Below are 71,218 nucleotides of genomic sequence, written 5' to 3'. Positions count from 1 at the left end.
CTATTACCCGTCCCAATCTTATCAGTCCCGGAGGCATTTAGGACTACTAATCCTAAAGGGATGGATATTGGGCTTATTTGTAGTTTCAAAGGTAAAAATTCTAAGGCGACATACAAAAAACGTATTGCAAGTTGGGGAAAAGCACATAACAAGTAGAGACTCAGATATACCTCCTTGAACAAAGAAGCACGTAATCAGCATGACTTACACATACTATTTAGGTCTGATTATTATAGATGAAGAAGGACGGTCACTGAGGCAGTTTTAGTTTATTACATAACTCAGATAAGAAGTCCGAATCAGGCCTGCCTGCTGGTTGTAATAATTACCAGAAACAGATTCAACTTATAATTTTACCCTAAGGCTTGCCTAAGCGTTGGACAAGGATCCTATAGGCATAATATCTACTGGATTCAGAAAAGCAATGAAATAGTAGTGTCTAAAACATACTGGTTAAACTCGCTAAATAAGGGTAATTAGATTGTTAAAAGAGAGGCAAGTCTTAATGAATTGGTTACAAGTTCTACAACTGACAGTACCCGTTATTACCAATTTTAGCTCTATACGTGAATGAAGCGGCTCAGATTCGATTAGGAGTTCCTATAGGCATGCTCTCTACGCGTTGTTGATTTTGAACTTTGTAGACATGGTGTAAAAATGCAGAAAAACCTTATTGGCATAGTATCTAGATGCGTAAGACTGGTTTTAATCCTACAAACATGGTATCTAGTTTGCAGAATTTTTCTTAAGGCCTATGCGCATGGTATCTAGGTGTAATCAAATACGCAGAATTGAACAATCCTGTAGGCATGACTTCTATATGAGAATTGGATATGCAAAATTCAGAACGACCTATAGGCATGATGTCTATATGCATTTGAGTATGCAGAATTCAAAATACCTATAGATATGGTATCTATGTGAGAATTAGATGTGCAGAATTCAAAATGACTTATAGGCATGATTTCTATATGCATTTGAATATGCAGAATTCAAAATACCTATAGACATGGTATCTACCATTTGCATACATAGTTACCCACCCTTTTCAGTAACCATCCCCAAGAGTTTATTACAAATTATTACAGCCCGGAATAAAATAAGAATACATCAAAAAAATATAAATAAAAGTACAACTAGAGGAAGCCTGATTCTGACTTCCTCACTGAGTTATGAGGTAAACCAACTCCAAGAGATCATGATCCAAAGCGGTTCTCCCATTTGAGTGTGTCAAAGTTCCCTAAGAGCCTCAATGGGACTCCGGTCAATGCTCACACCCAAATGTATTATTAGAACAGGGATAAGTGCAGTGTGGAAGGGCCAGCCCTCAAGTGTCCAAGTTCAAAGGGAACTCAAAGGGTCCCAAGGCAAGGCTCACAAGAGGGGGGCAGAACTTAAAGACTAAGAAAGTGTGCAAGTGAAGAACAGAATGCTAAAAGGGGGAAAGGAGAGGGAAACAACTACAAATAAGTACCCATAAGGGGTCCAGAGGAATAGGGAAATTGTGAAGAGTCTATTGCTTAGGCAAGGGCAGGCTTTAGGCATGCCCAGCAATGGAGAATGCTAGAATACCTATAAGCCTACTATAACACACATTATTAGAGGCTAGGATCCCAGGGGATCAAGTTTGATTCATGGACAATAATTTGCAGTATTGCCGTGCCTCAAATCATAGCATGAACACATAGGGGTAGGGGTTTGGAATTCATAATAGAACAGGCAGAAAGAAATTTCAGCATACTAGTATAAGTGTTGAACTATACAGAAGCAGTAGGTAGACACGCATACAAAGGTAGTAAATAAACACATTGTTGTGGTGCTGAAAACCTTAAATCAGGACATACCATTTTCAAAGAAGCAAATAGAGAAAAGCAGGCAGCAGGACTTGCAAACAAGCTACAAGAGAAAATACTTTTGAGTATGGGTATAAGTTCAAAAAGACTATGAGTGTTGGTGTGTTTGTGTCAATGAAGAGTAGGTATTTATAGTGTGAAAACAGGCGGAAATAAGGTAAGACAATAATTAAGGAACTGGGTATCAATTAAAATCAATTAGTATGAGACTTCCTTTAATTAAGGAGTGTAAACTTAAAAGGTAATGAAAAAAATTATTTAAGGAAAGGGATCAAGTAAGCATCTTGTGCAAAGTAGGCAATTAGGGGTAGATACATAGGAGTTTACTTAAGGGAAGAATTTTGAAATACACGATTAAATAAATAAGGTAAAAATCAATTAGTAAATAGTAAATCAAGGATTCAGAGATTTGTAATTACTGGTCCATGAATAAACCAAGTCAGAAAGGCTAAGGAAAGTTTTCGACCAAGTAACAGGGAAATCAGCAAACAAGGAAAGAAATCAATCTGGCTTACACAAAGGAAGTCTAAAATTAATCAAAAATTGAAAGCCATTTTAGAGGGAAGTTCAGCACATATAAAGAGCATACAAGTATGCGAGGCTGAATTTAGGACAAAGAAAAACGTCATGCAATTGCAAAATCAGTAAGTAGTAGACTATAGGAAGATGATAGTCACATAGGTCAATCTTAGTAACTCAGCAATGTAGAAGAGAGAGAGAGTATCAAATAGCATACAAAGGGTCCAGTAGAAAGACCTTAGAAGAGTTTAACAGGGAATCAGAACCATATAAAGAAACAAAGGTAGAAACAAAGGTTTGGAAGCCTAATCGAGTAGTAAATGAGATAACTTCAGAAACTCGAAATAGGTACAAAGAAGTAAGGACTTTTTTTTTAAAATCAATCAAGTTCAGAGATGAAGAACAAACAAATCACATAGCCAATGGTCTCAAAACTCGAATGAATCCCCAAATTCTAGGGTTCTTGCCATCAATCGAGTGTAGAGATGAAAGGACAAGTAATCAAGGAAAAGATACTAACAAAACAAGTTCAGAGATTTTAGAAAGGAACTGAGACCTTTAACATGCATCTTTCAGTAGAAGAAACTCATGAGAAACATAGTATAAGAACAATATGCGAAACACAATAGAAGAACTCATAAGAACATAGTAGAAGAAACACATAGGAAGACACAGCAGAAGAACTCGTAAGAACACATTAGGAGAGACACATAAAATCACAGTAGAAGAAACTAATAAGAAACATAGTAGAAGAAACACAAAAGAGAAAAAGAAAATCATAGAAGCATCTAAATAACTTAACAAAAACCCTAAATCGGAAAGATAAAGGTTTTGAAAGCATAGTTTGTTGAAAGAAATCTAGAGAAACCGTTTAAAAGTTTTGGGAAAACACGGATCTAGAACAGATCTAAAGAAATCAGAAGAACCTCAAAAGTTAGTGTTTTAGAAGAAACCAGATGGTGAGAAAGGCTTGGAGAGTCGTTGATCTGAGCAGGAGAAGTCGAGATCAGGCTCGAATAGCTATGGCTTGCCGGAGCAAAGCCGGAAATGGCCATAGAACTCGAATCAAACAAGCTTTTGGCCAAGGTTCTTTGTGGTCAGGCCTTGAAACTTCAGTAATCAAACGTGTAGGAGTTATAGGAGGCCGGTATAGGATTTCTATGGCCTTGGAAGCCATGGATTCCGGTGGTTTTAGAGTGGAAGTGGAGGGAGAAGGCTAGGGTTTCTAAGAGAGAATTTGGGAGAGGGGGAATCCGGGGGCGGCTACCGGTGAGAAATGATTAGGGTTTGGGGGGTATTAGGAAATTAAAAAGAAAAGGGTGAGTATGAGTCGTTGATCTAAATGATCAACGGTTGGGATTGAAAGGGGGATCCGGACGGGTTATTAAGAGGGTCGTGGGTTGGGTAAATTTAGGATTTGGGCCGGGTAATGGGATCTGAAATTGGGTTCAATTAGGGGTGCCCAATCTAGCCAAAATTGAAATATAAATGGGCTAACATTTAAATAGCCATTTTCCCTTATTTATTTTATAAAAAATAGTAAAATAATTTTTGGAAATAATTAAAGGTAATAAAATTATTAATAATATATAATTATAAAAATAAAGATACTGGAGTCAATTTTATAATTATAAACACAATTAAATCTTAAAATAGGCTAATATTGCAATTATATGCAATTTAGCTTTTAAAAATACTAAATAAATTTGTAAAATTATGCAAAAATTAATTTAGCTATATTTTAGTATAAATATGAGAATCTAATAAGTAAATTGCCAAAATGACAATTTTGAGAATAATTATTGGGTTTTTCTTGATAAAATAGGGCAATAAATGGATCCAAAAATCTTTAAAAATTAATGAATAATAAGAAAACTCTTGGACATACTTATATATGCATACATATGCTATTTGAAAGGTAACTTGCATATAAAAAATATACAGGGAAAATTGGGTATCAACAGTTGCCCCTCTTTACCCGGGAAAGATGAAAGAGTTGTCGGGTAAAGATATGATGGCCAATTTTGACCGAATGAAATGGTTTGAAGAGATTTGGCAGTGCTCTAGCTTCAGAGCTGTCTACATATCCCTAGTTTTACAGGAATCTAGCCAGATGTAGTTCAGGATCCATTGGCGGAGCATGCCGATGGGGGCTTTCGAGAACGGACACGGTATATAGGTCGGGGTGAGTGGTTAAAGTCTGGTAGGGCTGCGGGAACTGGAGCGGGATCACTCCTGCTGAGATGGCTGTTGCTCGCCGGTTCACCTGCAAATAAGCAACACAAGCGTATATTGTGCGTAAATTTAAACATGATGCAAATTCCCGTCAGACCATGAATGTTTGTCTTCGGATAGTTAGGATGACGTCCTTAGACCATGATGTCCTGGGCCATGAAGCATATAATAAAGGATTCGCAGGCCATGAAATAATGCTCTCGGGCTATGCGAATGATGCCTCTGAACCATGATGCCTTTGAATAATGATATGCAAAAGATTAAAATGGGTCCTTAGGCCATGACATGGTGTTCTCGGGCTATGAAAAGGGTGCCTCCGGACAATGACGCCTTTGGACAATTTGGCGATCTTTCAGCCCATGAAATGCATTAGTCGACGATCTTTCAGCCATGCAAACGTAAATAAGGTGGTGATCTTTCAGCCATGCAAGTGTAAATAAGGCGGCGATCTTTCAGCCATGCAAGTGTAAATAAGGTGGCGATCTTTTCAGCCAATGCAACTATAAATAAAACGGCGATATTTCAGCCATGCAAATGTAAATAAGGCGGCGATCTTTCAGCCATGAAAATGTAAAGGTGGCGATCTTTCAGCCATGCAAATAAGGTGGCGATCTTTCAGCCGAAGCAAAAATAAAGTGGCGATCTTTCAGCCATGAAAATGTAAATAAGGTGGCGATCTTTCAGCCGATGCAAAAATAAAGTGGCGATCTTTCAGCCATGCAAGTGGAGGTAGAGCTTAACCTCGGAAGGCAGAATAGTAGCCTTATGCAATGCAGAAAAATACAAATGGAGGTAGAGCTTAACCTCGAAAGGCAGAATAGTAGCCTTATGCAATGCAAGAATACAGACGGAGGTAGAGCTTAACCTCGGAAGGCAGAATAGTAGCCGTATGCAAGAAATAAAAGGCAGGTGGTAGTAGAGTTTTCTTAGCTAATAGCTGATTGCGATATTGTGGCTGTTGGGGACATTGTGCCTATTGGGGACACTACGTGCGGATAGCAACTGTGAGTAGGTGAAACGGTTCTGAGAGTTGTATTTCTGAACAATGTGAGTCTCGTGAGTGTATAGCATATTTGATGATTTTGCAACTCAAGTGCCTGCATCCAAAGAAAAATCGTGAGTTTTGTAGAGGGGAAGGTTAGTTCGTAACCCCGCTGGCTTTGCTTGATCTGCTCGATTCTGATCTGGTGATACTGCATGTATCATTGGGGTAGCGTTGCTAAACAAAGCGCCTTCAGAAATAGACATGCATGATTTAGTAAAATATAATATAAATACATGATTAAGAATATTTTCTTTAGATGAACCGATGACTGCGATGTGGTTCAAGACATTGCAACCCTTCTTGCTACGGAATTTTGAGGGTCCTCCTCAAAATTCTGCCCCAGTTTACTGGGTTGATGCTTTTGACTGTTGTTTGCGACGATTGGCTGAAATTACTTCGGAATTTTGAGGGTCCTCCTCAAATTCTACCCCAGTTTCCAATTGCGGGGGGAAATGAAAATTTTATTGCATTGTGACCGAACCCATAGGGCTGCCTACGTATCCCCACTTAAACGGGAATCAGGTTAGGCGTAGTTCAAATCTTCCATCATATAGGAAAGCATAAATATTACACATAGTAACGCTTGACTGCATCTGAATTAATTGGCTTTGGCCAGAGTTCTCCGTCCATTTCTGCAAGTATGAGGGCTCTTCCTGTCAGAACCCGGTGAACCATGTATGGACCCTTCCAGTTGGGAGAGAATTTCCCTTTGACTTCATCTTGATGTGGAAAGATTTTCTTTAACACCAGTTGCCCCGGTGTGAACTATCTTGGCTTGACTCTTTTGTTGAAGGCTCTGGACATTTTGTTCTGATAAAGTTGACCATGGCAAACTGCATTCATCCTCTTTCCGTCTATGAGGGCTAGCTGCTCATAACGATTTTTCACCCACTCTGCGTCGTCGAGCTCAGCTTCCTGTATGATCCTTAGGGAGGGAATTTCTACCTCGGCGGGAATGACTGCTTCTGTACCATAAACCAACATATAGGGGGTTGCCCCAGTTGATGTGCGGACTGTGGTGTAGTACCCTAGAAGAGCAAATGATAACTTCTCGTGCCACTGTTTATGCTTCTCTATCATTTTCCTCAATATCTTCTTGATATTCTTATTGGCGGTTTCTATTGCTCCGTTCATTTGGGGTTTGTATATTGTAGAATTCTTGTGTCTGATTCTGAAAGTGTCACACATGGCTTTCATCAAGTCATTGTTGCGGTTAGAGCCGTTGTCGGTAATGATTGACTCTGGAATCCCGAATCGACAAACAATGCGGCCGCGGACAAAGTCTGCCATGACCTTCTTGGTTACTGCTCTATAAGATGTTGCTTCAACCCTTTTGGTAAAATAGTCAATTGCTACCAAGATAACCTGTGCCCGTTTGATGCGGAAGGTTCGATTGGTCTGATAACATCCATTCCCCAGGCGGCGAACGACCATGGTGAGCTTGTTGCATTAAGCTCGTTTGGAGGTACCTTTATCATGTCTGTGTGTATCTGACAGCGGCGGCATTTTTGGACATACTGGATGTAGTCCGTTTCCATAGTCATCCAAAATTAACCAACACAGAATATCTTCTTTGCTAAGACAAAACCGTTCATATGTGGACTGCAGGTCCCTGCATGAATCTCCTCTAATATCTTGGATGCTTCTTTCACATCGACACACCTTAGTAATCCCAAATCAGGAGTCTTCCTATATAGGATTCCTCTACTGTGAAAGAGATTATTGGATAACTTCTAAAGTGTGCGCTTCTGGGTAGGATTTGCAAGTTCCGGGAATTCTCCTTTCGCCAAGTATTCCTTGATATCATGAAACCAAGGCTTTCTGTCTGCTTCTTCTTCAACCTGAGCACAATAGGCTGGCTGATCATGGACCTTTACCGTAATAGGATCAATGAAGTTTTTATCTGGATGTTGTATCATAGAGGACAGGGTCGCCAATGCATCAGTGAACTCATTCTGGACTCTAGGAACATGTTGGAATTCCGTCCTTGTGAACCTCTTTCTCAATTCTTGTACATAGTGCAGATACAGGAGTATCTTGGAGTTCTTGGTTGCCCATTCATCCCGGACCTGATGTATAAGTAGGTCTGAATCTCCCATTACTAGCAACTCTTGAACGTTCATGTCAATGGCCATTTTGAGCCCTAGGATGCAGGCTTCATACTCGGCCATGTTGTTGGTACAGGGAAACCTGAGCTTGGCGGACATCGGATAATGCTAACCGATTTCTGATACTAGGACTGCTCCTATGCCAACTTCTTTCAAATTTGCTGCTCTATCGAAAAATATTCTCCAACCGTCATAGGATTCCGCAATGTCTTCTCCTATGAACAATACCTCTTCATCAGGAAAATATATTTTTAGGGGTTCGTATTCTCCGTCCACGGGGTTTTCAGCAAGGTGATCTGCTAGTGTTTGTCCCTTGATTACCTTCTGAGTGACGTAAACAATGTCAAATTCGCTCAATGGGATTTTCCTCTTGGCTAGCTTGCCAGTGGGCATGGGCTTCTGGAAGATGTACTTTAATGGATCCATCCTTGATATGAGATATGTAGTATAGGCACAGAAGTAGTGCCTCAGCTTCTGATCTACCCAAGTCAAAGCACATCAAGTGCGCTCTAACAGAGAATACCGGGCCTCATACAGGGTAAACTTCTTACTGAGGTAATAGATGGCCTGATCCTTCCTCCCTGTTTCGTCATGCTGCCTCAGAACGCAATCGAAAGCTCCATCTAATACTGCAAGGTAGAGTAATAAAGGTCTACCTGGCTCTGGCGGGACCAAGACAGGTGGTGTTGATAGGTACTCCTTGATTCTGTTGAAAGCTCTTTGGCAGTCATCAGTCCATTTGGTAGCGGCGTCCTTCTTCAACATCTTAAAGATTGGCTCACAGATAACCGTATATTGTGCTATGAACCGGTTGATGTAGTTAAGTCTCCCCAAGAAACTCATCATGTCCTTCTTGTTCTTTCGCGGTGACAATTATTGAATAGTTTTGACCTTTGATGGATCCAGTTCTATTCCTTGGCAACTCACAATGAACCCAAGTAGTTTCCTTGCAGGAACCCCGAATGCACACTTTGCGGGATTCAGTTTTAGGTTGTACCTTCTTAATCTATTGAAGAACTTCCTCAAATCTTCCATTTGATCAGTGGCTTTTTTGGACTTAATGATAACATCGTCTACGTATACCTCTATCTCTTTGTGTATCATATCATGAAAAATGGTAGTCATGGCCCTCATGTAGGTGGCCCCAACATTCTTTAATCCAAACAACATCATCTTGTAACAGTACATCCCCCATGGTGTAATGAAATTCGTTTTCTCAGCATCTTCTTCATCCATCCAGATCTGATGATACCCAGCAAAACAATCTACAAATGATTGTAGCTCATGCTTGGCGCAATTGTCAATCAGGATATGTATATTCGGCAAAGGGAAGTCGTCTTTCAGACTAGCCCGATTGTGATCCCAGTAGTCGACACAGACTCTGACCTTCCCGTCCTTCTTTGGAACTGGAACGATGTTGGCTAACCATGATGGATATTCTACTACCCTAAGAACTTTAGCTTTGACCTGCTTAGTGACTTCTTATTTGATTTTCAGACTCATATCAGGCTTGAACTTTCTGAGCTTTTGCTTTACTGGTGGACATGTTGGATCGGTTGGTAGTTTATGAGCCAAAATAGATGTACTCAGACCAGTCATGTCGTCATATGACCAGGCGAATATGTCCTCATATTCCCTTAGAAATTCTGTGTACTCTTCCTTTTCTGACGGTGACAAATGGATGCTGATTCATGTTCTTTGACATTCTCTGCATCTCCCAGGTTAACGATCTCAGTCTCGTCCAAGTTGGACTTAGGTCTGTTCTCAAAATTTTCGATTTCTTTAACAATCTCTTCTGGTATATCATCTTCATCTGAATCTATGTTCATTTTTTGTGTTGTCTCGTTGCATGTCACAGTTATTGGTTCATCAAGATAAGTAATAGTAATGCTGTATAAGTAAAGTAATGAGAGAAAACAATAGTAATAAGTGTTGATTCATAAGAAAAATAAAAATGCTTTGATAAATTGCATAATTATTTTAAACATTGGAGATCTTATTGCAGGAATTGAAAACATGGGAAAAATAAAATCTTTCAGTAAATTAAAACAGTGCTTGTTTTAGCCTTGCTACCCCAAGGCTCGTCGGGCTCTGGTTGTCCTAATGGTCCAGTTATTGAGGCGGACCCCTCTGTTTAAGGTCTGTATGGAAGGGCCTTCCTCCCCCTCATCTTCAAGAACAACATAATAGTCCATGTCATTGTCTTCTAGGAACAAATTCCTCACCGCTGCAAGTGCTTTTTCTTCTTCTGACCCATAGATAACACCGGCCGGTTGGAAAGTCTTCTCCAAGTGTGGTACTGGCTGCTCCAGCGGATAGTAAGGACCGTGCCACGGTGGCGACCAGTGGTTGAATTCCTCCTAGGTGTACTCATATCCCAGACCAAAGGTGGTGCCATGTTTCTTGAGTTTTATGGGCTTAGAGATTCCTTGGAGGTTTTTACTGAGCTCTTTGCTAGGTTCGTACCCACACCAATTTAGTATACTCTCGATCTTATTATCCCACCATTTGTCTTTGTCAATAGCATTCACCCTTTCGATGTGATGGTAAGTTTCTCCTCCTAGCTTCCTTCTTCCTTCGATTGACGGAATGGTCTGGCGACTGTATATAGGATTGCTTCCATCGCCGTGAATGATTACCTCTTGATGGTTCCATTCGAATTTCACTGCTTGATGTAGTGTCAATGCCACAGCCCTAGTAGCATGAATCCATAGTCGTCCCAAAAGCAAATTGTAAGATGCCGGTATGTCTATCATTTGTAAGTCAACATCGAACCAAGTTGGCCCCATTTGCAAACACAGACTAATCTCCCCAATGGTGGATCTTTGGGAGCCGTCGAAGGCTTTCACATTGATAGCTCCATCCTTTATCTCGTGCAATCCTTTGCCCAATTTCTTGAGTGTTACCAGTGGACAAATGTTGAGGCTGGAACCCTGTCAATCAGGATCCTAGTGATAAAGTAGTCTTCGCATTACACAGTGATGTGCAGTGCTTTGTTGTGACCTAACCCTTCCGGCGGTAGCTCATCCTCATGAAAAGTAATTTTGTGACTTTCCAATACCTATCTGACCATGTTGGCCATTTCCCTCCAGTAATATTGCTTGGCACGTATGCTTCGCTCAACACCTTCAATAGAGCATTCTTGTGTGCCTCAGAGTTTTGTAGCAAAGCAAGTATGGAGATTTGCGCTGGTGTTTTGTTCAACTGGTCGATGACCGAGTATTCCTTGGCCTGTATCTTTCTCCAGAGATCATCTGAACCTATCTCAATGATGGATGACCGATTGGAGGCCTGCTTTCTTGACTCAGCTAGATGTTCCGGGGTATAGACTCTACCAGTCCTTGTCATACCCTGTGCAGCAATAGTCTTCTCGAACCCAACCTTGCCTTTCCTCCTTGCCTCAGCTGTGTAGTCCCATGGTATAGCCTTGGTATGGAATGGCGTTATGGCCGACATCACCACTGGGATCGATGTGGCTATCTTCACTCTGAACGGAGCATGTTCCTTGGGTGGTAAAACTGCAACTTCGAATGGTACAGGTGCATTTGCTAGAGACAAGAATTCAACCTCGATTGGCGCTGGTGTCTTTGCAAATGATGTTGTTTCAAATTCCAGTGGTACTGACATATTTACCTCAGCGTCCCTAGAGGGCTGAATCTAGACCACGATCGGGTTAAGAGTAACTATTGGTTTCTTTGGGTCATCACCTTCTGTGATCAAACCGATTGATCCCTCGGGATCCCAATCATCCTCTATTTCAATCATGTGAACGCCTCCACCCTTGTGGTCTGGCAGGGGGTTATTGCGGACATTCAGAGTGGGTTTCTTTGCCACAATAATTTGTTGTCAATTAAAGTCTGGATCTTGTCTTTCAAAGAACGACATTCGTCGATGGTGTGTCCCTTTATGCCGGAATGGTATGCACAGGATTTGTTTGGGTTAACCCACTGAGAAGGGTTCTCAGGGGTTGCAGCAGGGATGGGGCTGACGTAACCAGCAGCTTTCAGTCTTTCGTACAACTGGTCAATAGGTTCAGCAATGGCTGTGTATTGTTTAGGAGGTCTATGATTGAAATTTGGTCGAGGTCTAGGAAAGTTTTGGCGTGTAGGAGGTGATTGATAATGGGATGGTTGAGTATTATAGGCTTGGTAAACATGTGCGGGTTGGGAATATCTGGGTGAAGTAGGCTGATATATGGGAGGCGGAGGTGATTGATAAGTGGGTGGTGGAGCTTGGTATGCGGGTGATGGTGCTTGGTAGTTCGGAGTTGGTTGACATATAAGTGGAGGTATTGGGCAAGTTTGGTATTTGATAGGAGATTTGGTTCTCTGTGAAACCATTACGGCCCCTACGTCCCTTTTCTTGGACACACCACCAGACTGTAAGGCCTTATTTGTAGCTTGCAAGGCCTCGAAGTTTGTAACCATACCACTTTTGATGCCCTCTTCGATCCTTTCACCCAGCTTGATAATGTCAGAAAATTTGTGGCTCTCGATCATCATTAGTCGTTCATAATACTGCGGGTCCTGAGCCCGGACGAAGAATTTGTTCATTTGTTCCTCTTCTAAGGCAGGTCAGACCTTAGCAGCTTCGTACCTCCAGCGAGTAGCATACTCGCGGAATGTTTCTGTGGGCTTCTTCTTTAGATTCTGAATATAGAACACGTCTGGCGCATTCTCTATGTTGAACCTGAACCTGTCCACAAAGTCAGACACCATGCCTACCCAATTTGACCATTTCTTTGGATCTTGGCTAATGTACTAAGACAAAGCATCTCCCTTCAAACTCCTCATGAATAGCTTTATGCTGATTCTTTCATCTTTCCCTACTCCAACCAGCTTGTCACAGTAAGTTCTCAAATGGACCCTTGGATACCCTATACCATCAAACATTTCGAACTTCGGAGGTTTGTACCCCTTGGGCAATTCGACATCGGGCTGTATGCAAAGATCTTCATAGTTCAGCCCTTCAATTCCCTTACTTCCTTCAACGCCTTGAATTCAGCTAGTCAATTTCTTAAGTTCTTCAGTCAGGCTCCTGATGAGAAAGTCTTTATCATCAGACTCAGGTGTGCTTAAGATGGGTTGGGTGGAGTGTGGCATAGTCTCCACATAGATGGGGGTGTTATAGTGGGTGTGAAAGTGGTCATTTGTGGAATTTTGGAGTTCTGGGATGAGCAACGAGGTGTGGTTTGAGGTATGGCAAGTGTTGTAGTGGTGGTGAGAAGCGGGATGGTTTTGTTGATTTGGGATATTTTGTGGAGATGTAGGGTTCTGAGCATTTGGGAAATTGATATCTGGAGTGGTAAAGGGAAAATGACAGATTTTCCAGATTCCGAACCTGATCAAGTTCTTCCTGGAATTTCAACAACTTTTTGTCGAGTTGGGATGCATTTTCTTTGGAAACCTAAGTACCGTGACTATGAGTGACCTCGACCTGTTCAGTTGAGTTCTCTTTTCTGGCGTTATTCAAATCTTCCATTTTCCCTTTGTTCTTGTTTTTGACAGGACTAAGAGGAGGAGTGGGTGGAGGGCCCCTGGATCTCGTGGAATAAGATGATGTTGCCAGAGTGCACGAACTAACCTTTGGGGAGGGGGGAATAATAAACAAAAGGTAAAAAACAAAAAGGTAACAAGTTAATGAGGTTTATTAAAAGCATTGCAATATTTAAACACAGTGCGAGAATGTAAATCGTGTCCTAATTTGGGGACCTCTTTGTGCCCGAGGTAGGCCTAGAGACAAATTAATTTGGAGAACTCGGAATGCTAAATGCCTCATTTTATTGATAGAAAATAAGACGAATCCTAAATCGACACTAAATAAACAGGAAATAAATGTCACTACTGGCCATTGGCCTTATTACATTTTAAAAAGCGAAAAGAAAAAAAACTCCTATCTACTTGGTCCCAAAAGGACCTTCCTCAGGTTGAATGCTCTCGTTGATCAGATCCTCTAATTCGCATAGGTTCACCAGTAAAAATGCCTTTGCCAGGTGTTCTCCTTCGTTTCCCTCAGCGCTCTAGCAGTGGGTGACTCTTTTCCTCACTTTTCCTTCCAATTCCAGCAGACTATATTCCAAATATTCCAACTTTTTGCTAGCTTTGGCGGCCCTCTCTTTCCACTCATTGATTTGGTCATTTGATGGAAGACTCCTCCACCAGTCTAGCAAGAGTGAGGGTATCCTAACCATACCAAAGTTGGGGACCTCGTTCTTCATTTTCTGCAAAACAAAAGGGTTAAGACCCTACCCCCACCAGACTCGACTATTTAACATCAACAATTAGCATGAAGCATTTAGTTCTCCCATTAAATGCACAGAATGTGGTGATGTCCGTTTGGGTTTAGAGAAACCCGGTAGACTTTAGACAAGGCTATCTTAAAGAGTCATTATGTAGACAACATAACTGACTCGGCTAGGTTTGACCATGATGCATGCACAGTTAAACAGAGTAAGGTTTCTATGGGGTTTTAGACTGGTACCCTTGAGCGGACAACTCAAGGGGAAAGGCACGGAACCGCCGACTACACTGTTGATCGACTGGTTTTACCGCAAATACGCCTTTTCCAGATTTAGGGGGTGATAATATTGGAAGAGCGCAACCACTCATTATAAGAGTTGCTATGGTATTTTGTTTGGCACGAGTGGAATATGATGTTGAGCATGATTATGAAATAATTAAAGCAGGTTGTCACGTATTTGCACGTTATGAAAGCAGTAAATACAACAGTTCTTTATAATTTAAAGCAGTAGTAAGGGAAAGCAGTAAAGGAAAGTAATAAAGGAAAGAAACAAAAAGACAAGTCAGTTTTGCAATCAAAAAGAAAATTGAATGCTTGAAATAAATAAATAGATAATTGCGCATAAAGAAGCATAAATTCACAATAATAGTCTAAAATGGTAAAAGCCTAAAAGTCCCCAGCAGAGTCGCCACGCTGTCGCACCCCCTTTTTCCTTGCGGAATCGGGTTTGTGACATTTGGAGGGACAAATCATTCCTTTTGGGGATTGGGTTTGATTTGATGAGTCGCCACCTAATGATTAGGGTGCATTAGGACACCAAGAGGGTTTGATTTGAGTAACCAGAAATTGGGTAAGGGCTTGAAATTATTCCAAGGGGAAGGTGTTAGGCACCCCTCAGAATCCACTAGTGTGGTTCCCAGCCAGACAATTATTGTGAGTTTAGGGCACAATTAACATATAGACAAATAAAGCTCAAATATGAGGGGATTTCACATATAAAGGTTTGAAAATAGACAAAGTTTAAAAGAGCAATTTGAGGAAACGGATTATAGAATGAAAATATTAAAGAAATAAGAATAAAGGAAAGGGGGGTCCTAGGTCTACTAAAAATATGGATCACCTCACACAACGTTCGGCAATCACTCCTCAATGAGGGGCTACACGTGATGTTATCATGTGGTCATCATATCCATATCTACCCTTCCCACCCCGTTAAGGTATTTAAAGCGCGGGTTGGTCTCATTTACTTATTGCATGCTATTACCCGTCCCAATCCTATCAGTCCCGTAGGCATTTAGGACTACTAATCCTAAAGGGAGGGATATTGGGCTTATTTGTAGTTTACAAGTAAAACCTCTAAGGCGACATACAAAACACATATTGCAAGTTGGGGGAAAGCACATAACAAGCACCGGCTCAGATATACCTCTTTGAACAAAGAAGCACGTAATCAGCATGACTTACACATACTGTTTAGGTATGATTATTATAGATGAAGAAGGACGGTTACTGAGGAAGTTTTAGTTTATTACATAACTCAGATAAGAAGTCCGAATCAGGCCTGCCTGCTGGTTGTAATAATTAACAAAAACAGATTCATCTTATAATTTTACCCTAAGGCTTGCCTAAGCGTTGGAAAAGGATCCTATAGGTGTAATATCTACTGGATTCAGAAAAGCAATGAAATAGTAGGGGCTGAAACATACTGGTTAAACTCGCTAAATAAGGGTAATCATATTGTTAAAAGGGAGGCAAGTCTTAATGAATTGGTTACAAGTTCTACAACTGACAGTACCTGTTATTACCAATTTTAGCTCTATACGTGAATGAATCGGCTCAGATTCGATTAGGAGTTCCTATAGGCATCCTCTCTATGCGTTGTTGATTTTGAACCTTGTAGACATGGTGTAAAAATGCAGAAAAACCTTATTGGCATAGTATCTAGATGCGTAAGACTGGTTTTAATCCTACAAACATGGTATCTAGTTTGCAGAATTTTGCTTAAGGCCTATGCGCATAGTATCTAGGTGTAATTGAATACGCAGAATTGAACAATCCTGTAGGCATGACTTCTATATGAGAATTGGATATGCAGAATTCAGAACGACCTATAGGCTTGATGTCTATATGCATTTGAGTATGCAGAATTCAAAATACCTATAGATATGGTATTTATGTGAGAATTGGATATGCAGAATTCAAAATGACTTATAGGCATGATTTCTATATGCATTTGAATATGCAGAATTCAAAATACCTATAGACATGGTATCTACCCTTTGCATACATAGTTACCCACCCTTTTCACTAACCATCCCCAAGAGTTTATTACAAATTATTACAGCCCGGAATAAAATAAGAATACATCAGAAAAATATAAATAAAAGTACAACTAGAGGAAGCCTGATTCTGACTTCCTCACTAAGTTATGAGGTAAACCAACTCCAAGAGATTATGATCCAAAGTCTTTCTCCCATTTGAGTGTATCAAAGTTCCCTAAGAGCCTCAATGGGACTCCGGTCAATGCTCACACCCAAATGTATTATTATAACAGGGATAAGTGCAGTATGGAAGGGCCAACCCTCAAGTGTCCAAGTTCAGAGGGAGCTCAAAGGGTCCCAAGGCAAGGCTCACAAGAGGGGGGCAGAACTTAAAGACTAAGAAAGTGTGCAAGTGAAGAACATAATGCTAAAAGGGGGAAAGGAGAGCGAAACAACTACAAATAAGTACCAATAAGGGGTCGAGGAATAGGGAAATTGTGAAGAATCTATTGCTTAGGCAAGGGTAGGCTTTAGACATGCCCAACAATGGAGAATGCTAGCATACCTATAAGCCTACTAAAACAGACATTATTAGAGGCTAGGATCCCAGGGTTCAAGTTTGATTCATGGACAATAATTTACAGTATTGTCGTGCCTCAAACCATAGCATGAACACATAGGGGTAGGGGTTTGGAATTCATAATAGAACAGGCAGAAAGAAATTTCAGCATGCTAGTATAAGTGTTAAACTATACAGAAGCAGTAGGCAGACATGCATACAAAGGTAGTAAATAAACACATTGTTGTGGTGTTGAAAACCTTAAATCAGGACATACCAGTTTCAAAGAAGCAAATAGAGAAAATTAGGCAGCAGGACTTGCAAACAGGCCACAAGAGAAAATACTTTTGAGTATGGTTATAAGTTCAAAAAGACTATGAGTATTTGTGTGTTTGTGTCAATGAAGAGCAGGTAATTATAGTGTGAAAACAGGCGGAAAGAAGGTAAGACAATAATTAAGGAACTGGGTATCAATTAAAATCAATTAGTACAAGACTTCCTTTAATTATGGAGTTTAAACTTAAACGGTAATGAACAAAATTATTTAAGGAAAGGGATCAAGTAAGCATCTTGTGCAAAGTAGGCAATTAGGGGTAGATACATAGTAGTTTAATTAAGGGAAGAATTTTGAAATACACGATTAAATAAATAAGGTAAAAATCAATTAGTACATAGTAAATCAAGGAGTCAGAGATTTGTAATTACTAGTCCATGAATAAACCAAGTCATAAAGGCTAAGGAAGGTTTTCGACCAAGTAACAGGGAAATCAGCAAACAAGGAAAGAAATCAATCTGGCTTACACAAAGGAAGTCTGAAATTAATCAAAAATTCAAAGCCATTTTAGAGGGAAGTTCAACACATATAAAAAGCACACAAGTATGCGAGGCTGAATTTAGGACAAAGAAAAACGTCATGCAATTGCAAAATCAGTAAGTAGTAGACTATAGGAACATGGTAGTCACATAGGTCAGTATCAGTAACTCAGCAATGTAGAAGAGAGAGAGTATCAAAAGCATACAAAGAGTCCAATAGAAAGACCTTAGAAGAGTTTAACAGGGAATCAAAACCATATAAAGAAACAAAGGTCGAAACAAAGCTTTGGAAGCATAATCGAGTAGTAGATAAGATAACTTTAGAAACTTGAAATAGGTACAAAGGTGTTAGGGCTCTTTTTTTGAAATCAAACAAGTTCAGAGATGAAGAACAACCAAATCACATAGCCAATGGTCTCAAAACTTGAATGAATCCCCAAATTCTAGGGTTCTTGCTATCAATCGAGTGTAGAGATGAAATGACAAATAATCAAGGAAAAGATACTAATGAAACAAGTTCAGAGATTTCAGAAAGGAACTGAGACCTTTAACATGCATCTTTCAGTAGAAGAAACTCATGAGAAACATAGTAAAAGAACAATATGTGAAACACAGTAGAAGAACTCATAAGAACATAGTAGAAGAAACACATAGGAAGACCCAGTAGAAGAACTCGTAAGAACACACTAGGAGAGACACATAAAAATCACAGTAAAAGAAACTAATAAGAAACATAGTAGAAGAAGCACAAAAGAGAAAAAGAAAATCAGAGAAGCATCTAAATAACTTAACAAAAACCCTAAATCCGAAAGATAAAGGTTTTGAAAGCATAGTTTGTTGAAAGAAATCTCGAGAAACCGTTAAAAGTTTAGGGAAACACGGATCTATAACAGATCTAAAGAAATCAGAAGAACCTCAAAAGTTAGGGTTTCAGAAGAAACCAGATGGTGAGAAAGGCTTGGAGAGTCGTTGATCTGAGCAGGAGAAGTCGAGATCAGGCTCGAATAGCTATGGCTTGCCGGAGCAAGGCCGGAAATAGCTATAGAACTTGAATCAAACAAGCTCTGGGCCAATATTCTTCATGGTCAGGCCTTGAAACTTCAGTAACCAAATGTGTAGGAGTTATAGGAGGCCGGTATAGGACTTTTATGGCCTTGGAAGCCATGGATTCTGGTGATTTTAGAGTGAAGGTGGAGGGAGAAGGCTAGGATTTCTGAGAGAGAATTTGGGAGAGGGGGAATCCGGGGGCGGATACCAGTGAGAAATGATTAGGGTTTGGGGGGTATTGGGAAATTAAAAAGGAAAGGGTGAGTATGAGTCGTTGATCTAAATGATCAACGGCTGGGATTGAAAGGGGGATCCGGGCGGGTTATTAAGAGGGTCGTGGGTCGGGTAAATTTAGGATTTGGGCCGGGTAATGGGATCTGAAATTGGGTTCAATTAGGGGTGCCCAATCTGGCCAAAATTGAAATACAAATGGGCTAACATTTAAATATTCATTTTCCCTTTATTTTGTAAAAAATAGTAAATACTTTCTGGAAATAATTAAAGGTACAAAAATAATTAATAATATATAATTATAAAAATAAAAATACTGGAGTCAAATTTATAATTATAAACACAATTAAATCTAAAAATAGGCTAATATTGCAATTATATGCAGTTTAGCTTTTAAAAATACTAAATAAATTTGTAAAATTATGAAAATATTATGTTAGCTATATTTTAGTATAAATATGAGAATCTAATAAGTGAATTGCCAAAATGACAATGCTATTTGAAAATTAATGAAAAATAAGAAAATCCTTGGACATACTTATATATGTATACATATGCTATTTGAAAGGTAATTTGCATATAAAAAATATACAGGGAAAAATTAGGTATCAACAACGCCGCAATAATATTATATGGGATCGGGTTACACGTTGCAACAAGGAGTAATAAGGGAGGACATGAGGGGTCGGGTTACACACCGCAACAGTGATATATGATTTGGATCGGGTTGCACGCCGCAATAGTTTTCTATGAATTGGATTGGGTTTCACGCCACAACAGTATTCTATGAATTGGATCGGTTTGCACGCTGCAACAGTGTTATATGACTTGGATCGGGTTGCGCGCCTTAACAATAAAGAATAAAAGTGGACATTGATTCGTTACTATTTTCCTTATTCTTACTGATGCGAAATTTAAGATGTTCTTTATGTTTTTCTCCTGAGATTCTGTTGGTACTTGATATTCCCCGCAACATGTTCCCCTTCCCATCTTTAACTACTAGTTTCTGTTATTAATACTTGCCGTATATGCTTTAACTACACAGGTTTATTTGGTAGTCTTGTCCTAGCCTCGTCACTACTTCACCGAGATTAGGCTCGACACTTACCAACACATGGGGTCGATTATACTGATACTACACTCTGCACTGTGTGCAGATCTTGGTACCAGAGCTTTTGGACCTTAGAGTGGTTGCTGCCTTCAGTCCAGCAGAGACCCGAGGTAGTCCTGTAAACGTCCATAGGCCTTGGCGTCCCCTTCTATCTTTTATATTCTGTTTTCATTTACTTTAGAGACAGATTGTATCTTTCTTTTCAGACAACTGCTTGTAGTATTCGTAGATGGTCTGTGATATTGTGACACCAGTTCTAGGTAAAGTTGTATTTTGGAGTGTTCGCACTAGTATTTGGTTAATTATCAGCTTTCGTCTTTTGCGTTTCTTTTATTATTACTATTATTCCGCTGTGGATTGCATGTAAACTTGAAATTGTTAAAAGGTGAAGGAAAAAGTGTAATAAGATCTATAATGCTCGGCTTGCCTAGCTTTCACGAGTATGTGCCATCACGACTCTCGAGGGTGGGAAGTCCAGGTCGTGACAAGTTGGTATCAGAGCTCTAGGTTGCTTAGGTCTCACAATTCACGGACAAGCTTGGTAGAGTTTGAGGGATCGGTACAGAGACGTTTGTTCTTATCCCCCAGAGGCTACAGCGTTAGGAACAGTTTCACTTCTATTCTTATGCTAATTGAATTTCTACTTTGTTCTTTTGCAGATGGCGAGAACACGTGTTTCTTCATCCGCTGACCCGCAGCCCGAGTCCCCAACAGTAGTTCCCACGAGGGGCAGAGGATGAGGCCGTGTTAGGGGCCGAGATAGGGGCAGATCCCAGCCCAGAGCAGCAGCACCAGCGGTGGAGCCTCAGGTAAAGTTTGATGATGAGGTTCCGGCCTAGAAAGTTCCGATAGGCCCAGCTTAGGTCCCATAGAGGTTCAATTCTACCCTAGTACTCCAGGATGCTCTGGTTCGTCTAGTGGGCCTTATGGAAAGTTTCACCCGAGCAGGCTTACTTCCTGTAGCACCAGCCGTCTCATAGGCTGGGGGAGGAGCACAGACTCCCGCTGTCCATACTCCGGAGAAGATGGCTCCCCAGTTTCAGACTCCAACAGCTCAGCCAGTTGGAGCATTTCAGCCGGGTGCAGTAGCTCAGACCGGTGATAGAGCAGCTATGTCTGCTGTTGATACCCAATATTTTCCTATATATTTTTATAGACATATATACTTTCTAAGTAACATATATAAGCATGCACAAGGTCTTTATAATTTTTCTATAATTTTAAAAGATTTTAAATTGATTTATTTCTTCCTTTTTCACTTATAAAATTTTCAATAATTATCCTTCAAATTATTGTTGTGATAATTTAATCATCTAAATCCTATATTTATGCCAAAATATTGCTTAAATATTTTTTGTGCATTTTTATAATTGCATATATATTTTTAAAACTAATTTGCATATAATTGCAATATTAGCCCTATTAATGTATAATTACATTTATATGCATAAAATTGATCTTCTATATTTTTAAAATGTCAAATATCTATGTTAAATCATTTTAGTACACAAAATTATTTTTTATAAATTATCTATTATTTATTATAAATTATATATGATTTAATTGGCTATTTAAAACCTAGCCAAATTGCATTTCAATTTTAGCCTCAATTCAACCCAATATCCCAGCCCAATTTCAGATTAAATAACCTGACCTAGGCCCTAAATGCACCTACCCGACCCAAAACCCATCAGATCCTGGTCGTTGATCTATAAGATCAACGACCCTCGTTCATTCTTTCTTTTTTTAATTCTAAACGACCCCTAACCATTTCTCTACACACCGTCGCCCTAAGATCCTCTATGCTCTCAATACACTCTCAACCTAACCTTAATCTTCAACCGCCGACCTCCCATCTCCGGCCATCTCCGGTGACCTCTCACCGTCTCTTAAGCCTCCAATGGCTCCTCTCATGCCATGCTTGCCTTCTCTAAGGTCTTCAAGGGCCCAGGCCATGACGACTTGCATCTAGGTTTCATCACCCGCCTGTTCTTGGCTACTCTAGTGTGATTTCAAGGAAAATCATGCTGTATTTGCTACGATCCTTGGGTTTCTAGACATGTTTCTTCATCTCTATACGGGTTTCGAACACCTCCTAGATCTGTACAGATCTAGGACGATTTGAGTTTGTTTCTTTAATGTTTTACACTGTCCTTGAGACTCTTTACAAGAATCGTTGATTTCAAGTGTTTTTCGCCTTCTTCTAAAAAACTAGGGTTTCATAACTTCTTTTAAAACCTTGTTTAACCGATTCTTTTGTGTTTAAACTTCTATTTCTTGCACATTTGACTGATTCTATGATTTTACTACATCTTTAACTTGTCTATGGCGAAAGCCCCAATTTTCTAGATTTTTTCGTTTGGTTTTATGTATCAGCATGACTGACTGGTTCTCGTTTTTGGGTTTCTATGACCATCTTGCCTTGAATATGTTTCTACTAAGTTTCTTAGACTAACTTGCATCGATTCTATGTGCTTATGTTCATCTTGATTGTTCAAGACTTGCCTCTCTCTCTCTCTCTCTCATCGAATCAGTATTGTTTAACTTTCGTGCTTGCTAGAGTTATGTGTCGACCTCTGGTTATCCTTGTCTCACTTTTTTTATATGCTAAACATTGACTCATGACTCTCTCTTTGATTGATTCTAAGTTCCCTGTTTCTTGGCCTGATTTGAAAAGCTTTCCTTTAGATCTTCGATTCTTCCTGTTTAAACTTGGCTTATTTGCTTATTCATGGGAACCTATGTTATTCTCCTTAAATCAGTATTATTTTGAGTCCTTGATTTACTGATTTGTTATATGCTGATTCTCGATTATTTCCATATTCTGCAATCTTATTTAGTTTTCTTACCTTATTTGGTTAACCGTGTTATTTGCTGATTCTTCACTAACTGTTTCCTTAATTGAACCCTTGTGTATTTACCCTAATTGTCTATTTTGTACCTAATGTCTTACTTGATTTTCTTTCCTTAAAATATGTCCTTCTTTTTACCGTTGGTTGATTACCCCTTAATTAAGGGAGTACTTGGATTGATTTGATTCTAATTAGCACATGGTTCCTTAATTATTGCTGAACTTTGATTCTTGCTTTATTTTCTACCTGTTTTCAAACTATAAGTACCCTGATTTTTACTAACACAAGACACGAACACATTGGTTCAAAACTCTCTCTCTTACACTCAAAGCTTTATGCTCTCTTTTGTGTTACTTACTACTGTTCTAAGTTAGCCGACCGCAAGCCAAGGATAACTATTGGGTTCTCTTTCACTTTGTGTTTACTATCTCTTTACTGGTATGTTCTAATTTCAATTCAAGTCCCAAAACATTATGCTTCTTCTACTACTTCAATTTGTCATGTTTCTAATTTGCTTCTATCTATGGTTTTGTTGTTCAACCTGCAACTAACATGTCTACTTCAATGTCTTCTTTACTGCATGCTTTTGAATATACCCCATTAGGATTAGCCTACTCATGAATCCTTTTCTAGAATACCCCAATGTGACTATGTTTCTCTAATTTCTGGCATGCACCTTCCTGTGTAAAGTAGTTGACTATCCTAAGTCTGTTTGATTATGTATTAACTCTGAAGTTCATGTTGTACCTTAAAATCCCTTGAACCCCTTTCAATCCTTCTCTGATTCTATACCTATGTGCATATGTGCTTACTATGTGCCCTATACTTACCCCCAAATCCCCCATTACCCCTGAGTGAATGTGTGTACCTATTTGATTCCATGTATTGAAGTGCTGATGAACCTCTTCTGGTTCTGTATTTGGTTTGTTGATTGTTGGTCACCTTACCCTTTTCAAAATTGTCTTATTTAATAACTCCCTATGTTTTTTACAAAACTATTTCAAGCAAATCTCTTCTAACATTGTTTTCCTACTAAACCCCCTTTCAAACTATGTCAAGCACTCTCACTCTACTCCTAAGTCCCTAGGTTCTACCCCCTCCAGTGTGTGTACTGCCTTGGGATGCTTTTGAGATCTCTCAGAACTCTAGCACACTGAGGCTGGCCCTTCCACACTGCACCTACTCAATTTGGTTACAAAGTCTAGGTGTGAGCACTGCCCGGAATCCTTGGGAAATCACTTGGGCCTGCTTCAGGCTCCCTATGGGATTTTATATTTGCTATGTTTGCCTTACCATGTTAGAAATCATGCCTATAGGTTTCAAGTGGTTCCGATAATAGAAATCATGTCTATAGGTTTTTTAATTAACTTCACAAGTAGATACCATGCCTATAGAATGTGATCCAGTTCAACATCTGTTATAACGGGTAATTACATTTGTTTTCACTAAATATCATGCCTACAAGTTTCTAACATCAGCTCTTAACAACTAGATATCATGCTTATAGGGAACAACATTAGAAATTCTACCTATAAATCTAAAATTAGTTTAGTTTAAATAAGTCAGTCCAATCCATGTTAGTTTACTTCGAAACCGGTCTAATTAGTGGTTTGTTTTCCTGAAATGAATTCTTTCGAGTACTGTCCTAATTTACTATTAGAAAGCATGTCTATAGGATTCAAGAGTTCGTTTTTAAAATCTGCCCACTGTTTTACTATATCAAACGTAGTTATCATGCTCTTAGGACACCACTATTCAGCATTTAGGCAAGCCTATAGGGTGAGTTTAAATTCTGCAGCTCTGAAGCTGTATTTCTACTACTTGAAGTTGTTCAGATTTAACAGGTTTAATCAGTAGGCAAGTTAAATAGGATCCTTCACATATTGGCCTAGTTCAGTACTTTATAACCTCTGCTCACTTAGATATCATGTTCTAGGATTTGTTTTCTTAAGTGTTTGAATGTTGTTTGAAGACGTGCACTTATGTGATATGCTTGAGGAGGTAACTGTGAGCCTCTAACTTGCTTTATATGTAGTCCTAAATTGTTCTTGCATATCGCTTAGAATTTTCTCCTTTTAAGAACCTTAGGGGTTGTCTAGAACTGCCCAGATTTAGAGGTCCTAAAATACCTCCAGGGCCACAAGGAAGGACGGGTAGTGCACGCATAGGCATTGTCAAGGTTACTAGAACGTTTTAGGCTATGACCAAGGGGAGGGACTTGGGTAGAATAGGATATGATGACTGCGCACTAATGTCACGTGTAGCCCCTCATTGAGGAGTGTTTACCGGACATTGCATGGGATGATCTGTAGGCTAACCAACCTAGGACCCCTCCTTTCCAAAAATCCTTTTGCTTTACTTTTCCATATGTACACATTTTGTTCAAAATCTTTGTCTTATTATTTGAGTTATACAACTGTGAGCACGTGATTTTTGCCCTATATGAATTATTCCAACAAATTCAAAACAAAATAATTTCTTTCAAGTGTTTGCAAATTTATGGATTTCGTGGCAGTTTCTGTTAATTATTTGCATTTTTGTATGTGCATCTTATTTTGTTTAATTAATGAAAAATACAAAATATGCTGCATTTTCATTTAGGATTTAATTTTTGTATTTTTGAACTAATTAATAATTTAGTGTTTTATAAAAATGAGAAAATCACAAAATAGTTCATTTTTCGCACTTTAATTTTAATTTTTCAAATTTTTGTTAGTTTTCTTTAATTTGGAATTTAATTAGGGGTGGTGAACATTATTTAGAGTTAGTTAATTCAATTTGATAGGATAATTTGGTTAGGAATTAATTTAGGTCTTATTTTAAAAGAAATTAGAAAAAAAATCAAAACAAGGGAAAATAAAAAGAGTTGGATTTAGAAGACCCTGATTTGGGCCATTTGTGTTCGAAATTCCCCAGGCCCAAGTCGTCCATCCCCACACCCGTTCAAACCCCCTCACCCGGCCCAAATCACCTTAACCCGGTCCGGTCTTCCCCCCTTTAATCAAAACGACCCTGTTTCGTTGGCGATAGATCAGGACCGTCGAGGTTTGTTGATCGGACGGTCCTGAAGCTTGGATCACTTGATATTTAAGTGTCCAAACATGCCCCCCACCCCCTCTCATCTCTCTCCCCAGACTCTCATCATCCCCGCCGGAACCGCCCGCCGGAAATCGCCCTATGGCGGTGGTAGGTCTTTGATGGCCACCGGATTTACACCCTAGATCCCTCTCCTTCTCCTCATTCCGAATCCACACTCCTTTTCCCTCAAATCGCACCCGAATGTCTCAAATCTGGCTCAGAAGTTCCAAACCCTAATCCGCTGCCCTATTTTCCACTATCTCAACCGGCGGCGCCACCTCTGTTTAACCCCAAATTAATACCCTAGGACCGTCCTCTCTCCCTCATCCCAAATCCTCACTCAGATTTCTCCAAACATCTTTGGAACTCCTCGAATATCAAATCGAAGAGTCGAGCCATGAGAGCCTAAGGTCGGAATCATGCATGCAAGCATTTTCAGGAATCTTCCGGTTGTTTCGAGTCGGTTTTGACATAAAATAGTGACACTCGTTTGTTCCTCACCAAGAACAAATGTTTGCCACTGTGTTGGGTCGAATCAGTGCCTCAGTTTTTGATTTCAAGTCTAGCTGGTAAGTCCTGTTCATCTTTGTTTTCAAAATCGTCTATGTGTCACCTCTGTTCCTTTCCTCTCTTTTAATTTGTTTTCTGATTTATTAACTGTCCTGTTAGAATTTTTGGTTTAGTCACTGAGCTTAATTAGTTAGCTTAATGAGTTCCCCGCCTGTTTGTGATCGTTAATTAATTGATTTGCTTGGTTTTTAAGTTTTCTGAATTTGTTTGGGTTTCATCTTTGGGCTCTAAGGTCAGTCTAAGACTTCATGTTAAAGAAATTCTATTTGGTTTGAGTCTGAGCCCATGTCTATTTAATCATTGAGCCTGTTCGGGGATTCATAGCCCATGTTCAAGTCTGGCTGGGCTTCAAGGCAAAATACAGGGGTAATAGGGGTAAATTGGGTAAGTCACTTAAGGGAATCTCCCTGATAACAGAAATAGGAAGCTTCTAGTGGGGGTTTCTAAGGGAATTTCAGATTTTAGGTATTTGAACTTGGGGAACAAGTCAGAAAGTGAGGGTTCAATGGGCAAAAAATAAAGTTAAGGGAAGGACTAGGGAAGAAAACTGAGACCTGGGGTCTGCCCTAGTGACTTGCCTATAAAGGCATTTTTACTTGCCCTAGAAGGCAAGGATTTTAAGAGCTAAAAATCCCTAAAAATTCTAGACGGCTAAAAATAAAAATAAAAACTTCAGAAAGTACTATTTTATTGAGTTCTTCTGCTGATTTCTGAAATTTTCCTGGTGATGCAACAAGTCCTGACTAGCTGACCTTAGAAATGAATTAAAATCAGCTTTGTTGAATTTTTTCTGGTCCATTGTTTGGATAGAACTGGTTTCTGGTCATTTACTTCAATTTCTGGGTTTGAAATTTGATTTTAGAGTTGTTGGTTGGTTCTGTTGATTTGTTTTTGTTGCTGACCCTTGCTCCTGTTACTGCTCAATTGCTGATCATCTCTTCTGTCTTGTTTTTAAATTCCAGGTATTTCTTCATACCCTTTGCTAACAAATGAAGTGCCACAAGTTGGAACCAGACTGAATTTGTATGCAGATTTGGATGTTCGAATTGGAATTTGAATAGAAATCTTGTTTGAATGTTAAATTCTATTAGCTTCTTCTGTTTATACCTTTGTTTTCTTGTTATAATTCACGTGTTAAGTTGTCCAGCCCTGCTCAGGGGTTTGAATTTGCTTTAGCCATTTGGAAGAACGCTGAAATTTTGGCTATGTATGTATAGTTTGCTTGATTTCAACTGTAACCAATTGATGTTTCCATACAGCTTATGCCTTAGTTTAATTTAAAAGGGAATTATTATTGATTGCTGTATAAGGTTCTTATTCATGCCGCAACTCATTTTTCTCCCCTCCTCAATGGTTGAAAAGATTATGAGCAAGATCATTGTTAGGTTTGGCTTCAGGGATTCGATCCTGAAGTCCTTGCTTGCAGCCAACGTTGCTAAAATATTTGGGGCCTTTGGGCCTGAACATTATCGAAATCTCTTAAGTCAAAAGAGTCTCACTACGTTTAGATAGGTTCATTGTTCAGAAGTTTGGGCCTGTTTAATTTAGGCCCTTCCGCTAATAAAATGGTTTAATGAAGCCTTGTTGATTGGAAGGGATTTTGTTTGAATTATTCACCTAAAGTAGGTGTCAAGTACTTTAGTGTTTAATTAATTAGAGTCTTGAAAAGGGAATTTGAGGCGAGCCATAATTAGACACTTCGTAACAAATGGCCCTCGTGTTAATTTCATAATATAGATGTAAAACAACCAATGTTCGTAGTTTGCTTTAGGCCCGTTTAATATACCACCGTGATTGTGGACACGTTCGTGTGACATGATTACGGTTTCTAAAAACAAAATCGGATTATGTGTTCGCGCAACTTCGGCTAAACTTTTTTAATAATAATAAGCGCTATTAATTGTGGACACGTTCGCGTGACATGATTTTGACGCGCCAAACAAATGGATACACGTACGCATGACCCGTTTCAAGATAATTTTCTTAATTAAAAAGCGGTAAAGGATAAATGTACATAGGATCTAAAGTCAGTAATTGGATAATTTTAATAAGCCAAGTAAGATCAAAACGACCGTGCTAGAACCACGGAACTCGGGAATGCCTAACACCTTCTCCCGGGTTAACAGAATTCCTTACCTGGATTTCTGTGTTCGCACACCATAAATAGAGTCAACTTTACTTGATTCGGGATTAAAAATCGGTGATTTGGGACACCATAAATTATCTCAAGTGGCGACTCTGAATTGTAAATAATTAATCCCGTTTCGATTTTCCTTTAATTGGAAAAAACTCCCTTATATTTATGCCCTTTGCGGGGTGTAGTAAAAAGAAGGTGTCACAGCTCTGGCGACTCTGCTAGGGATCGAACCCAGAATCTATGGTTCAGGGTTCAAGAATTTGAGCTTGTTAATATGATTTTGTTTGGCTTTATTCTTAATATTATTGTATTATGTGAATCTTTTGTGCTAAATGCTATCTGTTTACCGCTTTAATATTATTTGAATTGTATATAACTGTCTTCTTACGCCACCCATCTGAGGCTTCTGGAAATGGTGCATACGTTCGCGTAGCCCGCTTTTTCTGTAGAAATTATACCAAATAGAACGAGACTGGGCAAGCGACAAGGCCAGGTAGACTTCAGTGCTCCCGGTACGTCGCCCCCTCCTAGGCCCCAATTGTCCGCTCGGGTACCCCAAGTCTAGACCAAAACCCCAGGATTTAAACCTAGAAAAACATAGCCTCATGCCGGATCCCTAGTAGGAACGTTTGTTTGCATAATGTGCATTTGACTTAGGGGACTCAACACAGAGGTTGGGTCTGTCTAGGATAGGTATACCCGAAATAACAGACCATCCTGATGCATTCTACGTGCTGTGTGAACATTTATTTGTTTTGGCTTGCATGATAACCGGCCAGGGAAAATAAAGCGAAAAAGGAAAACCAAGAGTAAAATAGGGAAGGAAATAAGGCCCGGTCCTAAAAATCTTGGTATTTGAAAAACGTCCTGAAACTCTGCCCAAAATTTTTCAAAAAGAGTTATTTCAAAAGAGTTAAACACTGTGTTCTTTCAAATGTGTCAAAACTGACCGAACTACGCAGGTCTGATTCTCACCAGATGTAGGATACGTAGGCAACCTACATAAGGTTCGGCCTTATTTTTGAAAAAAAAAAAAGAAAGAAAACAAGAAAAAAGAGTCGGTGGTCGAGTGAATGCAATCTTAATTTTTGGTTAAAATAAGTCGATCCAGCTTCGGCAATGTCTTAAACCGTTCTTGCTGAGATAGCCTCAGAGTATTCTTCAGTTGTCGAAAGGCTATTTTCGTAAAAGAATGGACAAGTTTGTGAAGGATCATAAAATAATTCCCCCCGACCTCAAAATTCGCATGAAATTGGGAAGGGGCCGCATTTGCAAAAACAGTCACTTGGCTAAAGTTGGCATATAGGGGAAGAAATTATGGTTCTTTTCTTCTTTTCTTTTCCCTTTCTTTTTCTTTTACAAAAGGGTCCACTCGAGTCAACCCTAACCTTAATCTTCCACAGGAACAAATGAATACCATCCAGGAACCGCCAGAAGTGGTCAGGGAATAGGCTCAGCTACACTTACGTATGTGATGGAATGATCTAGACGAAGATGGTCAGAAATGGGGGAAAAAGCACTTGGGTGCTCTTATAGACATATTTGAGATCAAACCACGGGAAGATCTGATCAAAGCTTTGGTAACTTTCTGGGATCCTGTCCACAATGTCTTTCGTTTCTCGGATTTTGAGATCACCCCTACTTTGGAGGAGATAGCCGGGTACATTGAATTCGGACGGTATTTGAGGAAGCAACAACTTATATTTCCAAGGGCTCCATCGGTGCACAAGTTCTTTGACCTCCTGAATATTAGTAAACAGACGAATAAAGAACGTGTGAGCAACGAGTGTTGTGCTTTCCATTTCTTGTACTTCAGGTTTGGGCACTCTACAGGTTTTGAAACGCATGAAAAAAGTCTAAGCAACAAACAAGACAAGGGCCTTTGGCAAATTCATCGCTGGTTCGCATTTATTGTGGCATTCTTGGGGATCATGGTTTTTCCAAATGAGAAAGGGACGGTGGATATTCGTATGGCTAGAATTGCACAAATCCTCACTACCAGGGAAGATCATACACTTGCCCCGTTGGTGCTGACAGATATTTATCGAGCATTGACCTTATGCAAAGCAGGGGCTCAATTTTTTGAAGGTTGCAGCATCCTTCTGCAAATGTGGTTGATCGAGCATCTTCGCCATCATCCCAGATTCATGAGTTATGGTTCGAGCCAGAATAACTTCATCACTAGTTACGAGGAGAGGGTAAAAGATTATAACGCACCAGAAGGGTTTGAAGCATGGGTCTCTCACTTGAAAGTTCTTAACGCAAGTCAGGTCGAGTGGACTATAGGATGGCACCCGAGGACAAAAGCCATCTATATAACTGCTACCAAAGGCTACCTGAGGTTAATGGGTGTAAGGAGTATTCAGCCATATGCACCGCAGAGGGTCTTGAGGCAATTGGGAAGGTATCAGATTGTGCCTGAAGATGAAGATCAAAGCACCCAGGTCATAGAGTTACATCCAGAAGCTGCATTGCCCGAGGCTGTAGTTCAGCAGGATTGGAATAGCTACCGGTATCTAAAAAATGGCACCCGGGTACCAGACATCGCCAAGGGGGAAGTAGATCCAAATTATGCTGCTTGGTTTGAGAAAATATCTTATGTAAACAACGAGCTAGAGCCTGAAAGGCCCGCCAAAAGGCCTCATGTTCGAGCCTTTGATGATAAAATTCAGGAGAGGTTAGCTTGGGGGAGAAGGAAAAGGAATATAAGGCCATCATCCATGGTCTATGAGAAGAGTTGAGAAATGTCACCTTCAACAATAATTTGCAGGCACAAGAAGCTGAAGGTGAAAGGAGAAGATTGGTGCGAGAAAATGAAGCCCTCAGAGCTCAGGTTCGACAGTTGAAAATTGAAGCCGAGAACCCTGGCCGAAGTAGGAAAGATGAAAGGCTCATTTACAACCTCACTCAAAAGGTACGTGACTATGAAGATGACCTGTAGAAAGCTGAGTCTGAACTAGCAAAAGCACGGGCGAGGTTGGATAAAAGTGCCGAAGGGCGTGCAGCTTTCGTTCAACACATGAAAGAAAGATATGAAAAATGGGTCACAGGTTGGAAAAAGGCAATTGGCAACCTCGAGGGTGAAATGGCCAAACAAGCCAAAGATTTTAAGGCTGAAAGAGAACATTGTTACGCCTTAATGGCATGGCTAGAAAGAGACTTGCAACAACTCCAAGAGCAGAACCAGGTAGCCAAACGAACTTTGGAAGCTAGAACCGAACAAATTGGGCGTTTGTTGCTAGAGAAGGGCGTCATAAGAGAGCGAGTCAAAAGGGTTGCTAACTACATCGCAATGAAGTGCAGTAGCTGTGAGGATATGACTAGATCTATGTTCTTCGCTACTGTGATGATTTTTGTTCATCGGGTAATGGAAGATCTCTACCTCCTCCAAGGGGAATTAGCGAGTCAGCCCGCGGCAAGGCCGAATGATGCCCCGCGGGTCCCGGGGGCAATTAAGGCACTGATGTATTCGTGATTTCTTGAGTCTGTATTTTATTTCCGTTAAAGTCTGCCAGTTGTTTTGGAGTGTGTATTTCTTTTATCAGAGTATGTGGGTTGTTTGTTTTTTGAGTCTGTATTTCGTCTTTCATCAGAGTCTGTTAGTTTCTGTTTAAGTTTATTTTCGAGTCTTATTATGAAAATTTAAAAATTCCAAAAATATTTTATTATTCTTATCTCCAGAACTACGCTCGGCCTGATTCATGCGGGGTCATGATACGTAGGCAATCTCCATAGGATTCGACCGTAACCAAATAAAAGAGAGAGAAAGAAAATAAGAGGAAAAACAAGAAAGTAAAGTAAAAAAAAAGAGCGGAAAAACAAGAAAGAAAAGAGAAAATAAGAAATCAAGAGAGAACAAAAACAAAGAGAGAACATAGGCAAGAGTGAAAGGAAAGAAACGAAAAAGAAAGAAAAGGGGGAAGTTTGCAATTAAAAGGCCGGGATGATGCATGCAACCGATCAAATACATAATAGAGACGGTTAACTGTTTAGGTGCATTCATGCCCAATGTGCGGTTACCAATCTGTTAAAACCTAATCACTAACAATGTTGTTGTTGATGCATTGAGTCCAGGCAGGTGGTTAATTGATTGGCATTCTGGTAACTCACTCATACAACACCCGATCAAAAGACAGGCTGAATATGGCCAACCAGGAACCGGAAATAAGTATTGTCGACCCATCGAAAGAAGTGGAAGAACTGGACGTTAATGCAATGAGGGAAGAAATGTATAAGCTAAAGTAATAGATGGTTGAAATGTACCAAGCCTGGGCGAAGGGGCATCCACCACCGGTTTATCCCGCCAACCCTGCTTATATCCCACCATCAGCCCAACCTCCGGAGCCTCCCACTGTGCACTCATCTCCAGCCTTTCCCCTCTACCAATAATGCCATGACGCCACTTCCCATACATCTCAAGCTCCACCACCCAAACAAGTCCCATACCCTACCCCACTAATTACACCTATTTTTGTGGCACCTCCACCTGCTACATTACACCAATCTTCCAGTGAACCCCTGTTCCAAACTCACGACAACCAGTACTATCCCCCTGAACCCACCTTTAAAGTTCCAGAACCATATCCTTACACCTCTCATCTTGATCTCCCGGCAGAGACCGAGAAACCACCCAAAAATCCCGAGCATGAAGAGATGATCAGAAAGGTCAAAAGCTTAGAACACTCATTCTGAGATATGAGGGGGTTGGGAGGTCAAGTAAGTGTGGCCTATAAGGATTTATGTCTGTTCCCAGATGTTCAGTTGCCAGCGGGGTTCAAAATGCCCAAGTTTGATCAGTACGATGGGCATGGTGACCCAGTAGCACACTTAAGAGGATTTTGTAGCAAAATGAGAGGAGCAGGTGGAAGAGATGAATTGCTGATGACATATTTCAGCCAAAGTTTAAGTGGATTGGCCTTAGAATGGTATTCAAGACAAGATCACAGCAGGTGGTACACATGGGACGATTTGGCCCAAGCCTTTGCCTACCATTTTTAGTACAACCTCAAAATTATCCCCGACCGTCTGTCGTTAACAAAGCTCAAGAAGAAGCCCGGTGAGAGCTTCAGGGAATATGGATTTTGTTGGAGAGAGCAAGCAGCGAGGGTTGACCCTCCGATGAAAGAAAGTGAGATGGTTGATTATTTCTTGCAGGCTTTGGAACCCATTTATTTCGGTCACTTGGTGTCAGCAGTAGGTAAGTTCTTTAATGAAGTCATAAAAATGGGAGGCATGGTTGAGGAAGGACTCAAGTCCAACAAGATCATGAGTTATTCAGCAATCAAGGCGACCACCCAGGCTATTCAAAACGGTACTGGAGGGGTACTCGGGAAGAAGAAGAAGGAGGATGTTGCGACAATTGAGTCGGGAGCTTGGGTTGGATCTAGGAACCTTCCCCGTTACTACAACCAGCCGCGACCCTATCCCCAAACTTACCCCCACACTCCATATAACCCACCACAACACTATTATCCGCCGCCAGATCCCCATTTTTCTGTCCATCACGCACAAACCTATACCCAACCTCCCACTCACTCACAATGGCATGCGCCAGCTCCACAAAATCTGTACCAAGCTCCACAAAATAACTATCCATCCCCCAAAAGCCTACAGAAATCCTCCTGGAACAGGTTTTCGACCCAACCAAGCCTTTAAGAATGAGAGGTTGCAGAACCAAAAGACTTTCACTCCATTGGGAGAATCATATGCGAGTCTATTCCACAGACTGAGACAGTTGGGTATGTTGAATCCGATCGAGGCTAAGTTGCTGATCCCCCTCCCAGAAATCTTGACCGCTTGGTGAGTTGTGAGTATTATTTAGGGGCCCCAGGACATGACACAGAGAAATGCTGGAAGTTGAAAACATCCATTCAAGAACTCATTGACACTAATCGGATTGAGGTCCAAGCTTTGGAGGCGCCCAATATAAATCAGAATCCCTTGCCAGCCCATCATGAAACAAATATGATTGAGATAGTGCATAAGAGAGGGGAGCCTAAGAAGCCTTCGCAAACCGTCATGATGATTCGGGCTAGTGAAGCCAGGCCATTTGAAAAGTCAATAAGTGAGAAGTCTGTGATCAAGTTGAACAGGGCAAATAATGAACCATCTGTGGAGGTCAAGAAGGGGTCCTCAAGTGACGTTGCAGGAAAACACGAAAGAGAAAAAGTGGTTGTGCCAGGAGTGATGAACAAGCCTGTGGTGATTGTGAAGGGCACCCCCACAGATCCTGTCATTATCAAACCGGTAGCTCAATTACCGATAGTCAACAGCAAGGCAGTCCCATGGAATTATGAACGAGTGACCGTGACTTACAAAGGGAAAGAGGTTAAAGAAGAAGTGTGTGAGACTCATGGTTTGACTCGATCGGGGAGATACTTTGCCCCTGAAGAGTTGAGAAAAGTTAAGACCTCAAAAGATAATCCAGTGTTGGTGAGGAAAGCGGTGACTAAGGAAGAAGCAGAAGAATTTCTGAGAAAGATTAAAGTACAAGACTATTCCATTGTGGAGCAGTTAAGAAAGACACCAGCTCAGATCTCGCTCTTGTCATTATTGATCCATTCAGACGAACACTGTTGTGCTTTGATGAAGATCTTGAACAAAACCCACGTTCCTGACAAAATCTCAGTAAACCACTTGGAAAAGATAGCTAGCAAGATATTTGAGGTAAACTGAGTCACTTTTTCTGATGATGAGTTGCTCGTGGAGGGCACCGAGCACAATAGAGCCCTTTATCTGACTGTGAAATGCGAAGATTCCGTGGTTACTCGGGTACTGGTTGACAATGGGTCTAGCGTGAACATTTGTCCTCTCTCCACATTGAACAAGCTGAAAGTTGAGGATGAAAGAATTCACAAGAACAGTATTTACGTTCGGGGATTCGACGGTAGAGAGAAAGATTCAGTCGGGGACATAGTGCTTGAGCTCACAATAGGTCCAGTTGAATTTACTATGGAATTCCAGGTGCTCGATGTGGTTGTTTCCTATAATCTGCTATTGGGACGACCTTGGATTCATGCTGCCAAAGCGGTCCCGTCTACTCTACATCAAATTATCAAGTTTGAATGGGATCGACAGGAAATTGTCGTACACGGCAAGGATAATTTGTGTGTGCCCAATGATGCCATTGTTCCGCTCATAGAGGTTGAAGACGACAAGGGGACATGAGTTTATCAGGTTTTCGACATAGTATTGGTAGAGAAAATTCTAGAAGGGAAGTGTGTTCCAACTCCAAAGGTAGCTACTGCATCAGTCATGGTAGCCGTTGAAATGCTAAAAAATGGTTTCATACCGGGCAAGGGTTTGGGTGCATCTCTACAAGGTATTGTGTAGCCAGTTTCTCTTCCAAAGAATCTGGATACTTTTGGTCTGGGGTTCAAGCCTACAGTTGCAGATGTGAGACGAGCCCGCAAAATGAAACAAAAAGCATGGGCATTGCCAAGGCCAATCCCGCGCCTGTCCAGATCATTCGCCAGGCCGGGTATCAGAAAGCAATTGTTGTCAAAGGTTCCTGGATCATTGATTGGTGCTGATGGAGACTTGGAAAAGGGGTTCGAAAGGTTATTCGCTGAGGTTAACATGGTTGAGGCTGGGGAAGGGTCCAGCAAGGCAGATGTGCAATTCGTGGGACCACGTGCAAAAGTCAACAACTAGGAAGCTACTCCTCTTCCTACCCGGAGGGAGTCTTGGTAGTGGGTTTTGATTTTCTTTTAGTTGTCTGGATTATTCCAGGGTCTGTAATTCAGATATTATGTTCCGTCCAGTTGGATATGTTAAAACCCTGTTATCTTTAAATTCAATGAAATGTAATTGCTCCTTTACCTTCATTTCTTCTAATTTTATTTTTGTTTTCTTCTTTTGTACAATTCTTTTTATGCTAATATCAATGACATGACATGCATGAGGAATCTTCGGCCCAGTTTTAAAAACCAATCTAACTTTGAAATAATAATACAAGAAATTGAGTGTGATGACGAGTTGGAATTTGATGATGATGAGGCCTATGAAGAAATTAGTAAGGAACTAAGTCATTTTGAGGAAAAACCCAAACCTAATTTGAACAATACAGAAGCAGTTAATCTAGGGGACCAAGATAATGTCCGTGAAACTAAAATAAGTGTCCATCTGGAACCTCAACTCAAGGAGGAGATAATTAAAGCATTGTTCGAATACAAAGATGTTTTTACATGGTCCTATGACGACATGTCGGGTCTAAGCACTGATTTAGTGATTCACAAGTTGCCCACTGACCTGGCATTCCCTCCTATCAAACAGAAGCTGAGAAAGTTCAAAACAGATATGAGTGTAAAGATCAAAGAAGAGGTCACCAAGCAGTTCGATGCCAAAGTCATTCGGGTCACCCGGTATCCCACCTGGTTAGCCAATGTTGTGCCTGTGCCGAAGAAGGATGGCAAGACCAGGGTGTGTGTTGACTATCGGGATCTCAACAAGGCAAGTCCAAAAGACAATTTTCCATTGCCGAACATCCATATCTTGATTGATAATTGTGCCAAACATGAGATTGGTTCTTTTATGGATTGTTAGGCGGGTTATCATTAGATTTTAATGGATGAGGAAGATGCAGAAAAGACGACATTCATCACGCCATGGGGAACGTACTGCTATCAGGTCATGCCATTTGGCTTAAAGAATGCTGGGGCAACCTACATGAGGGCAATGACAACAATATTCCATGATATGATACACCGGGAAATTGAGGTGTACGTGGATGATGTGATCGTAAAGTCTAGAAAGCAGTCTGACCACATCAGGGATCTGAGGAAGTTCTTCCAAAGGCTTCGCAGGTACAATCTCAAGCTTAATCCTACAAAATGTGCGTTCGGTGTTCCGGCTGGAAAGTTGTTGGGGTTCGTAGTTAGTCGCCGGGGAATTGAACTGGACCCATCGAAAATCAAGGCTATCTAGGAATTGCCACCTCCGAAGAATAAGACCGAGGTGATGAGTCTGTTAGGAAGATTGAATTACATCAGCCAGTTTATTGCTCAGCTCACGACAACCTGTGAGTCAATCTTCAAACTGTTAAAGAAAGATGTTGCGGTCAAATGGACAGATGAATATCAGGAAGCGTTTGCTAAGATAAAGGGGTATTTTTCAAATCCACCCGTGTTGGTCCCGCCAGAACCAGGGCGACCTTTGATTCTATATCTGACGGTTTTGGACAATTCATTCGGCTGTGTATTGGGTCAACATGATATCACTGGCAGGAAGGAGCAGGCCATCTATTACCTCAGCAAGAAATTCATGTCGTACGAGGTTAAGTATACTCATCTTGAGAGAACATGTTGCGCCCTAACTTGGGTGGCACAGAAGCTGAAACATTATTTGTCATCTTATACTACCTACCTCATATCTCGCTTGGATCCATTGAAGTATATCTTTCAAAAGCCTATACCCACAGGAAGGCTTGCAAAGTGGCAGATCCTGCTCACAGAGTTTAACATTGTCTATGTGACTCGAACTGCAATGAAAGCACAGGCCTTGGCGGACCATTTGGCCGAGAATCCGGTTGATGAAGATTATGAACCTTTGAAAACTTATTTCCCTGATGAAGAGGTAATGCATATTGATGAGTTGGAACAAGTTGAGAAGCCGGGATGGAAACTTTTCTTTGATGGGGCTGCAAACATGAAGGGCGTGGGGATAGGAGCGGTACTTATTTCTGAAATAGGGCAGCACTACCCTGTTACGGCTCAGCTTCGTTTTTACTGTACTAACAACATGGCTGAGTGCGAGGCATGCATTTTGGGTTTTAGGTTAGTTGTGGATATGGGTGTCCAGGAAGTCTTGGTCTTGGGTGACTCGGACCTTCTGGTGTACCAGATTCAGGGAGAATGGGAAATACGGGATTTGAAACTCATACCGTATAGACAATGTTTGCATGATCTTTGTCAACGATTTCAGTCAATAGAGTTCAGGCACATCCCAAGAATACATAATGAGGTCGCTGATGCTTTGGCTACTCTGGCATCAATGTTACATCATCCAGATAAGGCTTATGTGGACCTTTTGCAAATTCAAGTCCGTGATCAGCATGCTTACTGTAATATGGTGGAAGAAGAACTTGATGGGGAGCCATGGTTCCATGATATCAAAGAATACATCAGGATGGGGGTATATCCGGTACAGGCCACAAGTGATCAGAAAAGAACAATTCGACGATTGGCAAGTGGATTTTTCTTCTGTGGAGAGGTGTTATACAAAAGAACTCCAGATCTTGGATTGCTAAGATGCATAGATACTAGACAGGACACAACTATCATGATTGAGGTACACTCCGGAGTTTGTGGACCGCATATGAGTGGGTACGTTCTGGCAAAGAAGATTTTCCGAGCAGGTTATTATTGGCTCACTGTGGAGCAGGATTGCATCAGTTTTGTGTGCAAGCGTCATCAGTGTCAGGTGCACGGAGATTTGATTCATTCTCCACCATCTGAATTGCATACAATGTCGGTACCATGGCCCTTTGTCGCTTGGGGCATGGATGTCATTGGGCCAATCGAGCTAGCAGCATCAAACGAACACAGATTTATTCTGGTAGCCATCGATTATTTCACCAAGTAGGTAGAGGCTAAAACATTCAATTCTGAAACCAAGAAGGCGGTGGTTGATTTTGTGCATTCAAATATCATCTGTCAGTTTGGGATTCCGAAGGTAATCATCACGGACAATGGCGCTAATCTCAACAGTCATTTGATGACAGAGACATGTCAACAGTTTAAGATTATACATCACAATTCCACCCCATATCGCCCTAAGGTGAATGGAGTAGTCGAGGCAGCCAACAAGAATATAAAGAAGATACTTCGAAAAATGGTGGAAGTTTCTAGGCAGTGGCATGAAAAGCTGTCGTTTGCATTGCTGGGTTATCGCACTACTATCCGTACTTCAGTAGGGGCCACTCCTTATTTGTTGGTGTATGGCACGGAGGCAGTAATACCCCCCAGAAATTGAAATCTCATCCCTTCGAATTGTCGCTGAGGCAGAAATTGATGATGCCGAATGGGTCAAAACCCGCTTCGAGCAATTAAGTCTGATTGATAAAAAGAGATTGGCAGTAGTGTGTCACGACCAATTGTACCAACAGAGAATGGCGAGAGCATATAACAAGAAGGTACGTCCACGAAAGTTCGAAGTGGGTCAGATAGTGTTGAGACGTATCTTGCCTCATCAGGCTGAAGCAAAAGGAAAGTTCGCCCCAAACTGGCAGGGGCCATTTGTCGTAACTAGAGTGTTGTCCAATGGTGCATTATATTTGACAGATGTAGAAGGGAAATGTGTAGAAATGGCTATCAATTCCGATGTAGTCAAGAGATACTATGTATGATTTCTTTGTTTGATTGTACTTGTTTGTATTTGGCATATCTTGAAGATTGAAATGACGAAAGCGTTTTGTTCTGCTATCTACACATTTTATCCCTCGTCACCCCTTTTGAGCCTTATTTATTTTTTTTCTTACCCCTCTTTCGGAATCAGTAGTGAATATCAGAAACACAAGCGTAAAAGATAAGAAAAGGAAGAAAAGAAAAAGAGAAAGAAAGGAAAGAGAAAGAAAAGAATGAAAAAAGAAAGAAAAAGAAAGAGGAAAAGAGAAAAGAAGAAGAAAAACAATAAAAAGAGAAAAGAGAAAAAAAAAGAGAAAAGAAAAAATCACAATAACAAAGTAATTCATATGACATGAACTACGTTCAACCTGATTCCTTTTAAGGATACGTAGGCAGCCTCACGGTTCGGTCTCATCAAACAAAATCCAAAAGTCCCCAAGCAAGAAACTGGGGCAGAAGTTGTGGTTGTTGAGAGAAACTTGATTCCAAAAGTTGTAATTCTAACCCATTTGAATTGTTTTGAGCCTTTTATACCTTTTTTTTCAACCCTGTCCAAAATCCCACATTACGGTCCAAAGAAAGACCTTCTGATCAGTCTTTGAGAAATGCCAAGTCGAGCATGTAAAGGTAATTCATGTCAGGGGCAACACTCTGGTTCAAGCATGAAAAATAAAAATGAGAGAGTCTTATTGGTGAAAACCTTCACAGGCACCGTAAGGCGACGGGAGTTGAGAGAAATAAAATGAGAGAGTCTTATTGGTGAAAACCTTCACAGGAACCGTAAGGCGACGGGAGTTGAGAGAAATTAAAATGAGAGAGTCTTATTGGTGAAAACCCTCACGGGCACCTTGAGGCGAAAGTGAGTTAAAAAGTCAACAAGTGAGAAAGGTCTGTTGGTGGAAAACTATTTCAAGGTACCGCAGGATGAACAAGATCAAGGTTTGGGTAAAGTAATCAGGTCATGGAAATTCTGAGGCAACAAAGTACTGCAACTGAAAGTTGATTGGTTGGACAGATTGGGCCGATTAATCCGAAATGCATGTCATGATCATTGGGACCAGCTGCTCCACTCAGATAAGTTTCTTTTTCTTTTTCCCTTTGTAGCAGTCATCTGGTTTTGGATTCTTCTTATCCTTAACCCGCAAAGTCATTGCATTTCATTTTCTTTTGGAGTTTATTTGTCTAAGATATTTTAATGTCAGTCTTGTCCCAAGTAAGTGGAAAAGAATTTCAAAGCTCGCTACCAACTTCCAAAATTGTAAATCACAACGTGGTTAGAGCATACTAAAGACAGCATGATGTAAGGTGGGATACAGGGGATCACCAGAAGTTTCACCGGTGGAATGACTTTGTAATGTCATGGTAGATGCAAAGGTTCAGGTAAAGGGGTCAGAGGTGTGAAACAACAACATGGGTATAGAACACTCGGTTCGTCAAAGGTCATGGGATTTGAAAGTCAGTCAGAAAGTCAAAGCGGTTTAGGGCCAGTTCGGGAAAGCCATTCAGAACAAAACAATGTAGTGGAAAGATCTTCAGCAAGAATGCCATCAGCTAACCACCACTTTAAACTGACAAATTTTTTTTTAATTAAAACAGGGGCAGAAAATTCGTTTGTTTCGGAGAAACTCTCCGTAGGGGAAAGAGCAAGCATCAAAACAGGTTTGACCATAAACTTTCAGGACCCTCCTGGAAAATGGGACCTAGTTTAAAGTTCAGAAAATAGCATAATCTAGCATAAATGTATCCCAAAAGAATATAAGTTGGTTAAGAAGTTTGCATGTTCGAGATAGGATTCAATTAGGAGTTTCCAGGACCCTCCTGAATAATGAGACTTAGATTTAAGATTTCGATTAGATAACAACATTTAGCGTAAACTCTGTTGTAGGGTAGTATAATTCAGCTATGAAAGTTGTCACCCTTAAGATAAAATTTGACCTTTGATTTTCAGGACCCTCCTGGATAATGGGGAGTAGTTTGGAAACCCTTTTAAATAACAAGATTTAGCATAAGTCACACCTTTAGAAGATATAACGTAGATTTAAAATTATCATTTAATTAAGAGTTGTCAGGACCCCCCTGGATAATGGGACCAAGCTTTCAAATTTTTAGTAATACTTGGTAATATGACTTAATTTTACACTCACATCTGTGCCCAGCCACCAAACTGTGGCAGAAAAATTTTCTTTGTCTATTTTGTTGCAGTCAGGAGCCCGCCTGGAGAGCAGGGAGCACATCTCAAGATGAAGTCAGGAGCCCGCCTGGAAAGTAGGGAATACTTTCAAGCATAGCAGTCAGGAGCCTGCCTGGAGAACAAGGGAGTACAATTTAAATTTTAGCTTTCAGATTCTTTGTTTTGTCTGTGTTGAAGTCAGGAGCCCGCCTGGAGAGCAGGGAATACATTTCAAATTGAAGTCAGGAGCCCGCCTGGAGAACAATGGAATACATTTCAAGTTAAAAGTCAGGAGCCCGCCTGGAGAGTAGGGAATACTTTCAAATGCAGCAGTCAGAAGCCCGCCTAGAGAACAAGGGAATACATTTCAAGTTAAAAGTCAGGAGCCCGCCAGGAGAGCAGGGAATACTTTCAAATGCAGCAGTCAGGAACCCGCCTGGAGAGCAGGGAATACATTCAAGTTCAGCAATTAGGAGCCCGCCTGGAGAGCAGGGAATACATTCAAGTTCAGCAATCAGGAGCCCGCCTGGAGAGCAGGGAGTACATTTCAAGTCAGCAGTCAGGAGCCCGCCTGGAGAGCAGGGAATACTTTCAAATGCAGCAGTCAGGAGCTCGCCTGGAGAGCAGGGAATACTTTCAAATGTAGCAGTCAGGAGCCCGCCTGGAGAAAGGGAAGCATCTCAGTTTACAACTCGAGGCGGCAACAAAGGAATTTTACCAAGAGAATACAAGACAACAAGGCAACAAGAAACACAAGAGCAAGTTTGAAGATCTACATAGGATTTTGTAAAGCATAGATCATAGTCTAGTCTAGCTTCTTTTATTTTTGACATGGTGTAATAAGGGGTTCAGTAAGCAGTAGCAGCAACAGCAGCAACAGTGAAATCACAGCTTCATGGTAGTCTCAGCTACCAAACAATCCTGAACTACACTGACCTGATTCCTTTTTAGCCAAGGATATGTAGGCAACCTCGGAAGCAGGGTGCGGTCAAATCTTTCAAAAATGCTTCCCGCGGAGTATTCAAATGGGCAAAAATCGCTCGTATCCGCTCACTTATCTTTGCACGAAAACTCTTTGTGTTTCCGGGCAAAGAGGGGCAGCTGTGAGCACGTGATTTTTTTCCCTATATGAATTATTCCAACAAATTCAAAACAAAATAATTTCTTTCAAGTGTTTGCAATTTTGTGGATTTCGTGGCAGTTTCTGTTAATTATTTGCATTTTTGTCTGTGCATCTTATTTTGTTTAATTAATGAAAATACAAAATATGTTGTATTTGCATTTAGGATTTAATTTTTGTATTTTTGAACTAACTAATAATTTAGTGTTTTATAAAAATGAGAAAATCACAAAATAGTTCATTTTTCGCACTTTACTTTTAATTTTTCGAATTTTTGTTAGTTTTCTTTAATTTGGCATTTAATTAGGGGTGGTGAATATTATTTAGAGTTAGTTAATTCAATTTGATAGGATAATTTGGTTAGGAATTAATTTAGGTCTTATTTTAATTTTTAATTTTTAATTTTTAAATTTAATTTTAAAAGAAATTAGAAAAAAAATCAAAAGAAGGGAAAATAAAAAGAGTTGGATTTAGAAGACCCTGATTTGGGCCATTTGTGTTCGAAATTCCCCAGGCCCAAGTCGTCCATCCACATCCGTCCAAACCCCCTCACCCGGCCCAAATCACCTTAACCCGATCCGGTCTTCCCCCCTTTAATCAAAATGACCCCGTTTCGTTGGCGATAGATCAGGACCGTCGAGGTTTATTGATCGGACGGTCCTGAAGCTTGGATCACTTGATATTTAAGTGTCCAAACGTGCCCCCCCACCCCCTCTCATCTCTCTCACCAGACTCTCATCATCTCCGCCGGAACCGCCCGCCGGAAATCGCCCTACGGCGGCGGTAGGTCTTCGATGGACACCGGATTTACACCCTAGATCCCTCTCCTTCTCCTCATTTTGAATCCACACTCCTTTTCCCTCGAATCACACCTGAATGTCTCAAATCTGGCTCAGAAGTTCCAAACCCTAATCCACCGTCCTATTTTCCACCGCCTCAACCGGCGGCGCCACCTCTGTTCAACCTCAAATTAATACCCTAGGACCGTCCTCTCTCCCTCATCCCAAATCCTTACTCATATTTCTTCAAACATCTCTGGAACTCCTCGAATATCAAATCGAAGAGTCGAGCCATGAGAGCCTAAGGTCGGAATCATGCATGCAAGCATTTTCAGGAATCTTCCAGTTGTTTCGAGTCGGTTTTGACATAAAATAGTGACACTCGTTTGTTCCTCACCAAGAACAAATGTTTGTCACCGTGTTGGGTTGAATCAGTGCCTCAGTTTTTGATTTCAAGTCTAGCTGGTAAGTCCCGTTCATCTTTGTTTTCAAAATCGTCTATGTGTCACCTTTGTTCCTTTCCTCTCTTTTAATTTGTTTTCTGATTTATTAACTGTCCTGTTAGAATTTTTGGTTTATTCACTGAGCTTAATTAGTTAGCTTAATGAGTTCCCCGCCTGTTTGTGATCATTAATTAGTTGATTTGCTTGGTTTTTAAGTTTTCTGAATTTGTTTGGGTTTCATCTTTGGGCTCTGAGGTCAGTCTAAGACCTCATGTTAAAGGAATTCTATTTGGTTTGAGTCTGAGCCCATGTCTATTTAATCATTGAGCCTATTCAGGGATTCATATCCCATGTTCAAGTCTGGCTGAGCTTCAAGGAAAAATACAAGGGTAATAGGGGTAAATTGGGTAAGTCACTTAAGGGAATCTCCCTGATAACAGAAATAGGAAACTTCTAGTGGGGGTTTCTAAGGGAATTTCAGATTTTAGGTGTTTGAACTTGGGGAGCAAGTCAGAAAGTGAGGGTTCAATGGGCAAAAAATAAAGTTAAGGGAAAGACTAGGGAAGAAAACTGAGACCTGGGGTCTGCCCTAGTGACTTGCCTATAAAGGCATTCTTACTTGCCTTAGAAGGCAAGGATTTTAAGAGCTAAAATCCCTAAAAATTCTAGACGGCTAAAAATAAAAATAAAAACTTCAGAAAGTACTGTTTCATTGAGTTCTTCTGCTGATTTCTGAAATTTTACTGGTGATGCAACAAGTCCTGACTAGCTGACCTTAGAAATGAATTAAAATCAGCTTGGTTGAAGTTTTTCTGGTCCATTATTTGGATTGAACTGGTTTCTGGTCGTTTACTTCAATTTTTGGGTTTGAAATTTGATTTTGGAGTTGTTGGTTGGTTTTGTTGATTTGTTTTTGTTGCTGACCCTTGCTCCTGTTACTGCTCAATTGCTGATCATCTCTTCTGTCTTGTTTTTAAATTCCAGGTATTTCTTCATACCCTTTGCTAACAAATGAAGTGCCACAAGTTGGAACCAGACTGAATTTGTATGCAGATTTGGATGTTCAAATTGGAATTTGAATAGAAATCTTGTTTGAATGTTAAATTCTATTAGCTTCTGTTGTTTATACCTTTGTTTTCTTGTTATAATTCACGTGTTAAGTTGTCCAGCCCTGCTCAGGGGTTTGAATTTGCTTTAGCCATTTGGAAGAACGCTGAAATTTTGGCTATGTATGTATAGTTTGCTTGATTTCAACTGTAACCAATTGATGTTTCCATACAGCTTATGCCTTAGTTTAGTTTAAAAGGGAATTATAATTGATTGCTGTATAAGGTTCTTATTCATGCCCCAACTCATTTTTCTCCCCTCCTCAATGGTTGAAAAGATTATGAGCAAGATCATTGTTAGGTTTGGCTTCAGGGATTCGATCCTGAAGTCCTTGCTTGCAGCCAACGTTGCTAAAATATTTGGGGCCTTTGGGCCTGAACATTATCGAAATCTCTTAAGTCAAAAGAGTATCACTACGTTTAGACAGGTTCATTGTTCAGAAGTTTGGGCCTGTTTAATTTAGGCCCTTCCGCTAATAAAATGGTTTAATGAAGCCTTGTTGATTGGAAGGGATTTTGTTTGAATTATTCACCTAAAGTAGGTGTCAAGTACTTTAGTGTTTAATTAATTAGAGTTTTGAAAAGGGAATTTGAGGCGAGCCATAATTAGACACTTCGTAACAAATGGCCCTCGTGTTAATTTCATAATATAGATATAAAATAACCAATGTTCGTAGTTTGCTTTAGGACCGTTTAATATACCACCGTAATCGTGGACACGTTCGCGTGACATGATTACGGTTTCTAAAAACAAAATTGAAGTATGCGTTCGCGCAACTTCGGCTAAACTTTCTTAATAATAATAAGCGTTATTAATTGTGGACATGTTCGCGTGACATGATTTTGACGCGCCAAACAAATGGATACACGTACGCGTGACCCGTTTCAAGATAATTTTCTTAATTAAAAAGCGGCAAAGGGTAAATGTACATAGGATCTAAAGTCAGTAATTAGATAATTTTAATAAGCCAAGTAAGATCAAAGCGACCGTGCTAGAATCACGGAACTCGGGAATGCCTAACACCTTCTCCCGGGTTAACAGAATTCCTTACCTGGATTTCTGTGTTCGCAGACCATAAATAGAGTCAACTTTCCTCGATTTGGGATTTAAAACCGGTAACTTGGGATACCATAAATTATCCCAATTGGCGACTCTGAATTGTAAATAATTAATCCCATTTTGATTGTCCTTTAATTGGAAAAAACTCCCTTATATTTATGCCCTTTGTGGGGTGTAGTAAAAAGGAGGTGTGACAACAACGTCCAACGTGCTTTACTTGCAATTATTTATTTCAACTATTTATTTGTTAATGGACTAATTCATAAATATATGTTCGGCCGGGATCCACAGTTGTGGACCAAGAGGGGTGCCTAACACCTTCCCCTCGAGGTCATTTTGAGCCCTTACCCTAAATCTCTGGTAATGCAAATCAATCCAAGAGTTAATCGCTCTAGGTACCCTAACACACCATAATCTGTTAGGTGGCGACTCTTCAAATACCCAAATCCCAAAGAAAAATGAGTTATTCCCCCCATAAACGTCGAAACCCGGCACTTTTCCTCCCCGTAAAAAGAGAGGGAGAAAAAGGGGCACGACATCTGCCGATGATTTGTGAAGATGCCTAGTCCCGTATCTGGTCATGCCTAGTGATTCTTTGAGTTCTCCTGTATATGTGTCCACACCGGTGGGTGATTCTATTGTGGTGGTCGTGTCCATCGTTCATGTGTAGTTGTGATTGGGGGTTTTGAGACCCGAGTAGATTTGTTGCTTTTGGATATGGTCGATTTTGATGTCATATTGGGGTATCACCTTACCATGTTATCTTGGACTGTCATGTCAAGACTGTGACCTTAGCTTTGCCTAGATTACCTCGTTTAGAGTGGAGGGGGACTCTTGGTTATTCCACCCATAGGGTTATCTCATATATGAAGGCTCGACGTATGGTTGAGAAGGGATGTTTGTCCTATTTGGCGTATGTTCGTAATTCTAGTGCCGAGGTTCCTTCTATGGACTCTGTGCCTGTTGTTCATGAGTTTCTAGAGGTATTTCCTACAGACTTGCTGGGCATGCCGCCCGACAGGGATATTGACTTTTGCATTGATTTGGCTCTGGGCACTCATCCCATTTCTATTCTGCCGTATCGTATGGCCCTGCTACAGTTGAAAGAATTGAAAGAACAACTGCGAGACTTGCTTGATAAGGGCTTCATTAGACCTAGTATCTCGCCTTGGGGTGCACCAGTGTTGTTTGTTAAGGCGAACGACGGATCGATGAGGATGTGTATAGATTATCGGCAGTTGAACAAGGTCACAATCAAGAATAAGTATCCATTGCCGAGGATTGATGATTTGTTTGATCAGCTTCAGGGTGCCAAGGTGTTTTTAAAGATTGATTTGAGATATCATGTTCTAGGATTTGTTTTCTTAAGTGTTTGAATGTTGTTTGAAGACGTGCACTTATGTGATATGCTTGAGGAGGTAACTGTGAGCCTCTAACTTGCTTTATATATAGTCCTAAATTGCTCTTGTCTGTCGCCTAGAATTTTCTCCTTTTAAGCACCTTTGGGGTTGTCTAGAACTGCTCAGATTTAGAGGTCCTAAAATACCTCCAGGGCCACAAGGAAGGGATGGGTAGTGCACGTATAGGCATTGTCAAGGTTACTAGAATGCTTTAGGCTATGACCAAGGGGGGGGGACTTGGGTAGAACAGGATATGATGACTGCACACTAATGTCACGTGTAACCCCTCATTGAGGAGTGTTTACCGGACATTGCATGGGGTGATCCTGTAGGCTAACTAACCTAGGACCCCTCCTTTCCAAAAATCCTTTTGCTTTACTTTTCCATATGAACACAACTTGTTCAAAATCTTTGTCTTATTATTTGAGTTATACAACGTCCAACGTGCTTTACTTGCAATTATTTATTTCAACTATTTATTTGTTAATGGACTAATTCATAAATATAAGTTCGGCCGGGACCCACATTTGTGGACCAAGAGGGGTGCCTAACACCTTTCCCTCGAGGTCATTTCAAGCCCTTACCCTAAATCTCTAGTAATGCAAACCAATCCAAGAGTTAATCTCTCTAGGTGCCCTAACGCACCATAATCCGTTAGGTGGCGACTCTGCAAATACCCAAATCCTAAAGAGAAATGAGTTATTACCCCCCATAAACGTTGAAACTCGGACCTTTTCCTCCCCGTAAAAGGGGAGAGAGAAAAAGGGGATGCGACATCTGTCGATGCTTTGTGGAGATGCCTAGCCCCCTATTTGGTCCTGCCTAGTGATTCTTTGAGTACTCATGTATATGAGTCCACACTGGTGGGTGATTCTATTATGGTGGATCGTGTCCATCGTTCATGTGTAGTTGTGATTGGGGGTTTTGAGACCCGAGTAGATCTGTTGCTTTTGGATATGGTCGATTTTGATGTCATATTAAGGATGGATTGGTTATCACCTTACCACGCTATCTTGGACTGTCATGCTAAGACTGTGACCTTAGCTTTGCCTGGATTACCTCATTTAGAGTGGAGGGGGACTCTTGGTTATTCCACTCGTAGGGTTATCTCATATATGAAGGCTTGACGTATGGTTGAGAAAGGATGTTTGGCCTATTTGGCGTATGTTCGTGATTCTAGTACCGAGGTTCCTTCTATGGATTCTGTGCCTGTTGTTCGCGAGTTTCCAGAGGTATTTCCTGCAGACTTGCCGGACATGCCGCCCGACAGAGATATTGACTTTTGCATTGATTTGGCTTCGGGCACTCATACTATTTCTATTATGCTGTATCATATGGCCCTGCCACAGTTGAAAGAATTGAAAGAACAGTTGCATGACTTGCTTGATAAGGGCTTCACTAGACCTAGTGTCTCGCCTTGGGGTGCGCTGGTATTGTTTCTTAAGACAAAGGGCGGATCGATGAGGATGTGTATAGATTATCGGAAGTTGAACAAGGTCACAATCAAGAATAAGTATCCATTGTCGAGGATTGATGATTTGTTTGATCAACTTTAGGGTTCCAAGGTGTTTCGAAGATTGATTTGAAATTTGGCTACCATTAGTTAAGGATTAGGGTGTCTGATGTCCCTAAGACAGCTTTTCACATTCGGTACGGGCATTATGAGTTCTTAGTGATGTCATTCGGGTTGACGAATCCCCAGCAGCTTTCATGGACTTGATGAACTGAGTGTTCAAGCCTTATTTGGATTTCTTCGTGATTGTCTTCATTGATGACATTTTGATCTATTCCCGTAGCCGAGAGGAGCACGAGCAGCATCTTCGAGTTATTCTTTAGACTCTGAGGGATAGTCAGTTATATGCCAAGTTTTCAAAGTGTAAGTTTTGGTTGAGATCGGTTGCATTCTTGGGTCATGTTGTATCAGCAGATGGTATTCAGGTGGATCCTAAGAAGATTGCGGCAGTCAAGAACTGGCCTAGACCCACATCAGCTATAGAGATCCAGAGTTTATTGGGTTTGGCGAGTTATTACCGTCGGTTAATGGAGGGGTTTCCATCTATTGCAGCCCCGGTAACCAGGTTGACCCAGAAGGGTGCCCAGTTCAGGTGGTCGGATGAGTGTGAGGTGAGCTTTCAGAAGCTCAAGACAACTTTGACTACGGTGCCAGTATTGGTTTTGTCCACAGGTTCAGGGCCATATACAGTATATTATGATGCATCGCGTATTGGACTTGATGCGGTGTTGATGCAGAATGGCAAGGTTATTGCATATGCTTCGCGACAGCTGAAGATCCATGAGAAGAATTATCTAGTTCATGATTTGGAGTTAGCAGTCATTGTTCACGCGCTGAAGATTTGGAGGCATTATTTGTATGGCGTGTCATGTGAGGTGTTCGCGGATCACAAGAGTTTGCAATACTTGTTCAAGCAGAAGGAGCTAAATTTGAGGTAGAGGAGGTGGTTGGAGCTATTGAAAGACTATGATATCACCATCTTATATTATCAGGGAAAGGCCAATGTGGTGGCTGATGCATTGAGTAGGAAGTCAGCCGATATGGGCAGCCTTGCGTATATTCCAGTCGGTAAGAGACAGTTTGCTTTGGATGTTCAGGGTTTAGCCAATCGGTTCGTGAGGTTGGATGTTTCTGAGCCCAGCCGTGTTGTAGCTTGAACAGTAGCTCGTTCTTCATTATTTGAGCGTATCCGAGATTGACAGTATGATGATCCTCATTTCCTTGTCCTTAGAGATACAGTGTGGCACAGGGGTGCCAAGCAGGTTATAGTTGGAGATGATGGAGTTCTGAGGATGCAGAGTTGTATTTGTGTGCCTAATATGGATGAACTTCGTGAGTTGATTCTAAAGGAGGCTCATAGTTCCCGGTATTCTATTCATCTGGATGCCGCTAAGATGTATCAGGATTTGCGGCAGTATTATTAGTGGAGAAGGGTGAAGAAGGACATTGTTGCCTATGTAGCTCGGTGTTTGAATTGTCAGCAGGTAAAGTACGAGCATCAGAGACCTGGTGGTTTGTTTCAGAAGATTGAGATTCCTGAGTAGAAGTGGGAGCGGATCATTATGGACTTCGTTATTGGACTCCCACGGACTTAGAGGAAGTTCGATGGCGTATGGGTTATTGTTGATAGGCTAACCAAGTCAGTACATTTCATTCTTGTGACAGTCTCCTATTCCTTCGATAGGTTAGTTGAGATCTATATTTGGGAGATTGTTCGTCTTCATGGTGTGCCTATTTCTATCATTTCTGACTGAGGTACGCAGTTTACCTCGCACTTTTGGAGGGTAGTTCAGCGTGAGTTGGGCACACAGGTCAAGTTGAGCACAACATTTCATCCCCAAACTGACGGACAGTCCAAGCGTACTATTCAAATTTTGGAGGATATGCTCTGAGCTTGTGTTATGGACTTTGGAGGTTCGTGGGATCAGTTCTTGCCTTTAGCAGAGTTTGCCTACAACAACAACTACCAGTCGAGCATTCAGATGGCTCCCTATGAGGCATTATATGGTAGGCGATGTTGGTCGCCAGTTGGATGGTTTGAGCCGAGAGAGGCTCGGTTTTTGGGTATATATTTAGTCCGAGATGCCTTGGATAAGGTGAAGATTATTCAGGACAGGCTTCGTACAACTCAGTCCAGGCAGAAGAGTTATGCCGACCGCAAGGTTTGTGATGTGACATTTATGGTCGGAGAGCGAGTGTTGCTCCAGGTGTCGCCCATGAAGGGCGTGATGAGATTTAGGAAGAAGGGCAAGCTAAGACCTAGGTTCATTAGTCCTTTTGAGATTCTTGATCGAGTGGGAGAGGTGGCTTACCGACTTGTGTTGTCGCCGAGTTTATCAGTTGTGCACCTAGTGTTTCATGTGTCCATGCTTCGGAAGTATCACGATGATCCATCCCACATGTTAGACTTCAGCACTGTCTAGTTGGACAAGGATCTGACCTATGAGGAAGAGCCGGTGGCCATTCTGGACCGTCAGGTTCATCAGTTGAGATCGAAGAGTTACCCTTCTGCCGTGTTCAATGGAGAGGTTAGCCTACTGAGGCAGCTACCTGGGAGTCCCAGTCCGATATGCGAAGCCGATATCCCCATCTTTTCCCCGACTCAGGTACTTCTTTTCTATGTCCGTACGAGGACGAACGGTATTTTAGAGGTGGAGGATGTGATGACCTAAAAGGTTATCACTTGATTTACAAGTAAATTCTATGTTCTAGGCCTTAAAAGCCTCCTTTTATCTCACCTTAATTTGCGTGCACGGTTCGGGCGTATATCCGACATGTTTTTCTGTGAAAATCTGATGAAAATGCTAATTTGGCCTTTAAAATTGAATTTAAGTTGACTTCGATCAATAATTTGGGTAAACGGACCCGGACCTGTGATTTGACGGTCTCGGAGGGTTCGTAGAAAAATATGGGACTTGGGCGTATGCCCGGAATTGAATTTCGAGGTCCCAAGTTCGAGAAATGAATTTTTGAAGAAAATTGTTTCACTGAAATTATAAGATTCTTTGTAAATTAAATATGTTTGAATTTGATGGTATCGGAACCGTATTTTGGTTCTGGAGCCCGGTAAAGGTCTTATATGGTATTTAAGTTGAGCCTGTAAAATTTGGTAAGAAACGGACTTGATATGACATGAATCAGACCCTCGATTGTTAAAATTGAACTTAAGAGTTCTTGAAATTTTCGTTTGATTTTGATGCTAAATTCGTTGTTAAAGATGTTAATTTGGCGATTTGATCGTACGAGTAAGCCCATATGATGTTTTTGAGTTAGTATGCCTGTTTGGTTTGGATCCCCGAGGGCTCGGGTGAGTTTCGGATAGGCCACGAGATGTTTTTACACTTAGAAAAGTTGCAGGTTTTGCTATCTCAGGTGCTCAGTGATTTTGTTCTTCGTGTTCGTGTGGCTTCACTCGCGAATGCGTAAGGCAAGTTCCCTTAGGTGTCAGTTTGTTCTTCGCGAATGCGGAGCTCAGGACGCGAACGTGAAGCTTTAAGGGGAGTTACCCTTCGCGAACGCGTTCAGGCTCACGCGAACGAATAGGGTTAGTGGGCCTGGGGGAGGGAGTTCAAATTGCTCTATGCGAACGCGGTACTTTGACCGCGGACGCGAAGTCCTGAGGAGCTAAAGCTCCGCGAACGCAGGCCATACAATGCGAACGCGAAGGCCATTTGGGCCTGACTCATCGCGAACGCGGCAGGCCCATCGCGAACGCGATGAAGGCCTGCCTAGTCTTTTTAAAACAGATTTCAAAACAGGCAGAACCCATTTTCTTCATATTTTCGAACTCCCAAGACCTAGAGACGATTTTCTTCACACAAATTCATCCCCAAAGTGTTGGTAATCAATTCTAAACTTTACTCTTTCAATTACCCAATGTTTTTCATCACTTTTTAATCAAGAATCAAGAATTTTCATGGTAGAATTTGGGAATTTGGGTAGAGATAAGGCTTTTTGAATAAATGGGATTTAGACCTCGTTTTGGGGTCGAATTTCGAAACTAATTGCATATTCGGGCTCATGGGTAAATGGGTGATCGGATTTTGGTCCGAACCTCGAGCTTTGACCAAGCGAGCCCGGGGTTGATTTTTTAACCTTTTGGGAAAAATGATAGAAAACCTATAATTTAGCATTGGGGTTGAATTCTTTAGCATTTATTGATGTTGTTAAATTAATTTGGGCTAGATACAAGTAAATTGGAGGCGAATTCTATAGGAAAACGGTGTTTGAGGCTTGAGTTGGCCGTGGAAGTTCGAGGTAAATGTTTGGTCTAACCTTAGCTTGAGGGAATAGGTATTGTGCTTTATTTGCTATATGCTAGTGTAGTGTACGACGTATAGGTATGGTGACGAGTATCTACATCGTTGTCAAATATGCCTGTGAGTCTTAAATTATAATCGTTGTGTTTCTTAATAAGTACTACAAATGTCTAAATTGTTGATTCTCCGTATTGGGAAAGAATTATGATTATCTTCGTGGTATTTATTTATTATTGAGCGTTGGCTCCAGTTGAGGTTTCATTTGTGAAGTTAATTGTTGGTACAAGTTTGGTTATAGTTGATTCCCTTACCGGGACATATTTAATTCTTATTGTTGGTTCCCTTGCCGGGATGTGTTTATTCTTGTTGTTGATTCCTTTGCCGGGCAATTGTTGTTTCCTTATTGTTCCCTTGCCGGGATTCTTTTATGATTGGTGTTGATTTGTATATTAGGATCGGGTTGCACGCCACAATAATATTATATGGGATCGGGTTGCATGCCGCAACAAGGAGTAATAAGGGAGGACAGGAGGGGTCAGGTTGCACGCCGCAACAGTGATATATGATTTGGATCGGGTTGCATGCCACAACAGTATTCTATGAATTGTATCGGGTTGCACGCCGCAACAGTGTTATATGACTTGGATCGGCTTGCGCGCCATAATAATAAAGAATAAAAGTGGACATTGATTCGTTATTGTTTTCCTTATTCTTACTGATGCGAAATTTAAGAAGTTCTTTATGTTTTTCTCCTGAGATTTTGTTGGTAATTGATATTCCCCGCAGCATGTTCCCCTTCCCATCTTTAATTGCTAGTTCCGTTATTATTGCTTGTCGTATATGCTTTAACTGCACAAGTATATTTGGTAGTCTTGTCCTATCCTCGTCACTACTTCGTCGAGGTTAGGCTCGACACTTACCAGCACATGGGGTTGGTTGTGCTGATACCACACTCTGCACTATGTGCAGATCTCGGTACCTGAGCTTTTAAACCTTAGAGTGGTTGCTGCCTTCAGTCCAGCGGAGACCCGAGTTAGTTCTGCAAACTTCCGCAGGCCTTGGTGTCCCCTTCTATCTTTTATATTCTGTTTTCATTTACTTCAGAAGCAGATTGTATCTTTCTTTTCAGACAACTGTTTGTAGTATTCGTAGATGGTCCAGATATTGTGACACCAGTTCTGGGTAGAGTTGTATTTTGGAGTGTTCGCACTAGTATTTGGTTAATTATCAGCTTTCGTCTTCCGCGTTTCTTTTATTATTACTATTATTCCGTTGTGGATCGCATGTAAACTTAAAATTGTTAAAAGGTTAAGGAAAAGGGTAATAAGATCTATAACGCTCGGCTTGCCTAGTTTCAAGAGTAGGCACCATCGCGACTCCCGAGGGTGGGAAGTCCAGGTCGTGACAGATAAATATAGATAATCATTGGATATTAATTAAGAAACACTACATGAAAAAGATTAAACATTTTTCAAATCTCCTAGTTATAATTCTATTTTTCTTTTTTTGTACCATTCTTGCCTTGGATCTTAAAAATATTTAGCAAGCAAAATAAGAACTCATATTTATGGAAAAACAATCAAATGTTGGGACTATGAAGGACTCTTTGGATACGACTTGGCTCTTTTACTGCTGCTTGAACTCTTATTTGGTGTGTTGAATTCTTTAAAAAAATATTTCTATTTTAAAATTTAAGTTTCTAAAAAATTATTTTTCAATAATAATTATTTTTATAATAAATTAATTGAAGATGTTATCCTTAATTCAAAACTTATTTTAGTCGGCTATCTAAAAAATTTAAAAATTCTTTAGCCAGTGAATTTTTTTCCCATTATGACTCTGTTTTGATATTTGATATTAACCATGTTAAATATCTGAGTTATTTGAATTATATATAAATAATCTTAAAATTTAAACCTTCTAGATAATTATAGATAATCGTTAGATATTAATTAAGAAATACTACATGAAAAAGACTAATATTTTCTCAAATCTCGTAGTGATAATTTTATTTTTGCACAATTCTCATTGGTTTCATTGAAACCTAAAAATAGCCACAAAGCGAAATAATAATTCGTATTTATGGCAAAGCACAAAGGTTGACACAATATGAACGATTCTTTGGTTACGATGTGACTCTTTTATTACGACTTGAACTCTTATTTGGTATGCTGTTATCTTTCAAAAACTATTTCTGTTTTGAAATTTAATTTCTAAAACTTTATATATATATTTCTATAGCGATTATCTTTATAATGATGCAAGTGAAGATATTATCCTTAATTTAAAATTCACTTTAATTGGCTAACTAAAAATTTAAATAATTCTTTAGTCGGTGAAACTTTATTTTTGTATTACTCAATTTTGAGTTTATCGATATCTCTAGCCACAGATTTCAATTTTGAATACCCTATATATACAGATTTTTTGTTTTTTGAATCATTAAATATTAAATTAGTTGATTGTTATTATATAACATTGCATGTATTATCTTAAAATTACCAAGTAATTTTTATCGACACCATACTTGGCTTAATCTCAATGCAAACTACTCAAATTACATTTACATTCAAATTCGAAATCATATCAGTTTGTTAGTAATAGTGATTTTTTTAAAATAACACACAATGTAAATTAAAAAAAAAACAAATATTCTAAGATATCTTTATCTTATAATCTATGTATTTGACTTGAAAAAATATTTGAAATCGATGAAATCAGCTTCCAAATTTTGTATACTTAACAAAGATGAAACAGAAAAAGAAATTTGTTATTATCTCTTATTTCCAAATTTTTATGTCTTTCTTTCTTTGGTTACAAAAAAATAATTTATTTCGCAATAAAAGAATAAGTTTTAATAGAAATTATCTACATAAAAACTTTATTTATAGTTTTAGTCTTTGGTGGAAATTCTTTCATATTTTTCTTTTGGATTTATCTAATCAACCTAAATATGTACTCACCCAATTACTTAAATTAAAATTGAGAATGTGTAATTTATATATAATTCATATATAATATGTGTATAATCATGTGTTGTGGTATATCATCTATGCATATTAGCTATAAAAAGTAAACAATAAATCTAGCCAAATATTTATGTAAATATTCCATAATAGTTCTTAATTTTATCCATGATATGACTTCTATTATAATAATTTTAAACTCTCTATCTTTTTATTTTTAAAATGATATTATATTTTAAAAAATAATCTCATTCGAAATAATTTGTTTACCTTTTTAAAAAAATATTTCACTTCATACCAATTTTTTTATTTTTTTAAAAATATTCTTTTTGTTACGCTTAAATATCGTTATAGAAACTATCAATTAGAAACAAATATCGCTCTTGTCGAATTCGAAAAAAAAAGCCTTTCACATAATCTATTGATTCAAAACTAATATTTTTCAACGAAAAAAATATTATACCCTTGCAATGTTGGCTTGACTGCGGTTAAATAAAGAAGTTTCGGCTTATACACTTCAATTCCTATAAGGTGCTAAATTGATAATGATAGCAATTGTATAGCCGAAGTTTTATTTTTTGTTTGATGTCCATTTATACAAATTGACTATTCAAACAAACATTCTTCAAAAAGAAAAAAAAAATAACTTGTTTTGAGTATTGACTATTTTTGTGATTTTTTTTTCACCAGCATGTAGGTTTACTTCATTATATATGTAAGTAAACTTTTATTTAATTTTTAAACTCTTTTTTGTTACTTGGATAAACATAGACGCGTACCATATATATTACATTTATTTTAAAAGAAATTTGCTTTATTCAAATCTAGCTATAGTGTTTTAAAGAATTATAATTATAGGATTTTAAATGTAAAAGAGTTTTATAGTTATATGAAGTATTTTTTTTGTTGTGAGAGGCGAGTAATATTTAAATAATTTAAATAAGATAACAAAAGTTCCCAACATGATTGCATATGATCATTAACCGAATTAAGTATGATAATATGATAACAAAAGATAAGTTTTTTTTTTTATTTTTGTTCAAATTTAAAAACTTTATCAATAAATTTAAAATTATCCTTTAATTTAAATTCAGTTATATATATAGTATTTGACTAACATAGTCAAATCTAGAATAAAATTAGCATATATTATTGGCATTTATTAGTTTGGCATATTTAATTTTGACAACCAAATAAGTAACATATAAATGGAGGGCTAAACGGAGAGACACGGGTTCTAACGGGAGTAGAGTAAACAGGACAAAGTAGTATCCCCCGTCTCGACCACGACAGCCGTTCCCCACTCGCTGCTTACCCGCCGTCGCCGGTTAACGACTGGTTATTTCCCCCTCACTTTTTTTAATAAATTAATATGAATTTACTTGTATAAATTGGTACCAACTTTTTTCCAATTTAGTTTAGCTTTATGGTAATACTTCTGTGTTGATTTTTTATTGTGTGCTTTGATTGTGTGATACTGATAATTTAACATGGAGAAAAACGAAAGGCAAGAACAATAGGCCAACTAACTAGCTATTGAGGCTCCTACGGTTAACTATATGTTTTTAGTTTGATTACTTTGATATTAGGTTGATAGTTTAATTGTTTTAAATGTAATTGAATGTTGGATTTGCGGTGAAGAAGGATTTGCATATGGTGTTCATTGACCTGGAGAAAGCCTGTGACAAAGTATCGAGAGAGGTTCTATGGAGATGTTTGGAGGGGGGAGGTGTGCCTGTAGCATATATTAGAGTGACTCGGGACATGTATGATGGGGCTAAGACACGGGTGAGGACAGCAGGAGGAGACTCTGACTACTTTTCGGTTGAGATGGGGTTGCATGAGGGATCAACACTCAGCCCGTTTTTGTTTTCCCTGGCGATGGATTCTTTGACGGGTCACATTCAAGGGGAGGTGCCTTGGTGCTTGTTATTTGTGGATGACATAGTCCTGATTGATGAGACGCGAGGTGTTGTTAACGAAAGGATGGAGGTCTGGAGACATACTCTAGAGTGTAAGAGTTTCAAGTTGAGCAGGACCAAGACAGAATACTTGGAGTGCAAGTTCACTGGTGTTACCCAGGAGGCGAACGGGAATGAGACTCGATACGCAAGTCATTCCCAAGAGAGAGAGTTTCAAATATTTGGGATCTATAATTCAGATGAATGGGGAGATAGATGAGGATGTTACTCACCTTATCGGAGCAGGATGGACGAAGTGGAGGCTCGTTTCCGGTGTCTTGTGTGATAAGAATGTGCCGTTAAAGCTTAAGGGTAAGTTCTACAAGATAGTGGTCAGACCAACTATGTTGTATGAGGCAGAGTGTTGGCCAGTCAAAAAGTCACATGTCCAGCATATGAAAGTAGCGGAAATGAGGATATTGAGATGGATGTGTGGACATACTAGATTGGATAGAATTAAGAATGAAGTTATTCGGGACAAGGTGGGAGTGGCCCATGTGGAGGCAAAGATGCGTGAGGCAATGTTGAGATGGTTTGGGCATGTTAAGAGGAGAAGCACAAATGCCCCAGTCAGGAGATGTGAGAGGTTGGCCTTGGGAGGTGAGAGGAGGGGTAGAGGTAGACCTAAGAAGTCTTGGGGTGAAGTGATTAGACGAGACATGGCGCAACTTGAGCTGACCGAGGACAGAACCCTAGATAGAAGGGTGTGGAGGTGGAAGACTAGGGTGGAAGGTTAGTAAGTAGTCGTGCGTTTCCCTTTTGTCTTCCCTAGTTCGATAGTATTAGTGCTAGTATGGTACCCTTTTTTTCTTAGTTTGCTATAGCCACGTGTCTTGTTCTGTTACTACTTACCTTCGGTAATTCCGTAGTTTGCTAGCAGGACTTCGTCATATTTTCGTGTGCTGCCTTGGACATATTTGTCTAAATGTACTATCTTGCTATTACTTGTCATTGGTACTTCTTCCATATTCTTTGTTGTTATCTCCAATTTAGTTTTCTAACTATTTGTCTTGCTATCACTTGCTATCAGGGCTTCCTTCACCTTCTTTACCCGAGGGTCATTCGTAAACAATCTCCCTATCCTTCCAGGGTAAGGGTAAGGCTGCGTACATCCTACCCTCCCCAGACCCCACTTGGTGGGATTATAGTGGGTAGTTGTTTATGTTGTTGTTGAATGTTGGAGAATTAGCTTAATTGCCTGAAAGTTTTATTTTGACTATTTAAATGTCTGTTTTTTTGTTTGTTGATTTATATCTGTATAAATTATGTGAACCTGAATTAGCTTAAGCCAGGTTTAATTTTTTACCATCATAGTATTTGATTTCAATTGCCTCTTTAATCCAAGTTAGTCTACCCTAATGAACCTTTGAGTTAAAATGAGTCTGTTAGACAACTTGATAGTTAACATCTCATAGATTCTCCAAAAGTAATTTTTCGTCTGCCCTGCATCTTAATTGTTAGAAAGTGTATTGTCTCCTTCTAAATTCTTCTTGTATCTCTGCTCCTTATTCCGTCTTCTGTTATTGATTCCCACTTTTAGAGCTAAAGTCCATCCGTGTTTCGCAAAATGGAGAATAAAACAACGAAAGATTCTGAATCCATCAAACCAGATCGGAGGGTTAACAGTAGCAAAAAGGGAGAAAGGGGCTTGCAGATTGAAGGATACTCATTCGAAGGAATATCAATAGCAGGTCATGAGACATGCATAATAGTCCCCTCGCTTAACTTAGCCTTTGATATTGGCAAGTGCCCTCAGCGTGCCATCTCTCAGCAATTCCTTTTCATCTCCCATGGCCACATGGACCACATTGGAGGACTGCCTATGTATGTTGCGACCCGAGGCCTTTACAGAATGCAGCCTCCTACTATTATTGTACCAAAAGTTATCAAACAAAGTGTTGAGAAGCTTTTTGAAGCTCACCGATCTATGGATCACTCAGAATTGAACCACACTTTGATTGGTTTGGATGTGGGTAAAAATCTACTTGCATTGATATATATCTCACTCAGTTAGTTACTACAGAAATGGAATTAGCTCTAATTTCGCAGTTGAAGTGAATGCATCTTTGTGCATATGCAGGAGAAGAATTCTACTTGAGAAAAGATCTTAAAGTTAGAGCATTTAAGACTTACCATGTCATTCCTAGCCAGGTAACATTTTCCCTTAATGATCTGAGCTCATTACTGCTCATTTCCCCTTACCCCCGCTTCTTTTTGGCCAGTCCAAACTGGATTATGTGAAGTACAAATCTGCTTCGTGCTTTCTGCAAGAGTAAGCTTCTTCTATAGTAGGACGCTATGGTTTTTATATTGTGATCTTTATATTTATTAGTGGTGTCTAATCTGAGGTTTTAATCGGCTTGTTTTTATGGTATGTTGCAGGGTTATATAGTATATTCAGTAAGGCAGAAGCTCAAGCAAGAATACGTTGGCCTTCCAGGAGACGAGATTAAGAAGTTGAAGTTATCAGGTGTGGAGGTCTGTCATGATATAATTGTCAAATAGTAGAAGTTTTATCTGATTGCTTTTGTTTCTCAGTGTTGGTTTAAATTGAAGCCCAAGGTATCATGGATCTTATAAGCCATTCCCGGTGGATTTCAATTTGTAATGGTTTGAGAAGATCACTTGTTTGCATTATTTTCTCAAAAATCTAGATCGATAATTGCTTTAGAAGTACTGTAATGTGTTTGCAAATCCTTTACATAAACATCCATCTATATCTTTTACACTCTTTTTGTTTTCCAATGGGTCTGCCTCTTTTCCATCTCTTTACCCTTTTTTGTATATCTTATTGGTTCTGATAAGCGCCATGAGTTGTAGTCTTTCTTTGCTGGGCAAAACAACCAAAGAACTTTATACTGTACAAAATAATGATTCTATTTCCTATATCAAGTAAGGGTAAGAATACCTATGCATTGGGATGACCATGTTTACTTCAAAAACTTTTGGACACATTTGAGGAGTTAATCCTTTTTGCCCATTATATTTCTTAAGATAGTTTGTGTGCAAACATTCAGCAATTCATTTCAGAAACAGGTGCAGCGTGTTTTAGTACATAATCTTGCAAAAGATTGCATCCTCCTGGATATCTTATGTGTGACAAAGATTACCTTTGGATTTGACAGATTACGTACACAACAACAGCACCTGAAATTGCATTTACAGGAGATACAATGTCAGACTTCATAAAGGATACTGAAAATGTTGATGTTTTGAGGGCAAAAGTCCTCATTATGGAGGTAAATTCCTTGTATTTAACACTTGTTAAAATAATGTACCTTGTCTATAACATGATGCACAACTTCTGCGACTCCTTGCAGTTATTTTCCTTTCTCCCTTGGAAGGGCTATCTGACTTCCGGTCTATATCTAATTTACTATCTGGTCTTTTATTGATTTTAGTTGATCCTTCTTAAATTTTAGCAAATTTTCCAGGGAGGATGACGTGTGAGACTGGCTATTGGATTTTTTACATTTTGATATTGTATATCTTGTCTCCTTCAACTTTGGACACGTTGCTGAGTTATTTTTAATAGGTCACCTGAGCATTCTTTGCATATCCAACAAATATCTAGAACATGAGTTTATCAACTGATGGAGGACATAGACAGAGTTGTTGCAGAAGGTTCTCTTTTTTGGCTGTGAAAGAAAATATTCATATATTAAAGGGAAATATTACATATTGTGGCATCATTACATATGTAGTTATGCTTCTAGGATAAGTAGTTACAAAGTCGCTGACTAGTACTGTCATTTATCCTTATGATGATGACACAATGAGAGTAAACTTACTGATCTTTTAATTACTTCAGATAGGAGTAGTATCGTTCTACTTGACCAATCCCAAAGAAAATTAAACTCACTCTTATGCAAATTATAGTATCATAGCCGTACGATAAAATTAGCAGTGTTAAGATCTTTTGTTCAATTTTCCTTATCAACATTACTGGTTCTCATACATTTTAATTCTTCGACAGAGCACTTATGTGGAGGACAAAACAACTGCTGATGACGCAAGAGAATATGGACATACTCATCTGTCTGAGGTGGTTCTTTTTGCATAAGTTCCTGATATTCCTTTTTATTAACCCCAAGATTTCACCAACTCGTGGAAGCTAAAATTCTGAATGTGTTGTAGAATGATTTAGGAGTCTGATATACGATTCTTTATGCTTTGATGACATGCTACCAGATCATCAATTTCGCAGACAAGTTTCAGAACAAAGCAATCCTTTTGATCCACTTCTCAGCCCGCTATCAGTTGGATGTAAGCTTCTCTCTCTCATTTTTGTTCGTACAAAGGTGGTTTCTATGATTGAGATGGAATCCAACTGTCTTTAATTTTTTATGTCTGTCTTTACTTGTTGGTTGTAACTTTTCACCTTTGTGGTCATTTCATTCTCTTAAAAAGAACTACTAATAACAAGCCACTTAGTATTGTTGTCATTTTTTTTTTCACAACAGTCGTACCTAGGTACAGCGTTTTGGAACCTAAAGGACTATCAGGAAAGAATGGGTTTTTGTCATTTTCATGTTCCTACTGTATACCAATTAATGAGAAATTTTATTTAGTGTGAGACTCAACCAACATAAGTTGTATGAGGGCATATTCTATGCTTGACAAGTGTTTTAGAATTGGTCCCACTTGCCAAGTCTTTCTCTCCTCTTCTGGACCATCTTCTTCCTCGTTCTTTCCATCACATCTTTTTTTTTCCTTCATTGTTTGTTATTTTTCTTCCTCTTACTCTCTGTCTCTGAGTTTCTCTATTCCTTCTTTACTGTTCTTTTTTTGGTTCTTTCTTTTCTAAATCTTCTTCTCTATCTTTTTCCATGTTATTTGAGGGAAAAAGAACTAAAAAGGTTCTCAATTTCTTATTTTACTCTTAGATTTATTGGGCTGCTTCAGTGGCTGCAATAACTATAACAAAAATTGGAAAAATGCCTCCTTTTAATTGACGATTATCAAAAAAACCAGAAAATGTTGCTAAATTTATATTATCCGCATTCAATATAAGTTCAAGACACATAAGGGCTCTAACCATATTTCGACTTGTGATCAATCCATAGATAACGATAGAAAATAACTAGGTACTCAAAACAAGTACATGTTCGAGAATCATTAAACAACTCCTTATCAATCTCGACTCTTTTCAATATGAACAACAATTCAACCAATTTAAATGACTAGTATATAACAAGTATGGAACAAAGAAATATATTGGTACTAGATAGACCTAAAGTCTTTCTATTTATACAACATGAATTCAAATAGAATTGAAGGAAAATGAATGTGATAAGGCAGAACAACATTTTATTTGAATTCCAAATTTTAACAGAAATTTTTTATTGACGAGCTACAACAATTGCACCTATTAAAGCAATTTCAGCAATGCATTACACAAAATGTTTGGTGTGTTCGACCGTGTTGATCAAGTACTGCCTTTAGTCCTCTTTTTATGGTTGAAAATTGTTGACCCAAGATGGGTCTTAATCACATTTTGGAAGCATTGAATATGTTCTTTGGAGCTGTCCATATTTTGATCCGTTCCAAGAAAATAAAGCCAAAATCAAATTAATTGGGAGTTTCAGACTATTTATGTATGCTTTTTGGTACTTTGCAATGTCAAAGATGAAGATTTTACTATCATCAGAAAATAATACGAGGGCTTGAGAGGAAGATTGATGGTGAGAAAACTTAAGAGGAAAAAGAATAGTTTGAAGTGCTAGAAGTAGAAAGAGAATTTAGTAAAGGGGGAAGAGAATTACCAAAAAATAAAGGGAGGAAGAGAATTTATTTAGGGTAGGGGACAGTGAGTCCTTGTGAAATGAAAATAAGGAAGAAAGAAGGATCTTTCTTCTTCTGGGGTTATGAAGAAGAGAGAAGAAAGAGTAAAAAGAGAAATTAACTAAAAGTCATGGACGGCAGAATACACTTGTCAGGACAGTGAAGACCTCATACAACTGAAAATAGTTGAGTCTCACATCAAATAAAATTTCTCTCAATTAATTTCTTTCCCCTAATGAAGAAAGGATCTAATTCTAGGACTAACTTGTTTCTTTCCTTTTGTATCATTCTAACAATTTTTTTCTTATCAGGTTATTCAGCAGGCTATTTCTGCAATACCTCCGCCTTTGGCAGGCAGAGTTTTTGCACTTACACAAGGTTTTTGACGCAAGGCTCAATCCACGTATCAGCTACTTTAGATTTTAGAATCTCTCCCTTGTGTTTTTTGGAAATTTCCTTTTTGTTCACCCTGTTGTTTGACTCATTGCACGTAAAGCACTAAAAGCAAAGGAAACTTTTGCCATATAATTTAGCTTAGATATTTTTTGCTTATTCCTTGTAGTATGTTGGGATTAACACTTTTGGTAGGTAACCAATACTGGCAAGTCACCATATTAAATACGCTATGTCTGTGCCGTAGAACAGAAACAACCATGGAAAACATGTTTTACATTTAGGTGCAAGCTGGGAGTTGTTCTTACTAAACAACAACAACAATGTTCTTACTAAAATGATGTTGAAATTAATCTTCAAATTATCTGAAAGTCCGTCTAGTTTACATTATGCTGGATCTAGCATAGTCTCATCTGTACTGATGGAATTTAATATTATCTGACTTGAATCTCTGTTTGAAATGTTTTGATATGGATTATTTTTAATTTTTAATTTTTAATTTTTTTTCCATGCTAGCGCATTAGGTATAAGTAGTGCGACTTTGAAGCACCAAAATTTCGAATGCTTTTTACGAGCCAACTGAATTAACGAATTAAAACTTCGAGCATGCCTAGAGGCGTACAAACTGAATCGGAAAATCGTACCAAATCGATTAAAAAATCCGACAAGGTTTGGTTTGATTTAGTTTGGTATTAAGTAAAAAAAAAATCTGAACCAAACCGACATATAAATATATAACTTTTAAGATTTTATATAAAATTATTTTTACAAAAATTCTAGAAATATTTGAGATTTTCTTATGGGATGTAATATTTAATAAATATGAAGTACTCCATTTTTAATAACCTTAAATAATGGGTTATATGATCACTTTCTTATCAAGTGTTACCGAAATAGGTCAATCTCTTTGTTCTTCCATGTTCATATGTCAAGATTTATTAAATTCTTATATCTTTTTTGAATTTGAAGTAGTATTTCGACAATCTAAAATTAAATAGAACATATCATTAATTAGGTATCATATTGATTTTTATGTTTAATTAGTAAATTCATTTAACCTTGAAAGTATACATCAACAAAAAATTATTGTCAGACGACCAAAAAAGTAACTATCATGTGTTATTAACAAAATTCTCTCATAAAATTAGCTTAATAGATCATGTTTGTTAATTTTTTAATTTTTACTAAACATATATTTATTTGTAAAGAAAATAACAAAGTAAGATTGAAACAATATTCATGCAACAAAAAATCCCAAAAAAACCCGATAAAATCGAACCAATCCAAACCGATATAGTCAGTTTGGTTTAGTTTTAATAAAAACCGAACCAACCCTATCCATGTACACCCATAAACATGCCTATATATGGTTTATGGCCTTGAGGTCTTAAAATTAAAACAAATCTACAAGTGGAAGAGAAACACTATAGAATTCTAGGCATGAAAAATTCATTTTTTGACGTAAGTCATGAAAATCATTATACAAGCATAACCCAAAATAGGAAAGTTAGGTAAACGGTACATGTGTGAATAGGAGAATTGCAACAACACATTCTAGCATCCCAAGCGACAAAATAGAAATAAAATTTAAAATCAAGATTAAGTATGAAATTCATTAGTCATATGGTGTGCGGAATCCTTAGAAATTAGAAGTGATGAAAGCTGTCGATTGATGATTAGTACATTTGTTTACAAGGGAGAGAGCATTCCAAATGGATAAAAATCCACTATCTGGTCTAGCACATAGGAATGATTTTTGCATGGCCCCTGGTTTTGTAACCTTTGACTTCCATAAACTGAGTAATATAAACGTAAAATCATACTATAAAGCAATAGCAAAATCCTCGTCATTTTACAGCTATCAAACAACCCCACCACCTGGCTGGCTATTTTCACTTGCCCCCAACATATATTCACATCAAGATTTGCAGCAAAGTAACTGTAGTTCACAAATTTGTTAAGTTAAACTTGGATTAGCTATAGCTAGGTAATATACTTGTTATTTCCTGCATGAATATTGGGAGGATTTTGTTAACTAAAAAGAGCCTGTTGACAGGACGAACTTATTTTTATTTATCGAAGAAGATGATGAAGAAGAAAACGAAGAAGGAATCTGAAAGGAGAAAGCTAATTAGAAAGAGATCGCCAAAAGAGAAGAATATGGTTCAAAAGTTGTATGATACTTGCAAGGAAGTGTTTGCTAATGGTAAGGCTGGCTATGTTCCTCCTCCCTCCGACATCCACCGACTAAAGTTGGTACTCGGTATGTATATATACTACTTTTGCCTGCTTATATATTTATGAGCATTGAGATCTATCAACACTGCCAAAAAAAATTGAAATTAGCTACGAACTAAAACTTTCTGAAATTATATGAACTTCATCATTAATTTGTTGTTAAATCTCTCGTAGCTAACAAAATTCTTAGATAATCTATCGATAAGAGAACTTATCTCTCCATGTATTTTACTCCTATCCTTTCTTTTCCTTCTCTTGGTCTTTTAGTTGTGCTACTAATATACTTTTTGCTCTTCTACGTTTTATTTCCCCACCTTCTCTTGTATATGACACTTATGTTAATGATCTCTCAAATCAAATTTGTACTTAGAAGAAGGATGAATTTTTGTAACGATTAATATATATGAAATACGTCAGCAAAAAAATATGATTTACTATTTACAAAGTGTATATATGGAATTCACAAGCCGTTAATTTCCTCTACTTGCTGATTATACTTTCTTTCAAAAATTAATTCAGATTTCTCTACGTGACTTAATGAAGCTAGTGATAATTAATTAAGCTTGTTACATGCCATAACCAACTTCTACGTACTAAGGGCAGATAGTCTGGAACCAGAAGATATCAAGCTTACAGTGCCAAGCTTGGAATTTTCAAGTAGAAGTGGAACTGAAGATGAAGCTCCTCTTGTCACCTACATTAAGCTTCATGAATGCAACAAATTTTCGGTATATATATATATATAGTCCCTTTTTATCTTTTAAATTAAACTAACGAAAAAAGTCTGTTGGTGCAATGGAAATTTAATTAGTTTTAATTCATGATTTTAACTCATGTGTAGATAGGGATCTTCTGTTTGCCACCTTGTGGGGTAATTCCTCTTCATAATCATCCCGGCATGACCGTGTTCTGCAAGCTTCTAGCTGGAACCATGCATGCCACGTCATATGATTGGGTGCAGAATCACCAACAGTTTAACCATTGTAAGAAATCATTTAATTTTAATTAGTGCGTACGTAATTGATATATACTTATTGAGCACCAATTTAACTTATAAATGCTAATGGTGCAAATAATATTTTCACTATCTCTATTACAGTTTTACTTATGTATAGCAAGCTACCTCTCTCGATATTATCTAGATTACCAATTTAACTTACTATCGGCAATTGCCTGGAAATATTTTTATGACCTGATATTGTAAAATTGATTTACATTGTAAATACTGTATTGTTGGGCTAAATCGGCCTGATACTCTTAACATGGTGTGATATTATTCATTTTTTGCCAAGCCTGCACGATTTTCCCCAAAAGGCCTCATACCCACGTACCATGCATTAAGAGATTCATACATCTTATATGTAGGCTCCTAATATTTTCAGCTATCAATGTGAGACTTTGTTCATAGACCCAACATGAACAGTGTTAAACTCATCGAACATGCATTGAAAAATTGGGTACAGGCGAGCAGCAATCTGGAATCCGGCTAGCAAAGGTTCATTTTGATGCAGACATCACTGCACCGTGCGATGCATCAGTTCTATTCCCGAAATCAGGAGGAAATTTGCACTGCTTCAAAGCTCTAACACCATGTATTCTACTAGATGTTTTAGGGCCACCATACTCGGAATCTGAAGGCCGTCATTGTACATACTATCAAGATTTCACTTATGACTGTTTTTCCGGTATGACAGAAGGTACCTGTGTCTGTACTTAAGCTACAATAGTTTGCTTGTCGACTACTAAATTTAATTTGTGAATGGAATTGCAGATGTTAAAGAAGTGAAGGTGGAAGAAGATGGCACAAGATATGCATGGCTTGAAGAAAAAAACGAGCAGTTCGTGGTGTTAGGGGGAACATATGAGGGTCCTACAATTCAAATATAAAGACCTTGATTAGCTTGTGTATATAACTCTTCTAAGTAGCCAATCTTGGACTCCAATTGGTCTCTTCACAATTCTTCGCATAGCTACATGAGCATACAAAGAAATTTCAGTTGATATTTTTCAAATTAAGTCATTTCTTCCTCTATTTATCAACTCATCTGTTTGGTAGTTGAAAGTATCCTTCGTTCCTTGATTTTTCAATATCACTTTTTGGAATCCACGGCACTAGGAAATTAGTGGATTTCAAGATCATTGCGGCAAAAAGGCCAATGTGATATAATGCACGTATAGTTGGAAAAAAAAAATATTGCACGTATAGGAAGATTAATAAATAATCAGATTCAAGAATGTAATAAATTTGAGTCATGTTTGGATAAGAAGTGTATGAGCATCACTTTTGTCAAAACTTCTGATTGAGCAGCTTTCGAAATGTTAAACACAATTTGAGTCGTGAACGCTTCGAAGAAGAAACCATAAAATAAAAAAAAGGTCTAAGTTGTACATTTGGCCCGTCAATCAAAAATAATTTATATTTGCTAGTCAAATGTACAAAAAATAATTATATTATATAGTATTATTTTTGGAAGCGGTTATACTATGTGATTTTCCAAAATAGGCGTTGTCATATCGGACAATAAATGGAATGGAAAATGGATTGTGACACAACTGTCTCGGGCATTTGCATCTATACCCGCTTTTTTAGTCACGTTTTAACTTGTGCCCCATTTGCAAAAAAAATTGAAAGCGTACCCACTTTTTCGCTTAACTTCAGCATATAGGACTGAAGTAACAAAGGCAATCACACAAAACTTCAGCATTCTATAAACGGTACTGAAGTAGCAAGTTTTTGTTTTTGTAACTGGCGAACTTCGGATCTAGAGCTGATGTTTTTGTTTTTGTAACTGGCGAACTTCAGCTCTAGAGCTGAAGTTTTTGTTTTGTAACTGGCGAACTTCACTAGAGCTGAAGTTTTTGTTTGTAACTGGCGAATTTCAGCTCTAGAGCCTTCTATCCTTCATAATGATATTGTGAAGAAAATAATCTTCCTTATGTAACCAAATATCTGCTCTAATTAATCAACATTAGAAGTAATTTTTCTGTGTTAATGTAGAGACTTCTAAAGTTTTTGTCTTGAAACGATTGATCATTTTAAATAACAACCCAGCTTGAAATTAAATCGAAAAATATTTTTGTTAGCTCATATTTCCTTTTCTTTTTAGACATTTGAATTTATCCTGCAGACCTTCATCAAAGAATTAGAAATCAAAATCTCTTCATAGTATTAACAATTATGTATATTAATATTAATATTTCCAGCTGCAAACTTATTATTCTTGGAAACCCCTGTTGGTGTTGGATTTTCATACACAAACACCTTTAGTGATATCACGGAAATTGGAGACACTGTTACGGACTTCAGAAAGAGGTTGAGGGCGGATATAACTTTGAGGAGGAGAAGGAGGAGGAGAAGGAAGAGGAGAAAGGGGACTGAATTTGTTTAAAAAGTAGGTACAAATTAAAAGTTTTAAAAAAAATGAGTATAGATTAAATGTGGACGACCAAATAGGACGTCCCGTGCAATTTTTATCAACTATCCACTATCGAGCCCAGACATCTCCGACTACAAGGCCCAAAAATGAATGGATCTACTTGCTTTATGCTTGGCCCATGGACTTGTACAGTGATGGACTATAAGGGACTACGCATTTCGTTCCTTTATTTTTTATTGATTATACATATAATACATAAATTTATATATATATATATTATATTTTCATTGACTATTTTTAGTTTAAACAGTTGTAAGGGCGGGTGTTTGGGTTAATTCTTCTTTTTTATTTTTGGTAGCGGATGATACTCATTTAAGTAATAAAATTTCTATATTACCAACCAATATATTTAAATGGCAAAATACATAAAGCGCCTCTTTAAATTGTCCTCAACGATCAACTGAACACCTCAACTAAAGTCATTTTTAGCTAGACACTTTATTTATTCACAAAATAAGATCAACTAAATACCCCACCATGTCCGCCCCATAGCGTGAAATGCACTCTCTGAAACGCGAGTTGTCTACTTAAAATTAGGTTTTTTCTTTTAATTTTCTAAAATAATGTGGACCCCACCTAATTTTCATA

At 39.1% G+C, this 71,218-nt stretch overlaps 4 protein-coding genes across 8 annotated transcripts; 3 read left to right on the top strand and 1 right to left on the bottom strand.

Moving 5' to 3' along the window:
- Nucleotides 1-7,385: 7,385 nt before the first annotated feature.
- On the bottom strand, nucleotides 7,386-8,186 carry LOC138888410 (uncharacterized). Its single transcript, XM_070170268.1, has 2 exons — nucleotides 7,874-8,186; nucleotides 7,386-7,660 (listed from the first exon to the last, which is right to left on the bottom strand). The coding sequence occupies exons 1-2, from the start codon at nucleotides 8,184-8,186 to the stop codon at nucleotides 7,386-7,388; spliced, it is 588 nt and encodes a 195-aa protein (XP_070026369.1).
- Nucleotides 8,187-30,946: 22,760 nt separating this feature from the next.
- On the top strand, nucleotides 30,947-59,846 carry LOC138888409 (uncharacterized). Its single transcript, XM_070170267.1, has 5 exons — nucleotides 30,947-31,063; nucleotides 31,430-31,573; nucleotides 58,459-58,809; nucleotides 58,979-59,510; nucleotides 59,809-59,846. The coding sequence occupies exons 1-5, from the start codon at nucleotides 30,947-30,949 to the stop codon at nucleotides 59,844-59,846; spliced, it is 1,182 nt and encodes a 393-aa protein (XP_070026368.1).
- Nucleotides 58,021-65,183, top strand: LOC104225573 (nuclear ribonuclease Z). 3 transcript variants are annotated; one of them, XM_009777403.2, is made up of 9 exons: nucleotides 58,028-58,155; nucleotides 59,809-59,868; nucleotides 60,319-60,751; nucleotides 60,859-60,929; nucleotides 61,161-61,256; nucleotides 61,904-62,017; nucleotides 62,755-62,823; nucleotides 62,970-63,044; nucleotides 64,874-65,183. In XM_009777403.2, the coding sequence occupies exons 3-9, from the start codon at nucleotides 60,346-60,348 to the stop codon at nucleotides 64,946-64,948; spliced, it is 906 nt and encodes a 301-aa protein (XP_009775705.1). In that variant the 5' UTR covers nucleotides 58,028-58,155; nucleotides 59,809-59,868; nucleotides 60,319-60,345; the 3' UTR covers nucleotides 64,949-65,183. The 3 variants fall into 3 exon arrangements, with proteins under 3 accessions (XP_009775703.1, XP_009775705.1, XP_009775704.1); XM_009777402.2 differs by having other exon boundaries at nucleotides 59,809-59,874; XM_009777401.2 differs by lacking the exon at nucleotides 59,809-59,868 and having other exon boundaries at nucleotides 58,021-58,155.
- Nucleotides 65,184-66,789: 1,606 nt separating this feature from the next.
- On the top strand, nucleotides 66,790-69,233 carry LOC104225574 (plant cysteine oxidase 2-like). Of its 3 annotated transcripts, XM_009777407.2 has the most exons (6): nucleotides 66,790-66,942; nucleotides 67,012-67,218; nucleotides 67,797-67,921; nucleotides 68,035-68,176; nucleotides 68,657-68,890; nucleotides 68,965-69,233. In XM_009777407.2, exons 2-6 carry the CDS (start codon nucleotides 67,041-67,043, stop codon nucleotides 69,078-69,080), a joined length of 795 nt encoding a protein of 264 aa, XP_009775709.1. In that variant the 5' UTR covers nucleotides 66,790-66,942; nucleotides 67,012-67,040; the 3' UTR covers nucleotides 69,081-69,233. The 3 variants fall into 3 exon arrangements, with proteins under 3 accessions (XP_009775709.1, XP_009775707.1, XP_009775708.1); XM_009777405.2 differs by having other exon boundaries at nucleotides 66,790-67,218; XM_009777406.2 differs by having other exon boundaries at nucleotides 66,792-67,218; nucleotides 68,657-68,878.
- The last annotated feature ends 1,985 nt before the right edge of the window (nucleotides 69,234-71,218 follow it).

The sequence above is a fragment of the Nicotiana sylvestris genome, chromosome 3 (assembly GCF_000393655.2).
Source record: "Nicotiana sylvestris chromosome 3, ASM39365v2, whole genome shotgun sequence".
Taxonomy (NCBI): domain Eukaryota; kingdom Viridiplantae; phylum Streptophyta; class Magnoliopsida; order Solanales; family Solanaceae; genus Nicotiana; species Nicotiana sylvestris.
Note: the sequence above shows the minus strand (reverse complement) of the source record. Positions and strands in the feature narration are given on the sequence as shown.

Excerpts from the sequence above, each read along its gene's own strand:
- LOC138888410 (XM_070170268.1), bottom strand. The coding sequence starts at position 8,186 with ATGGATCCATTAAAGTACATCTTCCAGAAGCCCATGCCCACTGGCAAG. Across the intron at positions 7,661-7,873 it reads AGTCCTAGTATCAGAAATCG|AATTGAGAAAGAGGTTCACA; the intron begins GTTAGCATTATC and ends ACTATGTACAAG.
- LOC104225573 (XM_009777401.2), top strand. The coding sequence starts at position 60,346 with ATGGAGAATAAAACAACGAAAGATTCTGAATCCATCAAACCAGATCGG. Across the intron at positions 60,752-60,858 it reads TTTGATTGGTTTGGATGTGG|GAGAAGAATTCTACTTGAGA; the intron begins GTAAAAATCTAC and ends GTGCATATGCAG. Across the intron at positions 61,257-61,903 it reads TGAAGTTATCAGGTGTGGAG|ATTACGTACACAACAACAGC; the intron begins GTCTGTCATGAT and ends TGGATTTGACAG.
- LOC138888409 (XM_070170267.1), top strand. The coding sequence starts at position 30,947 with ATGGCACCCGAGGACAAAAGCCATCTATATAACTGCTACCAAAGGCTA. Across the intron at positions 31,574-58,458 it reads TTTACAACCTCACTCAAAAG|AAGGATTTGCATATGGTGTT; the intron begins GTACGTGACTAT and ends TTTGCGGTGAAG. Across the intron at positions 58,810-58,978 it reads TTGTTAACGAAAGGATGGAG|ATGAATGGGGAGATAGATGA; the intron begins GTCTGGAGACAT and ends TCTATAATTCAG.
- LOC104225574 (XM_009777405.2), top strand. The coding sequence starts at position 66,966 with ATGAATATTGGGAGGATTTTGTTAACTAAAAAGAGCCTGTTGACAGGA. Across the intron at positions 67,219-67,796 it reads CCGACTAAAGTTGGTACTCG|ATAGTCTGGAACCAGAAGAT; the intron begins GTATGTATATAT and ends TACTAAGGGCAG. Across the intron at positions 68,177-68,656 it reads TCACCAACAGTTTAACCATT|GCGAGCAGCAATCTGGAATC; the intron begins GTAAGAAATCAT and ends AATTGGGTACAG.